Raw genomic sequence first — 72,089 nt, forward strand, 5'->3', positions numbered from 1 at the left:
AGAGAAGAAGGAGGAAGAAGAAAAAGAGAAGTCAAAGAAAGTTGATACTGGAATCATTGACACGACGCAGGAGTTGAATGCTGAAAATCTCGGAAAAATGGCTGACAAGGTGCTGGCTACTAAGGCGATTGAGGTAGATTCTAAATCCGTCTCTGAGTCTAAAAGCCAGGTCAGTTCAAACACGTCAACGACTGAATCAGGTAAGAAAGTCAATGGGGATGTTGATTGCAAAAATTGCATCAAAGAATGCAAATTTTGTAATACAGTCACGTATCTCAACGGAAAGAAGGTTGATGATCTGACAGCGAAGGTCAGAAACGTTGAGGATCAAATTCTTGATCGTGACAAGATGGTTAAAGCTTCAACTGAATGGTTAAAAGAGTTAACTAACAAAATTGAAAATGATAAAACTGATCATGAAAGGATTAGACAAGAAAATGAAAAGTAAGTTCTTGAAAACCGTCAAATCACTGAAAAATTTGAGAAGCTGAAAACCACAATGAAAGATAATGATGATCGAAACGGTAAAACTTATAAAGAAAATGTTCAACTAAAAACTGAGCTTAGGATAAAAGAAGAATCAATCAACCAACAACTGGATGAAATCGCTAAATTGAAACTTAAAGTTCAAGAAGCTGAAATCGAAAATGAGCGAATCCAGTTGAAGCTTAAGAGTTACAACTCCACAAGCTTTGTTTTGCAACACATTGTTCCCAAACCCATCGGGAAAAACAAAGCAGGCGAAGATGTGTACTCAGATGGAACTGGGGTGGGTTTTCATCAAGTTCCACCACCAATTCTTGAAAATTATACGAAAAAGCAATCTGGGTTGGTTGAAATTGAGGAAGAGAATGAAGTTAAACTTCCGGAGAACATTGATGTTACTTTTACATCTTCTGATGACGATAGTGTTCAAACTGATGTTGTAAAAAGTGTTGTTGAAAATGTTCTAAAAACGGACAGTGACACTACTGAGGAAGATGGATGTTTCTTGGATAAGTACATTCCGAAACAAAAGTCCAAGAAGATGTTGGGTTCTGATAAGTTGTATTCGGATTCAGAGTTTCCAATTGAGAATGTGAATGTGAAAAAGTTATCAAATGTTTTCAAGTTGGTCGAAGTTGAATTGTCAGAAGTGAACAGTTTGAATCAGACAAAAAGACAAATGAATTTTGAAAAAGATAAATCATACTACGAGAAACCTGTTATTTCACCGTGATTTTGTAATAACAACCAAAACAATTGGTCGGTTGGTTATCAGGGTGGTAAGAATTATCAGAGAAGAAATGTTCAAAACAAGAGGTTCGTTGAAAAGAAAAAGTTTGTGAACAGTTCGAGTTCACTTGCTGATGAAGAGAAAGAGATTTTTTCAAAATCGAATGAAGAGTTCTTTGAGAAGAGAGCTTCACAGTCCCAGTCTGAAGGCACAAGTCGAGTTGTTGACTCTCGAACATGCTTCAGATGCAATCAAGTTGGTCATATTGCACGAAAGTGTACCAACGTGAAGCCTAAGACTGAAGTTGTGAAGATTCAAAAGAAGAAAGTTGACATGAAGGGTAAAGCACAAGTGGCTGTTGAGAAAAAGAGTGTGAAAAATGACAACACCAAAGTAAAAAATGAACCCGTAAAGAAAGTGGTAACTAAAAATGACAAGTTTTTTTACAAACAGGTAGTATTATCTCAACAAGTTTGGAAACCGAAAACTGAGAAAAAGATTTCACCTTCTGAGGATTCAATTAAGATTGAATATGATGCAAATTTTCCACCTCTGAAGGCTGAAAACTTTAAAATTCAAATTGCGAGAGTTAAAAGTACCAAGGTTACACCCAAGACTGATGAGGCTTGGGTGGACACGATGTTTGACTAAGCAGTTTGAATTATCGGAGCTTCCTTGATCGCGAAGCATGAATCAGCATCTTTATTGAAGTGTTTGAATCATTTTTGTGATATGTGCAGGATCTTCCGAGATTAGTCTCACGCTGGATTATGGACAGTGGAGCGTCTCGACATATGACAGGGAAGACTGCATTATTGTATGATGTGAAGAATATCAATGGAGGTTACGTAGGTTTTGCGGGTAATCAAGGAGGAAGGATTATTGGTGAAGGAACGTTATCCAATGGGAGTGTGACGTTTGAGAGAGTTAACTACATTGCTGAGCTGGAGAATAATCTGCTGAGTATCTCGCAGATTTGTGACAGGATGTATACCACTCACTTCGCTGATAAAGAATGTTTGATCTTGAAGCCAGGATTTGTTATCCCTGAGGAATGGATTATCATGAGGGCACCAAGAGTCAATGATCTGTACTTGTTGGATATGAGCGTAGCTACTACAACCACGGGTCAGGCTTATTGTTTTGTGTCTAGAGAAACTGAGAAAGAATCGAGATTGTGGCACCGGAAAATGGGTCATATACACCTACGGAAGATGAATCACCTGGTTCATAGCGATTTAGTGTTGGGTGTTCATGTGAAAGGTTTTCATCTGGAAGGGGAGTGCATTAGCTGTGTTAATGGCAAGCAGAAGAAAAAGTCACACCCTATAAAGCAAGTCAATTCAGTCTCAAGACCCCTGGAGAGACTTCACGTGGATTTGTTTGGTCCGGTGAATGTCAAGAGTATTAGGGGAAACAAATATTGTCTTGTGGTTACTGATGATTATTCCAGATTTTCGTGGGTTTCTTTTTTGAAGTCGAAAGACGTAACGTTTGACAGTTTGATGGCGTTGTTCAAACGAATTGAGAATTTGTACCAAAGGCGTATCAAAAGAATTCGAAGTGATAATGGTACTGAATTCAAGAACAACAAGATGGAAGAATTTTGTGATGAAAGAGGTATATTGCATGAGTTTAGTGCTCCGTATACTACGCAGCAGAATGGAGTCGCAGAACGCAAAAACCGGACACTAATCGAGACGGCTAGAACAATGCTCGCAGATTCAAAGTTACCGATAAATTTTTGGGCTGAAGCTGTTTCCGCCGCATGCTATACTCTCAATAGAGTTCTCACTGTCAAGAAGTTCAACAAAACATGCTTTGAGTTGATCAATAATCGCAAACCTAATTTGAAGTATCTTGAACCGTTCGGGTCACCCTGTACTGTTCTAGAGCCTTATAGAAAGTTTGGTTCGAAGTGCATTGAGGGTATATTTGCTGGTTATGCAAGTCCTTTGCAACGTGTCTTCGTTCCAAGTGAGAAGCGGATTATTGAAGCTTCAAATGTTGAATGTCAAGGTTATACTATGCCGCCACAAAATCCAGGAGATTCATGGCGATATCATTATGACAAGTTGTGGGATTCATTTGATATGAGAGAAGAAGAAGAAGACGAAGATTTCTTTGATGAGTTGGATATTTTGCGCGAATACGAGTCACAGCAAAGGTTCCCAGCTGAGTATTCAAGGCGACCACGAGAAACTTCAAATGACGATGACGCAGGTCCGAGTAATGCTGGTGAACACGATGATGTCCAACAGAATGAAGTTGCTCAAGATAATCAGACGGTTCAGAATGATAATCAAGAATCTGAGAACATGCCGATATTTGATCGTGGAGATTCAGATTCTGAGGGGGGAGCAGATTCAGAATTTAAGTCAAACAAACCAAATGAGTGAACAAGGTGCAAATCAAAATGTTACTAATCTGGAAGGCGATGTGGATGTTCCTAGCGAAGCAATGCCGCGGACTCTTTCATACCATCCAGAGGAGTTGATCATAGGAGAGTTGCAATCGGGCGTTCGCACGAGACGTCAAATTGACCAGGGCTTTACATGTTTTTATTCTACAGTAGCACCTTTACAAAGAGGCGCTTACTGAAGACTCTTGAGTCATTGCGATGAAAGAAGAGTTAAGTCAGTTTGAAAAGTTGGGTGTGTGGAAGCTAGTGGATTTGCCGGATGGTCACAGAAAAATCAATACAAAATGGGTATTTAAGTGTAAGAGAGACGACAGAGGAGTTGTTGTTCGGAACAAAGCTCGACTCGTTGTTCAAGGCTTTAGTCAACAGGAGGGGATTGATTTTACTGAAGTCTATGCTCCTGTGGCACGACTAGAAGCAATCAGAATTTCCCTTGCATTTGCGTCTTGGAAGAACTTCAAAGTATATCAGCTAGATGTAAAATCGGCGTTTCTTTATGGGAAGGTTAAAGAGGAGGTTTATGTCGGTCAGCCACCGGGCTTTACCGATTCGATCCACAAGAACAAGGTCTACTTGCTGGACAAAGCGCTGTATGGTTTACACCAGGCCCCGAGAGCTTGGTACGAGACTTTGTCTCAACACCTACTAGCCAACAGCTTCATACGTGGAAAAGTGGATGCCACTCACTTCACTAAGGAGGTCGATGGACATTTTCTGATAGTACAGATTTATGTGGATGGTATAATTTTTGGGTCAACAAATGAGAATCTGTGCAAAGATTTCGAACAGGTGATGAAGCAAAAATTTGAAATGTCATCAGTGGGAGAGATGAAATTCTTTCTGGGACTACAAGTTGAACAACTACCTGAGGGAATTTTCATTCACCAGACAAAGTACATTCATGATATTCTAGAGAAATTTGAGCTGCTACCCCTCTTGCAACAAATCATGGGATTCACCCAGATCTTACCGGAGACAGGGCTGATGAGACGTTTTATCGATCCATGATAGGTTCATTGATGTACTTAATTGCTTCACGACCTGATATTATGTACCAACGTGCCTCGCAACAAGATATCAATCTAACCCGAGAGCTTTGCATATGATTATTGTGAAGAGGATATTACGCTACCTGAAGGGAACTCCTACATTGGGGTTGTGGTATCCTAGAAAAGGCAACTTTACGCTCGAAGGGTATTCCGACTCAGATTTCGGATGCTGCAAAGTCAATGCAAAATCAACAACTGTAGGATGCCAGTTCTTTGGACCTAGATTGGTTACCTGGCAGTGTAAAAAACAAACGTCTGTGGCACTATCAACATGTGAAGCGGAGTACGTATCTGCTAGCAGCTGCTGCTCTCAAATACTGTGGATACAGCAACAGATGCGCGACTACGGTTTGCAGTTTCTTAACACACCTCTTTTTGTTGATAATGAGGCCGCAATAAATATAACAAAGAATCCAGTACATCACGCTAAAACTAAACATATAGAGATTCGTCATCACTTTATTCGCGATTGTTTCGAGAAAAAGTTGATACGAAAAAAGAAAATCCACACTGACGAACAGAAAGCTGATTTACATACCAAAGCTTTTGACAAAACACGTTTTAAATATCTTTTAAAACTGAACGGTATGAAGCTTCTTTCGGTGTCGGATGGCATTATTGGCGTTGATGAGAGTACTGTTGCGGATGAAGATGAGAAACAATCTTCAATAGTTTGTCGATTTTTTACTTGTTTTGGTATTTAGGGGGAGTAGATATATTTTCAGAAAATACAAAAACAGTAAAAAATGCAAAAATACAAAAACATGATAAAATTTTTAAAAATCCAAAAACGATAGAAAACTGAAAAAGAGCTTGTGTAAAAAGGGAAAATGATAGTACATCGGCTAGAAAGTTACAGTATGCTAAAAAATTGTAAAGATTAAATGAGTTAAACAAGTCTTGCTGATGATGTGTCGATAGGTTTTCGCACATTTAGTAGATGTATTCGGGATATAAACCTAAAATTTCAAACTTGCGTAATTCGTGGGGAACACTACTTGGATATATAGGTAACCCCTGAAATCTCGTTTGAAAGGTCCCTTATTCTGAGATACTAGGTCTTTATACTCAGTGATATCTGGGGTATTATTCCCGGACGTCTGCTGAATGGAAGTTCTGACCTAGTCCACGAATAATACTTTTCGCATTGCTTGAAATATAGCACCACCCTCAGCATAAAAAATGATGAAACATTGAAAAATGCTAATCGTGTGCTGTTGTAATCAAAAGATCCTCTAAAGGGGACACACCGAAAAGTCAAAGCCGTCATCTCTTTGCGTATACGGAAGTATCGACCTGAGCTCTCACGGCCCTCGCATTTAACCCCTGACAGATATCATCTGTGGTATACTCACCTATAATGTGACACCCCAGGAAAACCAGTAAACGATGCAACTTACCTAGCTTCCTCAGTAACCGCATGCTAAATTTCGGGACGAAATTTCTTTCAAGTTGGGGATAATGTGACAACTCGAGTTTCCGAGATTCCACTTTCGCATTTATTGCACGATCACTGTTTGTTTAGTTGTTTACTTGCACAATTTGTTGCTTTGTAACTGTATACGTTTTGATTGATAAAGTTTTACGAATGATTTGACAAATACATGAATTTGGTGATGAAACTGTAATTGTATGTCTTGTGCATGTATTATGTAATAGATAATACTTAAGGGTGTTTAGTGTTAATAGTGAAAATAAAACAAAACCCTTAACCCTAATCATTCTCACTAATTTTCATTATACGGCATTTCAATTCATCCTTCTCTACAATTCTCTCTACAAGCATCTTCTTCATCATTGGCACAAGCTCTCAATCATCACTCTTGATCCCTCTCTTTATCTAGAATCAATCCAAGGTAATTGTTTAATGGTTATTTGTTGTTAATCATTGATTGTTTGATTCATGCAAAAAACCCTAGTTCTTCACATAATAGTTCTGTGTTTATTGATTGATTCTGATTATTGTGAAATGGTTATGATTAGTTGTGTAATCATTTGCCTGATGTTAAGATGCATGATATGTTAGAACTGTTGGTTGTTAATTGGATTATAGCACTAGCCAATGTATGAAATTAGGGTTTCTTGATCGAAGAACGTAACTGTTACATTGCATATGAATGTTCGCATGAATGATATGTATGAAGTTCGAACTTTGATAGGATAATGTTAAGTCCGAATTTTTGTTAAATGGTCCGAGTTTCTGCTTGCTCATATATGTCCGAGTTTTATGTAATGTTCACTTGTCCGACTTTTACATAAGATATAGGGTCCGAATTTTATATAAGGGACACAAGGGTCCGAATTTTATAAAGGACACAAGGGTCCGAACTTTATGTATGCTTGATAGGAAGTCCGAACTTTATTAACATATGTATATAGGGTCCGAGTTTTAAGAGTAGATCTCCTGTCCGACTTTTTGTGAAGCATATACACATGGTCCGAATTTTTAAGTGATGTTTGCCCTTGTCCGAATTTTAAGTGATGTGTGCCCTTGTCCGACTTTTGTGATGTTAAACACCTTGTCCGACTTTTGTGATGTTACCTTGTCCGACTTCTTGTGATGTTATGCAAGGTCCGAACTTAATTGATGAAGCTAGGTCCGACCTTATGAAATGGAAGCATGGTCCAAGTTTTACACTTAATTGAATGCATGTCTGAGGTTATAAGTGATGTATGAACCGAGTTTACTTGTAAACACCAGTGCTAGAGCCTACTGTATGTTTCTGTACATTACAACATGCTACTGTATGCTACTGTATATGACTGTATGATACTGTGTGTACAACAATCTATGTCACGTTATTCTGTACACGATTATCACACGGAATCACCGTTGTTTGGACATTAAGGAGTTGTAAACCCTAATTGAACGTAAACACTCACATCGAGTTTGTGTGCAATGTACCCTAGGTCGTGTATAACGGACCTAATCATTTATTACATTAGAAGCAATAACATACCGAGCAAACCAAGGTGAGTTCACACTCTTACCAAGGCATGGGATTCCCGGGGTTTGGGAATGGGATTGGGATTGAAGGAAAAGATCGATGAATTATTTGAATTACACTGTTACTAGACTATCTACCATCGCCCTCGGGTTAAGCAGGATACTTACGTAAAACCTACGTAAACAAGTACTTATCACTGTCCTCAGGTTTCGAGGGACACTTACGTAAAACCTACGTAAACTCACACATGCTACTGTCTTCCGAAGTCAGGAAGGACACTTACGTAAAACCTACGTAAACCCTCGCGTACCCCTGTCCTCGGTTGTGAAGGACACTTACGTAAAACCTACGTAAACTTTGTACGTACTATTGTTCTCGGGTTAAGAAGAACACTTATGGTTACAAATAGTCTAGTGTATATGCAAACATGGAAAGCCCCCACTAATAGAACATACTATCAGCCCAGTAGAGCCACACATTACGAAACGAACTTACTTTTACGAACTTACTTACTGTGAACTCGCTCAACTAGTTGTTGACTCTCTGTTACATGCCTTGCAGGTCGTTAGGTATGCTTGGAGCTTGCATTGGGAGGCGCGGTCGTTGTGGACAAGGATCGTGAATGCTTTGATTAAATATTTTGACACTACATACTTTATTTATGTTGGGCTTTTACTCACTTACTTCCGCTAAACGTTGAATTTATACTTATGTTTTGAACACCTTTCATATGGATTGTTTTGGTTTAATTACATTTACTTTTAGTATTTACAATGTTCTATATGATTGGTGGCTTGATCCTGGTCAGTCACGCACCCAAGCGGTAGTACTCCGCGTGTGGATTTGGGGGTGTGACAGATTGGTATCAGAGCCATTGGTTATAGAGAACTCGGTTTTAATATGGGGAAAACGTTTTTATTAAAACCAGACTATAACCAGTACAGTGCTCAACGATCCACAACGACGCCTCGCTCCACGTGCAAGACTCAACATCCTAGGTAATAAGGTTTATGTTTATTGCCTACATGCTAGAATTACATAGAACTTTGCTCGTGGTATGCTTAGATTACATTGCCTACTATTCGTTATTGCTTGAGAACACTTGTGTGCTTACTCTCTTCTGTCATCGCACTATTCGCGAACCTCTCTCACTTATGTATTATTTGCTATGAAGATCATGGCCGGACGTATTAACTTGACACAAGCCCAGTTGACGGCTCTCATCAACGAACAAGTTGCTGCGGCACTTGCAGCCGCACAAGCAGGAGGTATACCCTGCAGTCGTAACTCACACTAGGATCTTTAGATCCTACATTCCTAAACCAACTCTTGTGTTTAACCTTGTCCTGTTCTTATATACACAACAGGTCAACACGCTCAGCCACCTGTTTGCACTTTCAAGAATTTCATGGACTGTCGTCCAAGCACGTTCAGTGGCACGGAGGGAGCAGTGGGACTCCTCCATTGGTTTAAGAAGCTCGAGTCTGTGTTTGAAATGTGTGAATGCCCTGAGGCTCGCAGGGTGAAGTACGCCACTGGCACACTGGAAGGAATTGCGCTAACTTGGTGGAACGCGCAAGTTTAGATACTAGGGCTGGCAGCTGCTAACGCCACCCCTTGGAACGATTTCAAAGAGCTGATTAAGCGAGAATACTGCACACGTGATGACATCCACAAGTTGGAAGTGGAGTTCTTTCATTTGAAGATGACTGGGTCGGAAATTGAGGCTTATACTAAAAGGTCAAACGAGCTGGCCGTTCTGTGTCCAACTATGGTGGACCCTCCTATCAGACGCATTGAGTTGTATCTCAAGGGGTTGGCACCAGAAATTCAAAGCCACGTGACATCGGCCAACCTTGCTAACATCCAGGATATCCTGCGCCTTGCTCATCGCCTCACGGATCAGGCTGTGGAACAAGACAGGCTGCCTAAGCGCATCAGCGCTACTGCTACCGTTACCACTTCTGCTACTCCTGCTACCCCCAGTGACAACAAGAGAAAATGGGAGGGGGATTCCAGCAAAGGTTCAGCTTCAGTTCAGTCTCAGGTGCAGCAGCGAAAGACTGACAACTATCAGAGCCCTAGTCAGCAATCTTCGGGCAGTCGCAGGCAGGGTGGTTATCGAGGGAACCTCCCAAGGTGTAACAATTGTAACAGACACCACAGTGGCCAGTGCAACAAGGGTCGTTGCCAGAGGTGTCTCAAGATGGGTCATGAGGCCAAGGATTGTAGGAGCTCGCGGCCTGCGAATCAGAATCAGCAGCAACAGCAAGCACAGCAGAATCAGCAACAGGGCAACAAGGGATGGTTTCATTGTGGCGCTGAAGGTCACTTCAAAAGACACTGCCCTCAGTTAAACCGAAACCAGAACAACAACAACAACAACAATAACCAAGGCAACGGAAACAACAACGGTGGGAACAACAACGGCAACGAAGCTAGGGGACATGCATTTGTGCTGGGGCAGGGTGATGCCAGAAATGATCCCAATGTAGTTATGGGTAAGTTTCTTCTCGACGACTTTTATGTTACTGTATTGTTTGATTCAGGTGCGGATACTAGTTATGTGTCTTTGAAAGTTAGCCAAATGTTAAAACGTGCACCAACTCCCTTAAACACCAAACATGTCGTAGAGTTAGCTAACGGTAAAAGTCTAGAGGCCACGCACATAGTTCAGGGTTGTAATCTTATCCTCACTGGTCAGACTTTCTCCATCGACCTCATTCCTATACTTCTGGGTAGTTTCGACATCGTCGTTGGTATGGATTGGTTATCCAAGCAGCAAGCAGAGATCCTATGTAAGGAGAAGATCATTCGTATTCCCCGTTCTGGTAAAGAACCTCTCGAAGTTCAAGGTGACAAGAGTGGTGCTGTGGTTGGCATCATCTCCTTCCTGAAGGCTCAGAAATGTTTACGAAAGGGTCACACTGCCATTTTGGCACTAGTTACTGATGCATCAACGAAAGAGAAAAGAATAGAGGATATCCCAGTTGTACGCGATTTTCCTCAAGTGTTTCCTGAAGATTTACCTGGTCTACCGCCTCATCGCCAGGTCGAATTCCAGATTGAACTAGCTCCTGGAGCAGCACCAATAGCCCGCGCACCGTATCGATTATCTCCAACCGAACTGGAAGAACTGTCAAAGCAACTACAAGAGCTCTTGGATAAGGGCTTTATTCCTCCTAGCTCTTCGCCTTGGGGAGCTCCAGTGTTATTCGTGAAAAAGAAGGACGGTACTTTCAGGATGTGCATAGATTACCGCGAACTCAACAAGGTGACAGTGAAGAACCGCTACCCTCTACCACGTATTGACGACTTATTCGACCAGTTGCAAGGGTCGAGCTACTACTCCAAGATTGATCTGAGGTCAGGTTATCATCAGCTGAGAGTCCGGGATGAGGACGTCTCCAAGACAGCATTCAGAACTCGCTACGGCCACTACGAGTTTCTAGTCATGCCATTCGGGCTAACGAACGCGCCTGCAGTTTTCATGGATCTTATGAACAGGGTATGCAAGCCTTATTTAGACAAGTTCGTGATTGTTTTCATCGACGACATTCTGATCTACTCCAAGAGTCAGGAGGAACACGAGCAGCACCTGCGTCTTATCTTGGAACTTCTTCGAAAGGAACAACTGTACGCCAAGTTTTCAAAATGCGACTTCTGGCTTCGTGAAGTCCACTTCCTAGGCCATGTGGTAAACAAGGACGGGATTCATGTTGATCCATCCAAGGTAGATTCAATCAGGAACTGGCCTGCACCGCGTACACCAACGGAAATACGCCAATTCTTGGGTTTGGCGGGTTATTACAGACGATTCATTAAAGACTTATCAAAGATCGCATAGCCGCTTACATTACTGACACAGAAAGGTGTTATCTATCATTGGGGTAATACACAAGAAACGGCTTTTCAGTACCTAAAGGATAGGCTATGCAGTGCACCTATTCTCTCATTGCCAGAGGGCACAGATGACTTTGTGGTTTACTGCGACGCATCGATTCAGGGTCTTGGTTGTGTATTGATGCAAAGGGATAAAGTTATTGCTTACGCTTCGCGGCAACTTAAAGTTCATGAACGGAACTAGACGACGCACGATTTAGAGCTGGGAGCTGTTGTTTTCGCGCTTAAGATATGGCGACACTACCTGTACGGTACCAAGTGCACTATTTGCACCGATTATAGGAATCTCGAGTATATCTTCAAGCAGAAGGAATTGAACATGCGGCAACGTCGATGGGTCGAGCTACTTAACGATTACGAATGCGCTATCAAGTACCATCCAGGCAAAGCCAATGTTGTGGCCGATGCCCTCAGTCGAAAAGATACTACACCTAGGCGTGTAAGAGCCTTGCAGCTTACTATTCAGTCTAGTCTTCCTGCTTTGATACGAGATGCTCAGGTGGAAGCATTGAAGCCAGAAAATGTCAAGGCTGAAGCCTTACGCGGTTCAAGGCAGCGATTAGAACAAAGGGAAGACGACGCCTACTATGTAACAGGACGCATTTGGGTTCCACATTATGGCAATTTACGCGAGCTGGTAATGGATGAAGCTCACAAGTCTCGTTACTCGGTACATCCAGGTTCGGACAAAATGTACCACGATCTTAGAACTACGTACTGGTGGCCTAGCATGAAGGCCCACATAGCAACTTACGTCGGCAAGTGTTTGACCTGTGCGAGGGTCAGGACGGAGTACCAGAAACCCTCAGGCCTACTTTAGCAACCCAAGATACCACAGTGGAAATGGGAAGAAATTTCCATGGATTTTGTTACTGGCCTGCCTAGATCCCAGCGTGGGAACGATACTATTTGGGTGATCATAGATCGGCTTACAAAGTCTGCTCACTTCTTGGCTATCAAAGAAACTAACAAGTTCACTACATTAGCAGATGTATACTTGAAAGAAGTTGTTTCGAGGCACGGAGTGCCAACCTCTATTATTTCGGATCGGGATGCACGATTCACTTTAGAACTATGGCAAGCAATGCACAAAGCGTTCGGCTCACGGCTAGACATGAGCACAGCTTACCACCCTCAGACGGATGGGCAGTCTGAGCGCACGATTCAAACCCTAGAAGACATGCTTCGGGCATGCGTTATCGATTTCGGCAACAACTGGGAAAAGCATCTCCCTTTAGTGGAGTTTTCGTACAATAACAGTTACCACACCAGCATTCAGGCCGCTCCATTCGAGGCATTGTACGGACGTAAATATCGGTCACCTCTCTGTTGGGCAGAGGTGGGTGATAGTCAGATCACAGGTCCAGAAATGGTAGTTGATGCTACTGAACGAATTGCACAGATACGACAACGCATGGCGGCAGCTCGTGGCCGTCAGAAAAGTTATGCTGATAAGCGCAGGAAACCGCTCGAGTTCCAAGTTGGGGATCGAGTGCTACTCAAAGTCTCACCCTGGAAGGGTGTGGTTCGTTTTGGTAAACGAGGGAAGCTCAATCCGCGGTATGTTGGACCGTTCGAAATCACTGAAAGAATAGGCAAAGTAGCCTACAGACTAAACCTACCAGCTGAACTCGGTGTAGTTCACAATGTTTTCCACGTGTCGAATCTGAAGAAGTGTCTATCAGATGAGACCCTCATAGTTCCCCTGAAGGAACTCACTATCTACGAACAGTTGCACTTCGTCGAGGAACCTGTTGTAATCACGGACCGGGATGTTAAGGTCCTCAAGAACACTAGAATACCTCTTGTACGAATTCGTTGGAACTCCCGTCGTGGCCCAGAGTATACCTGGGAACGAGAAGACCAAATGGAACTAAAATATCCCCAGTTATTCGGAAAACATGCAACCACTGCTGAGGCTGAAGCTACTACAATATTTCGGGATGTAATTCCAAATCAACGGGGGGATGATGTGACACCCCAAGAAAACCAAGTAAACGATGCAACTTACCTAGCTTCCTCAGTAACCGCATGCTAAATTTCGGGACGAAATTTATTTCAAGTTGGGGATAATGTGACAACTCGAGTTTCCAAGATTCCACTTTCGCATTTATAGCACGTTCACTGTTTGTTTAGTTGTTTATTTGCACAATTTGTTGCTTTGTAACTGTATACGTTTTGATTGATAATGTTTTACGAATGATTTGACAAATACATGAATTTGGTGATGAAACTGTAAATTGTATGTCTTGTGCATGTATTATTTAATAGATAATACTTAAGGGTGTTTAGTGTTAATAGTGAAAATAAAACAAAACCCTTAACCCTAATCATTCTCACTAATTTTCATTATACGGCATTTCAATTCATCCTTCTCTACAATTCTCTCTACAAGCATCTTCTTCATCATTGGCACAAGCTCTCAATCATCACTCTTGATCCCTCTCTTTATCTAGAATCAATCCAAGGTAATTGTTTAATGGTTATTTGTTGTTAATCATTGATTGTTTGATTCATGCAAAAAACCCTAGTTCTTCACATAATAGTTCTGTGTTTATTGATTGATTCTGATTATTGTGAAATGGTTATGATTAGTTGTGTAATCATTTGCCTGATGTTAAGATGCATGATATGTTAGAACTGTTGGTTGTTAATTGGATTATAGCACTAGCCAATGTATGAAATTAGGGTTTCTTGATCGAAGAACGTAACTGTTACATTGCATATGAATGTTCGCATGAATGATATGTATGAAGTTCGAACTTTGATAGGATAATGTTAAGTCCGAATTTTTGTTAAATCGTCCGAGTTTCTGCTTGCTCATATATGTCCGAGTTTTATGTAATGTTCACTTGTCCGACTTTTACATAAGATATAGGGTCCGAATTTTATATAAGGGACACAAGGGTCCGAATTTTAGAAACGACACAAGGGTCCGAACTTTATGTATGCTTGATAGGAAGTCCGAACTTTATTAACATATGTATATAGGGTCCGAGTTTTAAGAGTAGATCTCTTGTCCGACTTTTTGTGAAGCATATACACATGGTCCGAATTTCTAAGTGATGTTTGCGTTTGTCCGAATTTTAAGTGATGTGTGCCCTTGTCCGACTTTTGTGATGCTAAACACCTTGTCCGACTTTGTGATGTTACTTGTCCGATTTTTGTGATGTTAAACACCTTGTCCTACTTTTGTGATGTTACCTTGTCCGACTTCTTGTGATGTTATGCAAGGTCCGAACTTAATTGATGAAGCTAGGTCCGACCTTATGAAATGGAAGTATGGTCCAAGTTTTACACTTAATTGAATGCATGTCAGAGTTTATAAGTGATGTATGAACCGAGTTTACTTGTAAACACCAGTGCTAGAGCCTACTGTATGTTTCTATACATTACAACATGCTACCGTATGCTACTGTATATGACTGTATGATACTGTGTGTACAACAATCTATGTCACGTTATTCTGTACACGATTATCACACGGAATCATCGTTGTTTGGACATTAAGGAGTTGTAAACCCTAATTGAACATAAAACAACCTCGAGCACGTTTCTGTTTATCACTCATTCTGCCTCGACAATTGTCATTGTCGTTGTCCCCTTCGTGATTCTCACTACCGTCTTCGCCCCCATTATCACGTTCAGTATCTTGCCAACAAGTTTCTTTAGGATGCCCCCTCTTTCCACAGTTAGCACATTTTCCATATCTACATCGCCCGACATGATAACGTAAACAATTGTCGCACTTAGGTAGGATACCCATGTAGTCTTTTCCCTTTTTGGCCTTCTTCTTGCTATTCCCCTGAGTAACCATCTTGAAATTTGCGAGCTTTCTCTTGTTATCCCCAGATGCCTCTATAGCAGTCTCCTTTTTCTCCTCCGCAGTGGAAAATTCTCCTCGTCTAACTGCTTCTTCCGTGAGTGCCATGCTTATGTTGATAGCCTCGGTGATCGTTGAAGGTTTAGATGTTGTTACCATGCTTAGAATCTGAGGTGCCAATCCCCTTATGAACTGTTCAATTCTCTTAAACTCTGGTCCCCCCAGGAGTAAAGCAACTTGTGATAATTCGTTAAATCTCTGCACATACTCCGCTATCTTTGGTCCTTCCATTTTCAAGTTCCATAGTTCTGTTTCCAACTTCTGGACTTCTGCCCTCGAGCAATATCTCTTACGCATCAGATCTTTCAGTTCGTCCCACGTCATAGCATACGCAGCGGTCTCGCCCATTGTCCGAACTTCATGGTTCCACCATGACAGAGCCTCATCCACCAATAGTCCAGCTATATACGTGACTTGATGTTCGTGGTCACATTTTCTCAATCGTAAAACAGAATCCGTCTTTTCAACCCAGCGCACGAAGGCTAAGGCACCCCCAGTGTCGTCGAACTCTCGAGGTTTGTGGTCCAAGAACTGCTTGTAGGTGTAGCCTGCGATGTAAGCAACATTATTCGCGTAAGGCCTTAGCAAGGCACTCGTGGAAATGTCCAAACTTTTTGTAATGTGTCTTAAAGGACTAGACATTACCGTTGGGGGGGGGGTATTTCCTGAGGTACCTCCGCTGCAATCGGAGCGACGGGCCTCGTACCGTGCGATGGCCTGTAAGAGGCGCTCTTGCATTTCCGCCTCTGTTGTAGGTAGAGGGTGGTTGATATCGGTGTTCCCTTGAGTCGACATCCTCCTAGAAGAAAGTCAGTTAGGTCAGGTCTTGTGACGGACGCGAGCACACAAGTCTCTATTCAACGAATAAGACCTCAGGAGTGTATTACTTATATGCATATACGCAGTTGTTATAACATTCAATCACATATTATCACATGTATTGCACAACTTGTAAATAGGAATGTAGCAAGTAAGCATGTAGCGTTATAGTTATAGCACAAATATGTAGATCAACAGCGTGCTTAGTGGGGACATAGCGACGGAATTTTTCGTTAGTCATTAGTCATAAGTATTGTCGCGTGTTTAAAGATGATCGGGCTTTAATTATCCTCCGGCCACGATCACTGTGTCTTACAAAATGCATCGCATCAGAAGGGACATAGGGTCACCCTACCCTTGTCCAACAAGTATATTAGTGCATCAAAATTACGTAGTCAGAAGTGGTCCTCAAAAGTCTCCGCAATCTCGGCTGGTCATTAGTGTCTTTACCCAAGCGTAATGCAATCCGCATAATCCAGAAACCAACTATACTGGTGACTGAGGTGTAGAAAGAAAGAAAAGTAAACTGTCGACATGCGTGAATCCCTCCTCCAGCTTGTATATACATCGAAGTAACTAGCTGATCTACTGCTTGACAGTAAAGAAACGAGCATCAGCCTCCTGGGGAACGATGTAATAGTAATGATCATGAGCGGAAAAGGAATCTCGAGGTATGGGGTGGATTCAGGTATGCTGGCAATAGACAGGGTGGAGGACATGGTGTTTTACATAAACTTTTCAGACAATATGTTGTCTTGTGATGTAGATACTTAACTCATGTTTTCGTTTATGTAATGTTTTGCATTTGAAGTTGCCAATTGTGGCGTCAGCTTAAGCTCCAACATTCTGCTTCTCGTATCCTCAACTGTAGTTGATGTTACAGGAGCAACTCATCTCGTATGTGGCTTCCATATCGTGAGGGATGGTAAGGGTCTAAAATTAGCATAGTGTATTATAGGAACCATCAAATCGGCTCGTCCAGTGATGTAAAAGCAAACGTAGTACACGGTGTGGCCCGTAAGGTCGTAGAAAATGCTGCAGTAGCAAGAGGGTCGTTACGCGGGTACTAACCTGGAGTACCTTTTCGGGGTGCAGGTATCTCTTGAAGGGAAGCGATAGGCACGAAGGCGCAATGGACGTATGTCTTCATAAGGGAAAGGAGCAACATCAGCGGTTATTGGTGCCAAAACGAATGTTTCAACCAATAAGGAAATTGTCAGGTGCTGGTACTGGGTTAGATAGTAGGGGTGCAATGTCAAGTAAACCAAAAGTAACAGGGTCACAATCAAGCAAGGGTGTAGGCCAGCAGTTGCAACATCAGGCTGACTCAAAACGTGTAGAAGCTAGCTCAGCAGCATGCCCTGGGTCGTGTAACGGTGTGGTGCCTCGAGCAGGTGATAGTGCAGCAGCCATGTCATCGTCGTCTTGTGTCAGTAGTAGAATGCTGTAATCCAGCTGTTTGTAAGGTTGCAGGTATCACAGACTCAAAGGAGTCTGAATGCATGCTAGAATCAGAGGATGGCTTGTTAACAGGGGTCTTAAGAAGTGAAGTTAGTAACAGTGTTCTCGTCTAATTTTCTATCGTCATGGGCGTCGGCAGGAGGACCATCGATAAGCATGCCAACGTAGTCATATATTGTTTGTCGAGTAGCCAACCTTCAGTAGAAATGTCCGCAAGAGGCGCATCATCGAGGATTGGAGCCATGGTGTGTCCATCATCGGGATGACCAGTGATGGAGTGGTCATGGATTGAAACAAGAGTGACAGAAAGATTCTTGTAAGAGAAACCATCAGCAAAGATGTAGTATCACCAAAATCTGGTAGCACGGACTTTTAGAAGTTGTCCTCGTCCTTAGTCAGCATATCAGGATCACTCTCAGTATCTGACATAATTGTCTCTGGCGCAGTTGTAGTCTCATTATTTGTGGCGGTGGTCGTAGGGTTATCAATGTCTGATAACTCGTTTTCTAATTAGAGTGACATGTGTGCCGGTGCGTAGCATGTATATTCATAGTAATTACTAACAATTAGTGTATGCGAACAACTACCACATATGCACGTACATCAACCTTAAATCAAATAAGCATGTAAGTCTCAATTAATGTAAGCAAGTAATCATCCTAGTCTTCCCCAGACTATCCTCCCAGCCTCTCAGACTGAACTCCCTAGTCTCTCAGACTATCCTCCCAGCCTCCCAGACTGATCCTCCTAGTCTCTCAGACTATCCTCCCAGCCTCCCAGACTGATCCTCCTAGTCTCTCAGACTATCCTCCCAGCCTCCCAGACTGATCCTCCTAGTCTCTCAGACTATCCTCCCAGCCTCCCAGACTGGTCCTCCTAGTCTCTCAGACTATCCTCCCAGCCTCCCAGACTGAACCTCCCCCAGTCGTAGCGACTGAATTATAAATTTGGAAAAAAGTGCTCAAACTTTTTGTTTGTAAGAATGTTTGTATCCTGGATCTGGACGTTTTGTGTATGCAATGAAAACGTGTTGTGAAAACATTTTTGTGAGAGCCCTAATGATCGTAGTCTAGACTCAAGAAAGAATCCTAGTTCGCTACGACCGAAGCTCTGATACCAAGCTGTCACACCCTGGCATTGCGGAAGCGTGGGTTTATTAGGTGTGACTTTTTAATATCATAGCAACAATCATAACAATGCTATATGATAAAACATGAGATATTCTCCCGTTAATAGAGTTTAGAAAAATACCATATTTTACTTGTCTTAAAACATCAATCACAAAATAAGTTACAAACCTTCACTTGATTTAATGAGTTCGTGGAAAATATGTGCATACCGAGCCAGATCCATTAGTTTCCTGAAATACATGTAGTTTGAAAAGTCAACATAAAGTTGAGCGAGTTCATGTAAAAGTGAGTATGTATAAACCCTTGTAAATGTTGTAAGTATGTATAAAAGTCCCTGGTATGTAGCAATTAAGGAAAAATAGATCACCATTGGGTTGCAAGGCCAATGATATGTGTGAAGTGATGCAGGAAGACTCAAACCTAGCGGATTTGTGCGTTTGGCACTTAGTCACCACCTGGTTCACTCAGCGGACTCAGGAGTGGCGCTCGCTACACCCAAATAGATCTATCACTAATGTCCCTCGGTCCTACGAAGAGGATTAATGGCCTCTAGTTTTCGCCTACCCACTCACATGATCTAAGTAGTAACCCTCCTTAAGCTAACCATACCATGTATAAAAGTATCCGTAATCATCGTAACATGTATTTCACCCCCGAAGTATAAAAACTGACAACAGTTAAGAGAAAAGGGGGACATGAACTCACTGTATTGCGTCTTCGTACTTGTAACCCAAATCTCCGCGGCAAACACGACTACCTACAATGGTCTAACATCTACTAGACGAACGGGTCGTGCCTTGTCTTAGTATGTATGTTTTTGAGTTACGATTCTGGTATTATTCCAAGTTATAATAATTGTATTTAGTTTTGGAATAATTGTTTACACAGTGCTTCTGTATTAATATTTTTCAAGTATTCGTATTTGTATATCTTGGCACGTAATGGCGCTGTATCTCGGTGTATGGTTCTTAAATAAAGATACGTTAATATATTCCCAATATATATATATATTTCCAAACCATATATTTCAAGTCTCACTTAAATATATAAATAAACCTTATTTTGTTTAATCATGTATCGTTCCAGAAAATATATATTTTTCTCAAAAATTATATATCTTCTAAATATACTAGGAAAATATATTTTTATCTCCCACTTGGAAAATATGTTCAACTCATTTATCCAAAATAACGTATTTCCAAAATATATGTATTTTTCCCAAAAATAACATATTTTTATTTCTACAGTTTCCAAAATAATATTTTACCAAAATATACGTATACGTTATAATTAAAAATATATTTTTAAGTCTCACTTGAAAAATATATTTTGATATCCAGTCTAAAATATTTTAATTCCAAAATATACATATTTTTCCCAAAAATATTATATTTCACCTCATACAATTTCCAAAATAATACTTATCAAAATACACGTGTGAGAGTATTTTCCGAAATATACATAAGTTACATTTTAAAGTTCACGTTGTAATAACAGTACCGGTGTAACTTAAATATTTATTTGTGATGGCGTTGATATTATTTTTAGAGATCGTAACTTCATGATATTTTCAAGTTATATTATTTTTACCCTAAAAATAATATATCTCTACTTCACAAAATAAGCACATAATCACATAAATGTCTTATTATAAAATATATATATTCTAAATATATATTTAACAAGTTTTATTTACGAAAATCCACCCTCGACACTTGGTTATGTTGTAATAAAATTCATGGCGAAGTTTGTTTGAAAAAACAAGTCAAAAATATATTTATAAACACTTGTCACAAAAATATGTCTAAGTGTTATATTTCTCGAAAAATTTCGCCAGAGTTTCCTCTGTAACTGGAGGTGGCCACGCTTACAAGCGTATCATTTTCTTTTCAAAAATTCAATCAAGCAATTTACCAATCATCAACATACAATATTTAAACATCAAACTTACCAAAATAAGTCTAAATCGCAAACTCATGAACTTTAAAGTTGTGTAAAAATATGTAGTAACTTTCCAACATATTTAATCGATCTTGTTATCTTTAAAAATAAAATTAGTTCCTTATAAACTTTATTTTTGAGGAACTTGAAGTTTTACAACTTCTAGTCAAGGTTAACAAAAATATTTCTTTATGAAATTCCATTTTTACACAAGTGTTTACACACTTGTTTATTCACTAAAATGCTTTTAGTTTATGTAAGATCCGGGTTTTTAACAAGACTAACATTTTCTGTTTGGTTCTTCCGAAAAAGCACTTGTAGATTTTTAGATCTACTAGTTTAGAACCTTATTTTACAAGAAAAATTATATTTACACAAGTTCATGTTTCATGAGTGGAAGGGTTCATCATCTTTTACAACTTTTACACTAACATACTACTAGTTCATGTTCTTGAACATGATCTAGTATGGTTAGATGATGATCCATCCCACTACTAGCATCAAACAACATCAAATATTCACAACTAGACAAGATTTACATGGTTTACACCACTAGTTACTCTTTATCCAACTTGTTTATCTCACTTTCAAGACTTTTAGTTATGATCTTGTGTGTTCTTGATTTTTAACCGTTAAATCACTTATTAACCACTTTAAACAAGAACAAGATGGTGTTTAGAGGCACTTACTACTAGCTCGAGGCTAGGGAAGAAACAAGGCGTAAACAAGGTGGATAAAAGAAATATAGAGAGGTTCTTGAGCTTCCGAGTGCACCGATCTTGCTTAAAAGATCTCTAGCACTCTTGTACGTAAGTAAAATGACTAGATCAAAACTTGATGATGGGTGGATGATGGTTGGTGGTCTCGGCCGAGGACATCAAAGGGGGAAGGAGAGAGAGCAATCTTGATTTGGTGATTTGTGAAATGAGGGTTATAACCTCTCATGTTTATTTATAATCCATTTCCCCATTATCCACCATACAATATGTCAACTAGATACTAGAGAAGTTTAATAAATTAATCAAGTAATCGTGGGTGTGGGTCACCACATGGTGACCGTCCCATGGAAGGGGGGGGGGGGTAATGGTTGGTTTGCAATGGTATAGTTAGGATCTAGTTAGTTTAGTTAGGATTTTAATTAGGTTGTTAGTGTGTAGTGTAATATAAAGGGTGTTAGGGTGTTCGAGGTCCCTAACTAGCTCAGAAAAGTATAAACAATGTCATTGAGAATATTTTTATGTTCCGGGTAAAGTCCGGTTGTCCGGTTGGATATTGATCCGTTAAAGTGCTAAGTAAGCATTTAAAGTGTCTTTTATAGTGCTTTTATTGGCACAATAAATTCCCAACACTTTGGAAAGTGTACAGGATCATTTTGTCAAGCTTTTGCATATTACTAGCATATTTAAATGCTGAATTTTATTTAAAAGTGCAGAATTTGCAGTCTAAAGTATATTTTAGGCACTTCCCGGCACTATAACTATCACCTAGTGACGCAGTCTTATGACCCTCACTTCCCTACACTCCCTACTAGTGTAGTAATCTACTCCCGGCTCATACTGGCCTCAGAACGATGTCTGTTTTGGTGCTGGTAATGTCAGCATGTTTTTGTGGGTTATACGCTTAGTGTGCTAACTGTGCTTTGTGCATCAAGTTTGTCACTAAAGTTTGTATATAATAAATGGAGTGACAGTTTGAAGGTGATGCATGTGTATGTATGTAACAGAAATCAGTAAGCATTTAAATCAACAGTTGTAATCAGCACAATCATTAAATATAAATTAATTGTACGGATACCTAAAATTTTTAGGGTTGTCACAAGACTTCTGTTGTTCAATTTGATTTTCCGGTGAATTCCCAGAATTCTGATCATTCTGTACATTTTCTGATGGAGGTTCCAGATCATCTGCAGGGTTAATACATGACATGGTTTTGTTTGAAATGTTTTGCACGTGGTCATATTCTAAAAGTTCTTCAGTTAATTTATTAAGAAGATCTTTAGAATTTTCTGGTTGTTTTGACAAGCTTATACCTTGTAAAATTTCATCTGAAATATTTGTTTCTGATGAATCATCAAAAAAACATATAAGCTTTCTCTTATTGTCCTTGTGTTTAAAAGAAAGATTTTATAAGCTTTAGAAGACAATGAGTAACCTAGAAAAAAAAATTCAGCTTTCCTGTCAAAATTTTCCAGACTATCAAAATCATTGAAGACAAAACAATTACAGCCAAAGGTGTGTAAAAATTTGATGTTTGGGATCCTTTGGTTGACAATGTTATAAGGTGTTTGCTGATGTCTCTTGTTGATGATAGATCTGTTTTGTGTAAAATATGCATTTGAAATAGCTCCAGCCCAAAAGTAAGTGGCAATCTGGCATAGGCAAGCATTGTTCCTGCTGCTTCTACCAGGATCCTATTTCTTCTTTCAACAACTCCGTTTTGTGGTGGAGTTTTAGGGGCAAAAAAGTCATGAGAAATTCATTTGCTTACAAGGAAAGTCTCAAGTTTTGTATTCTTAAATTTTGTTCCATTGTCAGATCTAATCCTTCCTACAGGTAATTTCAACAGATTTTCAATTTTTATGATGAAATTAGTGATCAGATCTGGGGTTTACTCTTTTTCCTAAGAAATTCAACCCAATTGTACCTGGAGTAGTCATCTACAATAACTAATATGTAGTTCTTTCCAGAAAAACTTGTTGTTTGTACAAGTCCACAAAGGTCCATGTGTAAAAGTTCTAAATTTTCAGAAATTGAAGATTCAGAACATGTTTTAGGTGAGCCGCTTTTTAATTTTCCAAGCTCACATACTTCACATATTTTATCCTTTTTGGATGAAATGAAAGGTAAACCTTTTACCAGATTTTTGCTTGCCAGTTGGTTTAGAGTTTTAAAATTTAAGTGTGCCAATCTTTTGTGCCATAACTAGCTATTTCCTTTATTTTCTGTTGAAAATAATCATAGTTGAGGATGCTCAATTTCTTCTCTGAAATCAAAGTAATAGATGGAATTTCTTATTCTTTTGCCACTTAAATAAACCTTGTTGTTATCTAAAGCAACTAGTAAACATTTTTCAGGTAAGAAAGTTACTTAGAAGCCTCTGTCATAAAATTGCCCACAACTTAGTAGGTTATATTTCAAACTATCAACATAGGCAACCTTTTCAATGGTTAATAATCCATATTGTATGGTACCATAACCCATGGTTCTTCCCTTAACTCCATTTCGAAAATTTACAAATTTACCTAGTTTTTCTTGATAATTACTGAGTAAGCTCCTTTCCCCTGTTATGTGCTTGGAGCTCCCAGAGTCGTAGTACCAGATTTGCTGCACATGACAGTTCTGATATAATAAGGTTAGAGAGTTTTTGGTACCTAAACTTATTTGGGTACTTTTTCTGATGAAACACATTACAGATTTCTTCATCAGAGAAACAGTTCTCATTAGAACTTCTGCTTAATGTTGAGCCACTAGCAGAATGGTTTTCTTTGGAGAGATGGTGTTGAATCAGCTTCAGTATTTCAACACACATACATCTTGTTTTGTCTGTTTGTTAAGACAAATGTGATTGTGATGGAAGATTTTTGCCTTTTTGAAATTTGGGATGTATTTTTGGTTTTCAGACAATTTCAGAATTTCATTCCTTTTTAAGCAAACTTTGGATGATAGAAATAGTTTATCAGAACTGATTGATTTGCAAGAGTCAGCATTAGAATCTGATATTATTTTATTAGAACAGTTTTCTGATGCCTTTACAAAGTTGGTAGAGTTTCTGATATTTGTCTTTACATATCCTAACCCTTCACCTTTGTTCTTTGCGGTTGCTTCAATAAAGTGTATGAACTCTTTGGCTTATTGAAAACCTTTTACATTGTTCTCATTTTCTTGATTTTTTTTTTGTAAATATCTTTTCTTTCTTATTCATAAAATTCAATTTTGGCACCTTTTGTTAAGTTTTGATCAAATAATAACTGGTTTTCAATTTTGACTTTGTTGAGCAACTTTTGCAAATCATCAGATTTTGTACTTTCTGATGACTGTTTGTTTTGTAGAATCACAAAATCTATCATTAGTTTGTTTAGTTGTTCTAAATCATTATTGTCTGAACTTACTTTGGGTTCTGATGAATTGGAGCACTCATCAGAAGTTGCAGCCATTAAACAAACATTAGCCATTTCATCCTCTTCTTCATCAGAAGAGTCATCTGTTAGCATGGTATCTATACCTACTGTTAATCTAACTTTCTGTTGTTGTCTCTTAGCTTCTTCAAGCTTCTTCTCATAGTAGGCTACATCCTTTAACTTCTTGTTTTTGCATTCAGATGCATAATGCCCCTTTTGTTTGCATCTATAGCAAACAATTTCTGTCTTTCCTTTTTCCTTTGATTTACCTTCCATCCTCCCCCTATATCTTTTCTGGTACTTGTCACTTCCACCTCTCAAGCTTTGCTTAAATGTTTTTGTGAGCAAAGCTATTGCCTCTGCAAAGGCTGAAAAATCTGATGAAGCATCAGAATTTTCTGTGTTTTGGCTGTGAGAGGGTTGTGGATCTGAGATTGCTACTCTTTGTGTATTTGAAACAAGAACAATAGGTCCACCTTTGTGGTTTGAGTTTTCATAAATTTCTTCCTCTCTTGGGACAAGTATGCTATAAAGATCATGCAAGTTCATGTTCCCTAATTCAAGGGTAGATGCCAAGGTCTTAGTGAGACTTCTCCACTCTCTTGGCAGTGCATCAAGAAACTTTACATTCTTTTCATCATTAGATTTCTCAATACCAAACTTTTTAAGTTCATTCAAAAGTTTAGTAAACCTATTATATGTTTCTAAAAGTGTCTCATTTTGGAGACTTTTAAATCTTTCATATGAAGAAACACAATTGTTCTCTGGTTTCTTTTCATTCTCTCTCCTCCTTCACAAAGATTTTCCAATTGATCCCATATCTCCATAGCAGATGCACATGCATCTACTTATGAGAATATGTCACTCAGAAGTGCCATAATTAAGAGTGATTTCGCCCTTTCATCAGCTGCAACCTGATCCTTATCTTCTTGGTTCCAGTGTACTTCATTTTTAGGAGCCAAAGAGATAGGGATAGCTTATGTGTGCTCAGTTGCTGGAACTGCTGGTATTTTAACAGTGGGTTTATGTGGGCCTCCCACAATGGATTGAAACAGTGCTCGATCATGTCCATTAAGGAAATTGCTCATGCTGATTTTCCATTGGGGGTACTACTCTCTGACCAAAGTCGGAGGCTTTGATATAGATCTAATGTTAAAAGCATTGTTCTAGGTTTGAAAGTTTGCCATATTTAGTATAAGAGATGGTTATCAAAAAAAATATGAGCAGTTGATCTTTGTGAAAATGATTTATTCAATCTGCTCTGATACTAATTGTTGATCCCAGATTTGATGCTCAAAGAATTAATATGGCAAGTAGATTTCAACAAATAGGAAAATATTGTGCGGAACTAGAAATCAAACTTTCAAGAAACAACTTACAGAATTTTCAAGTATATTAATGACTTTGTAAAACAAAGTTATTGACTGTTACAAATGAATGCTTAAAGAATTTTGTGTGAAGGGTAATGGAGTTTGTGGTGTATGTATTAAATGCTTAGCTCAACTCATTTAACCTTCTAGGTTGACATCTCTATTTATAGAGAGTCTGGATCATGAATAAACATTTGTTTATTCATGCACTTGCTCTGCACAAAGTAGCTTTTTGGCATATTCATTGAATCCGTTATTTTGTCAACTTGCTGCTTTTCAATTGTGTCAGGGCTTATCTTCAAGAGAAGTTGGTCCATCAGAAATTCTGATGACCAGCTTACCAGAATTCTGATGAAATTTATCATCAGAAATTCTGATGATCAGACTTACCAGATTCTGATAATAATTACCAGATTTATCATCAGACTTTATCAGAATGGTCTTTTCCAATCGTCTTCTTTGTCCTGATTAATTCCTGATACTTAGTTGAAGATGTGTCTTTCATTTCTTCTTGTCCTGTTATCATGTAGGCACCTTTTTATTGATCTTTCTTAACTATATCTTCAACATATGATCAGGTTGATCATCTTTTTCTTCAATACTTACATATAAGTTTCCTAACAGGAACTCTGCTGTCTTTTGGGCGTCGAATATAGTAACGGGGCACCACTTCATTTTGGTGAAGGGCTTGTTAGTCGGGGACTCGCAGTAACTAATCGTTGTAAACGTTTATGTGCCAACCAACAGCGCCCATATAAGGAATCTATAGGAGGAAAAAATCCTTGCAGTTAAGGAAGGAGTCCAACGTAAATGGATTCTGCTCGGCGACTTCAACGAAGTTAGATCTGAGGAGGATAGATTTAACTTGGAATTCCATCCAAATTATGCGCTTGCGTTTAACAATTTTGTTGCAGCTACGGGGGTTGAGGAGTACAGTATGGGTGGGAGAAAGTATACTTTCTTGTCAGGCGACGTGGAACAACTAAGCAAGATCGACCGGATGTTTATGTGCGACCACTTCATGGATACTTGGCCTAACGCGAGACTTATGGCTATTGACATGAATGTTTCTGACCACTCGCCACTCATTTTATCGATTTGCGGTGAGGGGTTTGGTCCTATTCCTTTTCATTTCTTTAATAGTTGGCTTGGTTATGTGGAGTTGGATGATATCGTTAGAGGGGGTTGTGTTTGGATGTGGGTTCGGGCCCAACAAACGTCGTGTTTGGTAAAAGACTGAAGGCCATTAAAGAATCGATCAAGGTCTGGAGGCAATATATAAAAGCATTGGAAGAGAAAGATTACGTCGAGGCTTCTGTGAGGATTAAAATGCTAGAGAATTTAGCTGAAACAAAGGGTCTTGCAGATGATGAAAGAAATGAATGGAAGGAGCTAAAATGGAAGGTGTGGGATTTGGACTGGAAAAAAGATAAATAACGTACACCAAAAGGCGAAAGTGGAGTGGGTTTTAAAAGGGGATGAGAACTCTAAATTCTTCCACGGGATTGTTAATAGTAAAGTTTTACGAAATAAGATTGACGGCCTTGTTATATAAAGAATGCATAGGAGACGAGGCCGGAAGTGATAAAGGCTGAGGTAGTGAAATTCATTTCCGAAAAGTTCGGCGAACCGGATGAGTATAGACCAAAGATGATGAGGGATGGCTTTAACAAAGAGATTAGAACGCCATGGGGGAGTGTGGAAATGACAAGTCGTTAGGGCTAGATGGGTTCTGGTTTGCCTTCATCAAACAGTATTGGGATTTCCTTGAGAATCACATTAGGGGAATTATGGACGAGTTCTTTATACATGGAACCTTAAGCAAGTCTGTGAACATATCCTTTGTGGCTTTAATTCCAAAAGTGGTGGATCCGTTGACTCTCTCCGACTTTAGACCGATCTCCCTTATCAGTACGATTAGCAAGATTGTATCAAAAATTCTTGCGAATAGACTAATTAAAAATAGTTTTGGGCTCACTAATTTCCCAGAGCAATCCGCTTTTGTCCAAGGTTGAAACATTTTAGATGGGCCTTTGATCATTAATGAAAGTGTAACTTGGGTGAAAATAGTCAAGAAAAAAAGCCTTAGTCTTTAAGGTAGATTTTGAAAAGGCATATGATTGTGTCTCTTAGAAGTTTTTGGTTAAAATCATGCATCTTATGGGCTTCCGGCTAAATGCAAGTATTGGATTATGGGAATTCTATTCACGGGGTGCGTGTCGGTTCTAATTAACGGGTCTCCAACGGCGGAATTCGAGCTTACAAGGGGGCTTGGCCAAGGGGATCCTTTATCTCCGTTTTTGTTTACCATGGTTATGGAAGCGCTTCATGTCATGGTTGTGAAGACGGAAGAGGCAAGGACCTTCATTGGGGTGAAGACGCCAAATGGGGGACCATGTCTTTCTCATTTATTTTATGCCGATGATATTTTGTTTATGGGGGAATGGTCGGAGTAAAAACAATAGCATCCTTAGATGTTTTCAGTTTGTTAATATTCTTGGGTACCAAAGGGGGACCTTCCCCTTTGTCTATCTTGGTCTACCCGTTATGAACCGTGTGTCGAATTGGAAAGTTATCGTGGATCACTTTAACGCTATGCTCTCGTTATGGAAGGCGAGGACACTCTCATTTGCCAGGAGGGTAACTCTCATTAAATCGGTATTAGGATCCTTGGAAAATTATTACTCGTCTTTGTTCAAGGTTCAGGGTGGTGTATTAAAGACCCTCGAGGGGATTCGCCGTAGGTTCCTTGGGGGGGTCTAGCTCGGGCCACAAGATCTGATAGGTTGCTTGGGAGAAAATTTTGAGAGGGAAAAAGTTCAGGGGGTTGGGGGTAGACGGTATCAAGGAGGTGAACCTGGCTTTAATAACAAAATGGTGGTGGCGGTATAGATGTAGTAATGACCAGCTGTGGCGCAAAGTGGTTGAGGCTTTACATGATAATGGAAGAAGTTTTGATCCGATCCCTCACAAGAGCTCTTTGATAGGAACGTGGATGGGTATTGTTTTTATTAATAAGGAGTTCATGAAGCAGAACAAAGATCTGAATGAAAAGTTCTTTAGGGTGCTGGGTGATGGGAAGAAGGCTCAGTTCTGGTTAGACAGGTGAACAGCAGGGGGCGACTTAAAGATCAGTTCCCGTTGCTCTATGGTAGAGCCTTAAACAAACGAGTGTTAGTAGAAAGCTGCTATAAGTTTGAAGGACGGAATGTGTGCTGGGATTTTAATGGAAAAGGAGACCTAATACACAGCAAGAAAGAGACGACGAGGATAGACTTTTAGCGGCGCTGGATAACTTCTCTATCAGTAACAAACCTGACTGCTGGGTGTTGTTATCGGACAATAAAAAAGAGGACTTTACAGTAAGGAAGGTTAGAAAGGATCTTGAAAAAAGTATGCAGGTCTCGGTTCAGTAGGATGAGTTCAAATGGAGTTCAATTGCCATTCCAAAAGTAAATCACTTTGTGTGGAGAGTGAAAGATGGGCGAATTCCGACTGCTTCAGCCTTGGTGGGCAGAAATGTGTCTGTCGGTGATGGTAAATGCCCGTTGTGCGGCATTTATGATGAAGACGCGGATCATTTGGTTGTCGCATGCTCGTTTGCCAAGTCGGTGTGGTGGAACATTTGTGTGTGGGTGAAGATGGCAATTCCCACCTCGTTTGACTCGGTAAAACAAATCCTTTGTCAGGTTTAGAATTCTGGATATACCGGAATGAGAAAATTTTCAAAGGGCGTCAAGCATAAGTAAGAACAATTATTGATGGCATAAAAGAGACTAGCCTATGGTGGATGAAGAAAAGGTCTAAAGTGGCTGGAATAAACGATGAGAGCTGGAAGAACTTTGAGGGGCTGGATTTGGTTGGTTGTTTGTCTTTGTTCCAGTTTGTTCTGTTAGTCTGTTGTTTTTCCTTAGCTGCTTGCAAAGGGTTGTTTCCTGTACACTTTTGCTGGGTGATATATAGGCTCTCTTTGGTTGGTCAAAAAAAATCTACCTATACGAAAGTAATCAAATCATAGGTTTATCAGCAATTTCTCCTCGCAAACACCCGTCAGTTATTGTTCATCATACCTAAGATTCCTAAGCCCGAACTCGCAGACTTGCGGAAGATTTCCAAACCAAAATGCCGCACTTATGGAACTGCCCCATTTGCAATCCCTAGAACTGCCGAATTTATCTCATTTGCCAATTGGGCAAACTTTATTGTCGCATCTAAGTTACAATAAGTTATGAAGCCTCAGGTAAAAAAGTTCCACTGCTAGTGCGTGCAGTCAAAAGTATGTGCTGTAAAACAATTTCTATGATTGATACCTGAAATGAATTTTTTTATATGAAGTGATTTTGTGAGTCTGATGACCTTATGACCAGTTGTTACAGGAAATTAACGGCAATACACGAACTTGATTACTTTTTCTTGTAAGACCATGCGTAGTGGTAAGGGTGAATAATGCTCCCACCCTTGTGCGTTTTACGCCGTATGGCAGTACAGTCAGCAAGGGGCATTATTGGTCGTTATTCTAAAATTGGTGTAGTGGGGATGTGGGCATTATGATAAAAGGGTGTAAAAAATTAAATAAAAATAAAAAAACCAAAAAAAGCTATTGGAAGATTAAATAAATAAAAAAGGAAGACAAAATTTGAGTGGCCAAAAGAACTTGTTCGATGCGTGATTTAAACGCCGGCGGGGTTGTTTTGCTGGATCACGCTGGCGGGGGTGGGGCGGCGGCGTTTTTGGGCATGTTTGGGGGGATCACGCCGGAGAAGATGCCCACTACGGATGGTCTAACACAGAACTTTAATCAATTTAAAATGTGACTTACAGACTTGAGTTACATAACATTAAATTACAAAAAATAAGAAACAATATTCAAACCCCAAAATACACTGGACTAAAGATTCAGACTATAAAAAACAAAAAAAAAGAACTTCGCAAGAAAACAAACAAACAAACAAATAAATAAATAAATAAATAAAAATATTAAAAACACAGAAAACATGTCACCACAATGGTACCAAATCGGATGCTCGATATCAAACAAAAATCAAATTACACACAACTAATCAAATTAGAAATCTGATTCTAAGAAAATGAGGCTCAGATCTGTTTTACGATTGGAACAAGAGGATTAAACCGCCATGGCTGCAACAGAGGTTGCAAGCGCACTTGCCCTCCTCCAATTCTGCCCCACCAAGCTGCGGAAAATCTCGAATCTTGACCCGATTATGACTTGGATCACGTGAAATCATCATAGCCACGCATTTAGGGTTTTGGTTTCAGAGATTAGAATTATAGGCAAAAGATCAAATACAAATAATCTTAACATACTAAACATATAAATTGAAGGAAAACTCAAAAAGACAAGGTGACATTTTTGTAATTACCACCAACTATCAAAGTTACTATACAAATGTGAACTGAACCAAAAATACCTAAAAAACACAAACTTTTTTTGCTGCTACTAAAAGTAGCGATTTTTAATAAAAATGTTAAAAAAATAAAATAAAATAATTTATGTGTTTTTTTTTAGGTTTTTTGAGGGTTTAGTTTTTAGCATTTTAGCTTGGGTGGGTGGGTGGGTGGGGGGTGTTAGGTTTTTGGGGGGTGGGGGGGGGGTTAGTTTTTTTTTATGTTTTTGGGGGGTGGGGTGGGGGAGTTTAGGTTTTTTTTTTCTTGGAGGGGGGGGGGGGTTAGGTTTTTTTAGGTATATTTGTAGAGTAACTTTGATAGTTATTGATAGTTACAAAAATGTCACCTTGTCTTTTTGAGTTTTCCTTTCATTTGTATGTTTAGTATGTTAAGATTATTTGTACAAGAACTTTCCCCTAGAATTATAAGCAGCAATGGATCCAGGAACAAGTGTTGTTTCCATATATATGAATCGAATCACGTCACATATTTTCTTAGAAAATCTAGAAAAAAAGAACACACTCATACATACAGATGTAGATGTATACAGATACATACATAACGGATGGTTGTTGAAGATGATTGAAATCATAGGCAGAGAGAGGCGGCAACCACCCCCTCAGAAACCCTTGTTCCCTCTTTCTGCCTCATTCTCCGAGTCATAGTAAAAGAGAAAGATCCCCAATTTTAGAGCATGTTTGTCTAAGCTTTTTCAACCAACTTATTGACTTATCGACTTAATCAAAAAGACAATAAGGAGTTATAGTGTTTGACAAATGCAAAAGTCCTTTTCAAAATGACTTTTTGAGAAGGAGAAAAAGTCATCAAAAAGTCATTTTTGAAAAGTTAGAATGTTGTGACTTTTTGAACTAACTTATTGACTTATTAGTTTTTAGTCATTTTTCATCAATAAGCTAAGCCAAACACTTTTTAAAAAACAACTTATTGACTTATTGGCTTTTCCCACCCATAAGCTAATCCAAACACTTTTTTTAAAAAACTCCTTTTCTAAAAGTCATAAGATAATAAGTCATTTTCCCAAAAGTCTTTTTTAACTTAAATAAGTTTAGCCAAACATGCCCTTACTTTGCTTCCTTCCTGTATTTATTTTTTCAATTTAACCTCCTACTTTTACTTTTAACTAAACCAATTTTAACCTCCTACTTTTACTTTTAACTAAACCGGAGTGGTGCATGTGTGATGCGGCACGAAACACAACATGTTGGTGTTTTTAAGGGTGTACACAGGCGGCTTGATTTGGTTTTAAGCCATTTCCAGAACCAAAATTTTTGGTTAATTTTGGTTCTGGATAGTTTTGAACCGACCTATGAACCAAAAAATAATTAAAAATAAACTATCCAAAGTTGTTAAGGAACTTGTTGAGTTAGTCTTCTCTATTTATAAGGTTTTCTTTATCAATGTTTATTGAGACAAACGATGTGAGACAAAGTGTGTTTGAGAGTTACAACTTTATAGACATTATTATATAGGTTAAGTAGAAGGACGAAGGGTAATTTCACCTATTTAAAACGCTAAACTCCCTTGAGTGTTTTAAATTGTGGTAAGTTACATTTTGTCCAAAAAGTTGAATTTTAAGATAGTATAGATTTAGGGTTGTACCATGATGATTAATTTTTTTTATTATTATTTCTTAAAGTTAGAAAAACACTGAGGTTAAATAAACTCGAGGGCAAACTAGAGCTCGATTTAATATATGATATTGAGTATAAACTTATCATATTAGTAGGCTAGTGAGACTAAACGGGTATATTATTTAAATAGATAATTTAATTATTAAGTGTATATAATATACACATATAACCTAGTGGTCTAATGAAATACTATGTGTCTATGAAAAAAATTGATGTGTGTATATTAGTATGTTTAAATACTTTCAACTACAATACTTGGTGGTAAATATCCGAGAGCTTTTGTTTACCCATTCTGTACATTAACAAGTAGGCAATTAATACTAATAAAAACCATCAAGAAAACAGATAATCACAAAAACATGTACAGCCAAAATTGTCGACTTTGCGACTATTCGATTTCTATATATTTTTAATACTATGCGTCCGTACACACTGCTTATCTTACAAGGTTTTATTTTAAACTATTTTACAAGAGTTACTATTATACATTACACTACCCTCTGCATTTTCCGTTGACTGGCTTTTTCAGTAACGACGTTCCCTCTCATCGTATTTCCAGGAGATCTGCTCTCCTACCTCCCGAATCCTATTTCCTGCATCCACCAACTCCTCGCCGTAGTGGCGGAGTTCAGCTAGGTTTTCGTTACTCATTGGTGGGTTGGGTATAGGTTCTGGGTTGAACTGAGGGATAAAAGTGTTAGGGCTGTTCATGATGTTCTGAAATTGCCAATCGGCAGACCACCATTGTTCTAGGGTTCCTGGAAAAGGTCTAGGGTGCATAATTGGGTCCGGAATAGCGGGTTCTAGGTTAACAGGCAATAGGGCTTCTGCTGGGTAACTAAAGAGGGTTTCATTGGCTAGTCCAATGATATCTCCTAGTGACAATTTATGATCTAGCTCTTCCTCCCAATATAGGGGTTCCTAATTTTGTTTAGAACTCTCTCCAGTTTCTATGCCTTTTCCTTTGTCTTTTGGGTCGTCCCTTTTCATGGTTTTCTGAGTAGCTGGCTTCTTTCTACGCACACGCCTCCAACCTGCCCACCTATGTCTCTTTTTCACTACCTTAGGTTTTTCCTGAGGCTGGGCTTTAAATACCCTGGGCTCCTCTACGTCCGCCTGGTATCCGGTAGTAATACTGGCAATATCCATATCTGTACTGTGGATGGATATATTTTGTAGGGCTTCTGATATTTCATTCATGCTGCTAGCACACACGAAGACGCACACAATCCTAAGTTAGAAAAATTTGTAAACTAAAGTTTCACAAAATCACAGAATGGCAATTAGATAAATTAAGTATTTCTAAAATACTTAATTGGCTTAAATCAGTGGCTCTGATACCACCTTTTTCTGTCACGGCCCCCGTGCCCGGTTTGACCCGGTCCAGGAGCCGCGGGGCAGAAATTCCCGTGGTATTCATTTTCACAGCGGAAGTCTTAAACAGGATCGTTTTAAACTTGAAAATGCCCGAGTTTTATTTATTTATAATTTGGGATAAACCCCGTAATTTGCAGTAGAGAAATTTCATAATTTCTTTATTTTACAAACATGTTTATTTCTTTATTCGAGCCACTACTTTAAGCTTCAGAGTGCTCCTGAGCACCGGTACTTGATTCAAAGTAGGTCACCTGAAACATGTTGTAAAAAATATTTTGTCAGCGGGGAAATACTGAGTGAATCATTCATTTTAACTAAAAAGACACGTTGTTATAATTTACAGTATTAAGGGAGATTACAATGTTTCTATCAACCAATTATCTCAAATAGGTATTTGTCACTCGACCGTATCTGTGACTGTGCATACCACTATTGGATCCCGTCGCCCCAATAGTGATGAGTATCACGAATTTTAGGCTCGTCCACCTAAAGTGATAAAAATAGTAATGTGCACAATACCCCACATACCGGCTGTAATTTGGTGATTACATAAACTTAATCCCTGTAATTATAACTTTGGAAAATAATTGGGAGTACTGTAAAACAGTTGATAAAAAGAGAATGACTCACATTGCAAGTTTAGACGGGCAGTACTTAGCCTACTGATAAGCCGAATAACCTAGTTTAACAATAATGCACACAACCAGGTTAGTAACTAATACAGCAGTTACGATAATTCACGAGATACGACCCTCACAACGAATGACAAAGTGCGATACTTAATATCCAGCGGATTCACAACGAATAACAGAGCATAGCTCAAATATCCTGTTGGAATCACGACGAATAATAAAGTATAAACCCAAATTGAGCAGCACTTAAACACTCGTTGGATAGTTTCAATCGATCGGATATCGAATCGTAATAGCGATCGACTTATTACCCGGTATTGTGGCAGCACCTCGCTACTATATGAAAATATACTCTCTAATGCTATTATTACGTTTGAGAAGTGAAAAAATTCGACAACAGAATGCCGTTCCATGCCCTGGCTATTTATAGCCTGAAAACGAGCTTCACGCGGCCCGCGTAAGGTCATAAGCAACCCTTACGCGGCCCGCCTCACCGCCCAATCTAGACATAGGGTTGCTGGGTCATGGGCCTAGGCTGTACAGGTGTTTAATACGTGGCCCAAAACTGTTTCCGGATAAAATTCAATTTGGCGCGGCCCGCGGTAAGATACCTTCCGCCTTCACGCGCCCCGCCTGAACTCTTAATACTTGTCCGGTTTATTTATTAAGTTGAAGCGGCCCGCGTAAGATTGAGTTATCTCTTACGCGGCTCGCCTAAAACCCAACAAATCAGATTTTTCTTGATTTTTCATGTAGGTTAGGGTTTTAGGGTCCGGGTTTTCATATACGGGTATACTAAAGATATTTTTGAAGGTCCTTACATCCTCCCCACCTTAATAGAAATGTCGTCCTCGAGATTTACTGAAATATGTGTGGATACTTGCGTTTCATTTCCGATTCCAGCTCCCAAGTGTATTCAGGTCCTCTCTTTGAATTCCACTTGACCTTGACTAGCACTAGTCGTTTATGTTTGAGAAACTTAATCTTTCTATCTTCTATTTGAAGTGGTTTCTCAACAAACTTTAACTTTTCATTTACTTGTATATCTTGGAGAGGTACTACCAGAGATTCGTCAGATAGACATTTCTTGAGGTTGTATACATGAAATACATCATGTACTCCAGATAATTCTTCTGGTAGTCGTAAACGGTAAGCAACTGGTCCTATTCGTTGGACTACTTGGAATGGTTCTACGTATCTTGGACTTAGCTTTCCTTTCTTTCCAAATCGCACTATTCCTTTCCAAGGAGAAACCTTTAAAAGTACTTTATCTCTAACTTGGAATTCTAACGGCTTACGACGGTTATCTGCATAACTTTTCTGGCGATCCCGAGCGGTCTTTAGTCTTTCTTTGATTTGAGTGATCTTGTCGGTAGTTTCTTGTACAATTTCAGGTCCTGATAATTGACTTTCTCCTATTTCTTCCCAACAAACTGGAGTTCTACACTTGCGTCCATACAATGCTTCGAACGGGGCAGCTTCAATGCTTGCATGATAACTATTGTTATAGGAGAATTCAATTAAGGGCAAATGATCATCCCAGTTTCCACCGAAATCTATTACACATGCCCTAAGCATGTCTTCCAAAGTTTGGATGGTTCTTTCACTTTGTCCGTCTGTTTGGGGATGATAAGCCGTACTTAAATTTAATCGAGTACCCATAGCTTCTTGGAAACTTGTCCAGAAGTGTGAAGTAAAACGATTATCCCTGTCCGATACAATAGAGAGTGGAACTCCATGTAGCGATACTACTTTATCTACGTATAATTTTGCTAATTTTGCCATGCTAAAAGTTTCTTTCATGGGTAGAAAATGAGCTGACTTGGTTAATCGGTCCACAATTACCCAAATCGCATCATTACCCTTTCTGGTTTTGGGTAACTTAGTAACGAAATCCATGGTTATAAGCTCCCATTTCCATACAGGCATTTCTAATTGTTGAAGTAACCCTGAAGGTTTCTGGTGTTCAGCTTTAACTTGCGAACAAGTAAGACATTTAGATACGTAACTAGCGATGTCCTTTTTCATTCCTATCCACCAGAAATTTATTTCTTAAATCTTGGTACATTTTATTATTTCCAGGGTGCATGGTATACCTAGATTTATGGGCTTCTTCTAAAATTTTATTCCTTAACTCTCCGTGTTTAGGTACCTAAATTCTTTTCTTATGGAATTTCCAAATTCCATCATTTCCTTGTTCCAATTCTTTCGTTCGTCCTTTCATTCCTTCAGCATCATCCTTGATTGCTGTGGTTTGAACATTCTTTAATTGTTCCATTAAATCTATCTGTAGATTTAATCTAAGAGCACGAATTCGCTTTAGCTTTTCATGATATTTACGACTTAAGGCATCTGCGACTACGTTTGCCTTTCCTTCGTGATATTGAATATCACAGTCGTAATCACTTAAGATTTCCATCCATCTTCTTTGTCTCATGTTTAATTCTTTTTGCCCAAATATGTACCTTAAACTTTTATGATCTTTGTAGACAGTAAATTTACTTCCGTAAAGATAGTGTCTCCAAATCTTAAGGGCAAAAATTACTGCTCCTAATTCTAAATCATGAGTCGTGTAGTTTTCTTCAGGCTTCTTCAATTGTCTCGAGGCGTACGCAATTACCTTTTTGCGTTGCATTAACACACATCCTAACCCTAACATAGATGCATCACAGTAAACTTCAAAATCTTCTGTTCCATCGGGTAATGCTAGGATTGGGGCATTTGTTAATCTTTGCTTTAAAATTCTAAAAGCCTCTTCCTGTTTTGGTCCCCACTCAAATTTTACAGCTTTACATGTTAGCTTGGTTAATGGTACGGCTACCTTAGAAAAATCCTTAATTAAGCGTCTATAATAACCAGCTAAACCTAGAAAACTTCTAACTTCCGTTGCTGATTACGGGGCTTTCCATTTGGTGATGGCTTCAATCTTGGAGGGATCTACGTGAATACCTTCGTGATTCACCATGTGTCCTAAGAATTGCACTTCCTGGAGCCAAAATTCACACTTTGAGAATTTGGCGTAAAGCTTCTCTTTTCTTAACAAAGTTAAGAGTGCGTGCAGGTGCTCACAATGTTCCTCCTGGCTTTTGGAGTAAATAAGTATATCGTCAATGAAACGATTACAAATTTATCCAAATACGGTTTACAGATTCTATTCATCATGTCCATAAATGCTGCTGGAGCATTTGTTAACCCGAAGGGCATGACTGTAAACTCGTAATGTCCATACCTAGTTCTGAAAGCAGTTTTAGGTATGTCTTCTTCTTGTACCTTTAATTGATGATATCCGGAGCGCAAATCTATCTTAGAAAAATATCTAGCTCCTTGCAATTGATCAAAAAGATCATCAATCCTAGGTAATGGGTATCGATTAATTGTAACCTTATTTAATTCCCTATAATCGATACACATTCTCATCGATCCATCTTTGTTCTTTACAAACAACACCGGAGCTCCCCATGGAGAGACACTCGGTCGTATAAATCCTTTACTTAGCAATTCATCTAACTGTTTCTTTAATTCTAGCATTTCAGTAGGTGCTAACCGATAAGGTGCCTTGGCTATCGGTATAGTTCCTGGTATTAGATGAATTCTAAATTCTACCTCCCTATCAGGTGGTAATCCCGGTAAGTCTTCTGGAAAGACATCGGGATATTCGGATACTATCGGAATATCTTCCAGTTTCTTACTTTTAGGGGGGGTAGTTGCACGGACCTCCCATCCGCCGGAGTATTGCAACTCCGCAAGCTAGCTTAGCCCCATAGCTGCCTGGCGGTGATTACCCACGGTGAAGAGCCCCAACACCCCATAAGGGCATTGCCGGGAATCGAACCGGTGACCTCAAGAAGAGGCGGGGTGAGGCTGGCCAACTGGGCTACCCCAGAAGGTTCAGTTTCTTACTTTTAGCATTAACAATTACTGAAACCGTATATGCTATTTCTTGTTTTCTTGAATAACTGGCCAACTTCATTGCTGAAATAAATTTCAGTGGCTTTTGTGGTTTGTCTCCGGTAATTGTTACTAATTCTCCTGTAGGTGTATGAATTTCTATAGAATTTCTATCACAGAGAATTCGAGCATGGTTGGCGACTAACCAATCCATTCCTAATACGACATCGAATTCGGCTAAGTTCATTGGTAACAGGTTTGCAGAGAATTTATGGCCTAATAGTTCTATCTTTTCCTCTTGCAAAACTTTATCTATTTTAACAGAATTTCCATCTGTCGTTTCGACTGTAAAAATCTTCCTAAGGTTGGTTAATGGTAAATTAAGAGCTTGGTAGAACGAAGTATTTATAAAACTTTGGTTTGCACCAGAGTCAAATAATACTTTTGCAAAAACGTTGTGAACTAAAAACTTACCAGCTATGACATCAGGAATTAGCTCCGCTTCCTGAGTAGTCAATTGGAAGGCTCTAGCGTTCCTCTTGGTAGTTCCTTCGGCCGGTTTAGCCTTGTTGTCTGCTGGTTTGACTAATTTAGGGCAATCTGGCTTATAATGCCCAGTTTCTCCGCAGTTGTAGCAGACTGTAGTTTTCTTTCTACAACTCTCTTCCCGATGGCCTACCATTTTGCAATAGTTACAGGTTTCCCTACATTTTCCGAAATGTTTCTTTTTACAGTTTTTGCAATATGGCAAAACAGAGGATTGTTCTCTTCCCCTTCTCTTGAAATTACTTCCACTACCCACACGAAATCCTTGGGTAATTTTCTGAGCCAAATCCTTCTTTCTATTCTCTTCTCGAGTGCGTACCGGTCCGTCAGTTATGGTGTTGGCTAATTCTACCGCATTATCAATTGTGCGTGGTCTCGCAGCTTTGACAATATCACGAATCTCGCTAATTAAACCCCAAATATAGCGAGAAATAAGTACCGCTTCTGGCGAAGCCAGAGTAGGTACAATTCTGGCATACTCAAAGAATTTTGAGGTATACCCTCGACAATCTACATCCACCATTCGGTGGCTCAGAATTTATTTGCCATCTGCTCTTTCTCGTATTTAGGGCAGAACTTTTTTTCTATCAGATGTTTAAATTCCTCCTAACTCATGGCATAGGCCATGTCACCTCCTTTGGCTTGTAATACGGTGTTCCACCATTCTAACGCTTCCTCCTTGAAAAGGTGCGAAGCGTACATGACCTTATCTTCATCGGCACATTTGCTTATTTTAATTACCGCTTCAGTTTTCTTCAACCAACGTAGTGCCGCAGTTGCCCCTTCGTTGCCTGCAAATTCTACAGGTTTACATGCAAGGAATTCTTTGTAAGTGCAACCAGGTGTTGCAGCTTTCATCCTTTTATGTATCGTGGCTGGAATTCTATTATCATTATTATTACCACCTCCGTTGATACTATTACTTGCAGTATCGTCGTGCGTACGTTACTAGGGTGAGCTTGCGAAGGCTCAACAGGACTTTTTACTGCAGCGGCGATAGCCGGGATAGCATTAGTTATTCCTTGAGCAACGATATTTTCTATGTCTTGCCGATTTAGAAAGTGGTCTTCGTTATTATGTTCTGACTGGTTAACTTCATTAACTGGTTCATTTACGGCATGTTCCATCTGAATGTTTATGAACTATTATTTAGCACAAATACTTGAGTCCATTATGCAATCAAACTTTATTTAAGAAAACAACACACAATCTTATAGATCTATTACAACTGATGTTTCAAAAACATACTACTATTTTAACAACTACACCATGCATTTAATTTATTTCCTCGTACTTATTTATTTACCAGGGTTGGTCTTTGTTTTGCTACTTATCTTGATTACGGATCAAGGTTCGCAGCAGTAGTAGCTAACATGTAAAGGTCTGACCATTTTTCATCTAACTCGTCTTCCCACGGTGGGTTTTTACCGGTTTCCTTATTAATCACTATTTCTTTGGAATTGGATGTTCCTACTTTTTCTTGGCTTTTTCTAATAATCCGATCTCTCTTTTTGGGAGTAAGTGGGTTTTCGTAGGATGCTTTACGGATAAATATTCCTTCACTAGTGTTTACTGAATATCTCGAGGAATTCGGTTGGGATGAGGTTTTCTTAGTCTTTTGGGCACTGTCTAGTTGTTGGTAAATATCCGAGAGCTTTTGTTTACCCATTCTGTACATTAACAAGTAGGCAATTAATACTAATAAAAACCATCAAGAAAACAGATAATCACAAAAACATGTATAGCCAAAATTGTCGACTTTGCGACTATTCGATTTCTATATATTTTTAATACTATGCGTCCGTACACACTGCTTATCTTACAAGGTTTTATTTTAAACTATTTTACAAGAGTTACTATTATACATTACACTACCTTCTGCATTTTCCGTTGACTGGCTTTTTCAGTAACGACGTTCCCTCTCATCGTATTTCCAGGAGATCTGCTCTCCTACCTCCCGAATCCTATTTCCTGCATCCACCAACTCCTCGCCGTAGTGGCGGAGTTCAGCTAGGTTTTCGTTACTCATTGGTGGGTTGGGTGTAGGTTCTGGGTTGAACTGAGGGAGAAAAGTGTTAGGGCTGTTCATGATGTTCTGAAATTGCCATTCGGCAGACCACCATTGTTCTAGGGTTCCTGGAAAAGGTCTAGGGTGCATAATTGGGTCCGGAATAGCGGGTTCTAGGTTAACAGGCAATAGGGCTTCTGCTGGGTAACTAAAGAGGGTTTCATTGGCTGGTCCAATTGTCACACCCCCAAAATCCACACGCGGAGTATCACCGCTTGGGAGCGTGACATGACCAGGATCAAGCCACCAATCATATTGAACATGTAAATATATATAGCAAAAGTTATCCATCAATACGAAAGGTGTTTATCAAAACCAACATAGTTAAGTATAGCGGAAGCATTAATGTAAAAACCCAATCTTAAGTATCAATGTACGCAGTGACATAGGAAATCACGATCCATTTGCCCACAACGACCTGCTCCTCCCTGTGCAAGCTCCATATTGTACCTAAGGTCCTGCAAGGCATGCAGCAGAGAGTCAACAACTAGTTGAGCGAGTTCACAGAAAGTAAGTTCAGTAATAGAAATGGTATAGCAAGCATTGCGTTCGTTCATCTAATCATGTATCGTATTAGTTCGTTCGTTGTTCATATATAGTATTGGTTTCCATCGCGGGCCCTTTCGGCATGTATGCGAAGATTTGGGTTAGTACTCCCAAATATCCTAGACTATGTATATTTGTATCGCTGGCCACCCTGGCATGTGTGCGAAGTTCTAGTATGTATAGTTCGCAGCCTTCCCGAGGCGTGTATGCGAAGATCAGTCATAATTATCGCAGCCAACCCTTGGCGTGTGTGCGAAGATCAGTTCAAGTAGGTATACTAGTCTAGCCGCATCTTATCATTTGCCATCCTCACCCTGAGGACCTTATCATTAGGTTCCAATAACTAAGTACGCACGAAATAATCATCCAATCCCATTCCCACCCTGGGAACCCCATGCCTTGGCTGTGTGAACTCACCTTGGGTTGCTCGGCAGATACACAGAAAGAGTTCTTGAACTAAGGTTGGTCAACCACGTCCTAACAGGGTTACCATACGAGTCAGGTTTTATTTTCAAGTATTGCACGCATGTACCACATAAGCTAACACATTGCAAGCACGTATAGATCATGGCAACATGTATTCAGTCAAACACACTTTAATAGTAATACCGTATGCAAGACTTGGACTCGCACAAACCCAACATCCTTGTGCGGTCCATCCGATGAAATTCAATGGTTCCCAGCCCAAATAATAGCATAATTGATCCAATAGCATAAACGGCCCAAATATATAACACATAACAGCCCAATAACAAAACAGTCCATAAGCCCAATTGTGTGTACGTGCATATGGTCTCGAGTCGCAATAGGAGGTTTCGAGTCGCAACGGGACTCGCAACTGTGGTTTCGGCTTGTCATGGTCCGGTTTCGAGTCGCAATGGGACTCGCAACCGTGGTCTCGGCTCGTGCTGCTGTGTCGGTGTGAGGTCCCGAGTCGCAACTGGACTCGCAACCACGGTCTCGACTCGCAACCGTGTCAAGACTATCAAATTTGTAACAATTTTTCCTGATTTCATGCACACGATTTCCGTGATATCAGCTAACAAGTTTGGCAGTTTCGGAAACAGATCAATCACAGAAATTTATTCAGAATCAATCATATTCATAACACCTTCAAATCATCATCATTAAGCATGTACATAACAGCATCAAAACAAACAATCGGATCATGAAACAACCTAAACCGAATCATAATCATAACATCAGACTAGCATGCAACCTAGCCGGTTTTACTCGAAAATCAATCATATATGCATCAGAAACAATAACAGGAACAATGAGTTCATAATTCAATTATCATGTTTTCATACATCATACGAATCAAGTAACAATATCATCATCTAAACATCATGTAGAACATATAGGTCATAACATCATCGTCATACAGTCGATAGACACAAGAATACACAAGAACTAACCGATTAGAGAATGAACAAGGTTTGATCCGAATGAAAAGCAAAACCTTCGATCACCAAGAGTTGTTGCCGTCGGGTTCTAAGAGAAGCGAGGGAGAGAGAGAGAGCCTCTAGGGTTTTGTGTGTGTTGTGATATTTTGCAACAAGTGAGAAACAACCTCCTAAGGTTGTGTGTATACACGAATAGTGGAGTGGGCCGAACCCAACTCGGCAGCCTATGGGTCCGCGTACAAGCCACACGGCCCAAAGAGGCTTGTGAGATCAAGCGGTGTGGTGTGTTGTGCGGTTCGGGTTGTGTGCTTAACATACACGTAACACATAATAACATAGCATTCATTAAACCGAAGCATCACATAAGCACGTAGCGTTACACAAGTAAGTCTAAAGTTCGAGTTGTCACATTATCCCCAACTAAAAAGAAATTTCGTCCCGAAATTTGGTATGCACTCACTGAGGAAGCTAGGTAAGTTGTATTGTTCACTGGTTTTCCTGGGGTGTCACATCCTCCCCCCGTTGATCTGGAATTTCGTCCTGAAATTCCGAAGTAGTAGCTTCAGCCTCAGTAGTGGTTGCATTGGTTTCGAATAACTAGGGGTACTTTTCTGTCATCCTGTCTACGCGTTCCCAGGTGTACTCTGGGCCACGTTTGGAGTTCCAACGTACTCGAACAAGAGGGATTCTCTTGTTTTTGAGGACCTTCACATCCCGGTCCGTGATTTCGACAGGTTCCTCGACGAACTGCAACCGCTCGTCGATAGTGAGTTCTTTGAAAGGAGGTAGGTTCAACTTGTAGGCTACTTTGCCGATTTTCTCAATGATTTCGAACGGTCCGACGTACCGCGGATTTAGTTTGCCCCGTTTGCCAAAACGAACCACACCCTTCCAGGGTGAGACTTTTAGTAAAACCCGGTCCCCGACCTGAAATTCCAATGGCTTTCTACGCTTGTCCGCGTAGGCTTTCTGATGGTCGCGTGTTGCCGCCATGCGTTGTCGTATCCGTGCTCTCTTTTCTGTGGCGTCCACTACAATTTCTGGACCCGTGATCTGACTGTCCCCCACCTCTGCCCAACAGAGAGGTGACCGGCATTTACGTCCGTACAATGCCTCGAATGGAGCTGCTTGTATGCTGGTGTGATAACTATTATTATACGAGAACTTCACCAAAGGGAGGTGCTTTTCCCAGCCGTTGCCGAAATCAATAACGCATGCCCTAAGCATGTCTTCAAGAGTTTGGATCGTTCGCTCAGACTGCCCATCCGTCTGAGGGTGATAAGCTGTGCTCATGTCTAACCGTGAGCCGAAAGATTTATGCATCGCTTGCCATAGTTCTGACGTGAATCGTGCATCCCGATCCGAAATGATGGAGGTGGGCACCCCGTGCCTCGAAACAACTTCTTTAAGATAGACGTCTGCGAGAGTGGAGAACTTATCCGTTTCCTTTGTAGCTAGGAAGTGTGCGGACTTGGTGAGTCGATCCACGATCGCCCATATGGTATCATTTCCCCGCTGGGATCTAGGTAAGCCTGTAACGAAATCCATGGAAATTTCTTCCCATTTCCATTGCGGTATCTTGGGTTGCTGAAGTAGGCCCGCTGGTTTCTGGTATTCAACCTTGACTCTCGCACAGGTCAAGCACTTGCCGACATAAGTAGCGATGTGGGCCTGCATGCTAGGCCACCAATAAGTAGTTCTGATGTCGTGGTACATTTTATCCGACCCTGGATGTACCGAGTAGCGAGACTTGTGTGCTTCGTCCATCACAAGTTCGCGTAGACCGCCATAAAGTGGGACCCAAATACGCCCCGTTACATAGTAGGCGCCATCTGCCTTATGTTCCATTCGTTGTCGTGAGCCGCGTAAGGCTTCAGCTTTGACGTTTTCGGGCTTCAATGCTTCTACCTGAGCATCTCGTATCTGTGCAGGAAGGCTAGACTGAATCGTAAGCTGTAGCGCTCGCACGCGCCGAGGTAAAGTGTCTTTCCGACTGAGTGCGTCAGCCACAACATTGGCTTTGCCTGGATGGTATTTGATGGCGCATTCGTAATCGTTGAGTAGTTCTACCCATCGCCGTTGACGCATGTTCAAATCCTTCCGCTTAAGAATATGCTCGAGACTCCTGTGATCGGTGTAAATCGTGCACCTGGTACCGTACAGGTAGTGTCGCCATATCTTAAGCGCGAAAACAACAGCTCCCAGCTCTAAATCGTGCGTCGTGTAGTTCCGTTCGTGAATCTTGAGTTGACGTGAAGCGTAAGCAATAACCTTGTCGCGCTGCATTAACACATGGATGCATCACAATAAACTACGAAGTCATCTGTGCCCTCTGGCAAAGAGAGGATAGGTGCACTGCAAAGTCTATCCTTTAGGTGCTGAAAAGCAATTTCCTGGGGGTCTCCCCAATGGTAGGTGACACCCTTCTGCGTCAGTAGGGTAAGCGGCTGAGCAATCTTTGAGAAATCCTTGATAAACCGTCTGTAATAACCCGCCAAACCCAAGAATTGGCGTATTTCCGTTGGCGTACGTGGTGCAGGCCAGTTCCTGATCGAGTCCACCTTGGACGGATCGACCTGGATCCCATCCTTGTTCACTACATGGCCTAGAAAGTGGACTTCACGAAGCCAGAAGTCGCATTTCGAAAACTTAGCGTACAGCTGTCCCTTCCGTAGGAGTTCCAAAATAAGGCGTAAGTGCTGCTCGTGTCACTCCTGACTCTTGGAGTAGATCAGAATGTCGTCGATGAAGACAATGACGAACTTGTCAAGATAGGGTTTGCACACCCTGTTTATAAGGTCCATAAATACGGCAGGTGCGTTTAATAATATCAAACCATCCATCATATCAAACATAAAGTATAGTAGTTAAAATAATTCATAAAACCCAATACGATTGATGTTCAAACCAAACTTTGTTTGAGTAGCGGGAACATAATAATGAAAACCCAAAATAAGTTATAAGTTCAAATATCGTTCATTGCGTCTCCTCGTCCTAACACGAAAGCTCGACCTCTTGCCTCGTTGCCATTGTTGTTATTGTTTCCCCCGTTGTTGTTGTTGTTCCCGTTGCCCTGGTTATTGTTGTGGTTCTGGTTCTGGTTCAACTGAGGGCAATCGCGTTTGTAATGACCTTCTGCCCCACACTGGAAACATCCCCGGTTTCCACGCTGTGGTTGCTGCTGCTGTGGGTTTTGAGGAGCTGGTGGTGGAAGTTGCTGATTCTGGTTTGCAGGTCGTGAGCTCCTGCAATCTTTGGCTTCGTGCCCTATCTTGAGACATCTCTGACAACGTTCTTTACGACACCTTCCACTGTGGTGCCTGTTACACTTGTTACATAGTGGGTGAACTCCCCGGTATCCATCCTGCCCCTGACTGCCAGATGACTGCTGACTCGAATTCTGATAGTCATTCGTCCTGCGCTGCTGTGCTTGAGACTGAACGGAAACTGATCCCCTGCTGGAATCCCCATCCCATTTCTGTTTGTTGTCGCTGGGTGTAGCAGAAGTAGCAGCTGAAGTGGTAGCACTGATGCGTTTGGGCAACTTGTTCTGTTCCACCGCCTGATCCGTGAGTCGATGGGCTAGGCGCTGGATGTCCTGAATGTTGTCGAGGTTAGCCGATGTAACATGGCTCTGAATCTCTGGCGCAAGTCCCTTGAGATACAACTCAATGCGCTTCAATGGGGGGTCCACCATAGTTGGACACAGAATGGCCAGTTCGTTTGACCGCTTTGTATAGGCTTCAATTTCTGACCCCGTCATTTTCAAGTGATAAAGCTCGTTCTCCAACTTGTGGATGTCATCGCGCGTGCAGTATTCCCTCTTAATGAGTTCCTTGAAGTCGTTCCAGGGTGTGGCGTTAGCAGCGGCCAACCCTAAGATCTGAACTTGGGCGTTCCACCAAGTTAGTGCTATTCCTTCTAGCGTGCCAGTGGCGTATTTCACTCTGCGAGCCTCAGGGCATTCACACATCTCGAATACAGACTCGAGCTTTTCAAACCAGTGGAGGAGTCCCACTGCCCCCTCTGTGCCGCTGAAAGTACTTGGACGACAGTCCATGAAGTTCTTGAAAGTGCAGACAGGTTGCTGCGTGTGTTGACCTATTGTGTACGAATAGGTCAAAGTTTAAATACAAGGCTAGTTTAGGAGTGTAGGATCTAAAGATCCTAGTGTAAATCTATACTGCAGGGTATACTACCTGCTTGAGCAGCTGCAAGTGCCGCAGCAACTTGAGCTTGAACGAGAGCCTCTAGCTGGGCTTGAGTCATGTTAATTCGTCCAGACATGATCTTCATAGTAAAAGTAACGTAAGTGAGAGTGGTTCGCGAGTAGGGCGATGACAGAAAAGCGTAAGCACGTAGGTATTCTCATGTAATAAAGTCATGTGTATCTAAGCGTAATGCGAGCAAAGTTCTAAGCAGTTCTAGCAAACAGGCAATAAACATAAACCTTATTACCTAGGATGTCGAGTCTTGCACGTGGAGCGAAGCGTCGTTGTGGATCGTTGAGAGCACTGTTCTGGTTATAGTCTGGTTTTAATAAAAACGTTTCCCATATTAAAACCAAGTTCTCTATAACCAATGGCTCTGATACCAATCTGTCACACCCCCAAAATCCACACGCGGAGTATCACCGCTTGGGAGCGTGACATGACCAGGATCAAGCCACCAATCATATTGAACATGTAAATATATATAGCAAAAGTTATCCATCAATACGAAAGGTGTTTATCAAAACCAACATAGTTAAGTATAGTGGAAGCATTAATGTAAAAACCCAATCTTAAGTATCAATGTACGCAGTGACATAGGAAATCACGATCCATTTGCCCACAACGACCTGCTCCTCCCTGTGCAAGCTCCATATTGTACCTAAGGTCCTGCAAGGCATGCAGCAGAGAGTCAACAACTAGTTGAGCGAGTTCACAGAAAGTAAGTTCAGTAATAGAAATGGTATAGCAAGCATTGCGTTCGTTCATCTAATCATGTATCGTATTAGTTCGTTCGTTGTTCATATATAGTATTGGTTTCCATCGCGGGCCCTTTCGGCATGTATGCAAAGATTTGGGTTAGTACTCCCAAATATCCTAGACTATGTATATTTGTATCGCTAGCCACCCTGGCATGTGTGCGAAGTTCTAGTATGTATAGTTTGCAGCCTTCCCGAGGCGTATATGCGAAGATCAGTCATAATTATCGCAGCCAACCCTTGGCGTGTGTGCGAAGATCAGTTCAAGTAGGTATACTAGTCTAGCCGCATCTTATCATTTGCCATCCTCACCCTGAGGACCTTATCATTAGGTTCCAATAACTAAGTACGCACGAAATAATCATCCAATCCCATTCCCACCCTGGGAACCCCATGCCTTGGCTGTGTGAACTCACCTTGGGTTGCTCGGCAGATACACAGAAAGAGTTCTTGAACTAAGGTTGGTCAACCACGTCCTAACAGGGTTACCATACGAGTCAGGTTTTATTTTCAAGTATTGCACGCATGTACCACATAAGCTAACACATTGCAAGCACGTATAGATCATGGCAACATGTATTCAGTCAAACACACTTTAATAGTAATACCGTATGCAAGACTTGGACTCGCACAAACCCAACATCCTTGTGCGGTCCATCCGATGAAATTCAATGGTTCCCGGCCCAAATAATAGCATAATTGATCCAATAGCATAAACGGCCCAAATATATAACACATAACAGCCCAATAACAAAACAGTCCATAAGCCCAATTGTGTGTGCACGTGCATATGGTCTCGAGTCGCAATAGGAGGTTTCGAGTCGCAACGGGACTCGCAACTGTGGTTTCGGCTTGTCATGGTCCGGTTTCGAGTCGCAATGGGACTCGCAACCGTGGTCTCGGCTCGTGCTGCTGTGTCGGTGTGAGGTCCCGAGTCGCAACTGGACTCGCAACCACGATCTCGACTCGCAACCGTGTCAAGACTATCAAATTTGTAACAATTTTTCCTGATTTCATGCACATGATTTCCGTGATATCAGCTAACAAGTTTGGCAGTTTCGGAAACAGATCAATCACAGAAATTTATTCAGAATCAATCATATTCATAACACCTTCAAATCATCATCATTAAGCATGTACATAACAGCATCAAAACAAACAATCGGATCATGAAACAACCTAAACCGAATCATAATCATAACATCAGACTAGCATGCAACCTAGCCGGTTTTACTCGAAAATCAATCATATATGCATCAGAAACAATAACAGGAACAATGAGTTCATAATTCAATTATCATGTTTTCATACATCATACGAATCAAGTAACAATATCATCATCTAAACATCATGTAGAACATATAGGTCATAACATCATCGTCATACAGTCGATAGACACAAGAATACACAAGAACTAACCGATTAGAGAATGAACAAGGTTTGATCCGAATGAAAAGCAAAACCTTCGATCACCAAGAGTTGTTGCCGTCGGGTTCTAAGAGAAGCGAGTGAGAGAGAGAGAGAGCCTCTAGGGTTTTGTGTGTGTTGTGATGTTTTGCAACAAGTGAGAAACAACCTCCTAAGGTTGTGTGTATACACGAATAGTGGAGTGGGCCGAACCCAACTCGGCAGCCTATGGGTCCGCGTACAAGCCACACGGCCCAAAGAGGCTTGTGAGATCAAGCGGTGTGGTGTGTTGTGCGGTTCGGGTTGTGTGCTTAACATACACGTAACACATAATAACATAGCATTCATTAAATCGAAGCATCACATAAGCACGTAGCGTTACACAAGTAAGTCTAAAGTTCGAGTTGTCACACCAATCATATCTCCTAGTGATAATTTATGATCTAGCTCTTCCTCCCAAGATAGGGGTTCCTAATTTTGTTTAGAACTCTCTCCAGTTTCTTTGCCTTTTCCTTTGTCTTTTGGGTCGTCCCTTTTCATGGTTTTCTGAGTAGCTGGCTTCTTTCTACGCACACGCCTCCAACCTGCCCACCTATGTCTCTTTTTCACTACCTTAGGTTTTTCCTGAGGCTGGGCTTTAAATACCCTGGGCTCCTCTACGTCCGCCTGGTATCCGGTAGTAATACTGGCAATATCCATATCTGTACTGTGGATGGATACATTTTGTAGGGCTTCTGATATTTCATTCATGCTGCTAGCACACACGAAGACGCACACAATCCTAAGTTAGAAAAATTTGTAAACTAAAGTTTCACAAAATCACATAATGGCAATTAGATAAATTAAGTATTTCTAAAATACTTAATTGGCTTAAATCAGTGGCTCTGATACCACCTTTTTCTGTCACGGCCCCCGTGCCCGGTTTGACCCGGTCCAGGAGCCGCGGGGCAGAAATTCCCGTGGTATTCATTTTCACAGCGGAAGTCTTAAACAGGATCGTTTTAAACTTGAAAATGCCCGAGTTTTATTTATTTATAATTTGGGATAAACCCCGTAATTTACAGTAGAGAAATTTCATAATTTCTTTATTTTACAAACATGTTTATTTCTTTATTCGAGCCACTACTTTAAGCTTCAGAGTGCTCCTGAGCACCGGTACTTGATTCAAAGTAGGTCACCTGAAACATGTTGTAAAAAATATTTTGTCAGCGGGGAAATACTGAGTGAATCATTCATTTTAACTAAAAAGACACGTTGTTATAATTTACAGTATTAAGGGAGATTACAATGTTTCTATCAACCAATTATCTCAAATAGGTATTTGTCACTCGACCGTATCTGTGACTGTGCATACCACTATTGGATCCCGTCGCCCCAATAGTGACGAGTATCACGAATTTTAGGCTCGTCCACCTAAAGTGATAAAAATAGTAATGTGCACAATACCCCACATACCGGCTGTAATTTGGTGATTACATAAACTTAATCCCTGTAATTATAACTTTGGAAAATAATTGGGAGTACTGTAAAACAGTTGATAAAAAGAGAATGACTCACATTGCAAGTTTAGACGGGCAGTACTTAGCCTACTGATAAGCCGAATAACCTAGTTTAACAATAATGCACACAACCAGGTTAGTAACTAATACAGCAGTTACGATAATTCACGAGATACAACCCTCACAACGAATGACAAAGTGCGATACTTAATATCCAGCGGATTCACAACGAATAACAGAGCATAGCTCAAATATCCTGTTGGAATCACGAGGAATAATAAAGTATAAACCCAAATTGAGCAGCACTTAAACACTCGTTGGATAGTTTCAATCGATCGGATATCGAATCGTAATAGCGATCGAGTTATTACCCGGTATTGTGGCAGCACCTCGCTACTATATGAAAATATACTCTCTAATGCTATTATTACGTTTGAGAAGTGAAAAATTTCGACAACAGAATGCCGTTCCATGCCCTGGCTATTTATAGCCTGAAAACGAGCTTCACGAGGCCCGCGTAAGGTCATAAGCAACCCTTACGCGGCCCGCCTCACCGCCCAATCTAGACATAGGGTTGCTGGGTCATCGGCCTAGGCTGTACAGGTGTTTAATACGTGGCCCAAAACTGTTTCCGGATAAAATTCAAGTTGGCGCGACCCGCGTTAAGATACCTTCCGCCTTCACGCGCCCCGCCTGAACTCTTAGTACTTATCCGGTTTATTTATTAAGTTGAAGCGGCCCGTGTAAGATTGAGTTATCTCTTACGCGGCCCGCTTAAAACCCAACAAATCAGATTTTTCTTGATTTTTCATGTAGGTTAGGGTTTTAGGGTCCGGGTTTTCATATACGGGTATACTAAAGATATTTTTGAAGGTCCTTACAGCCCGCTCCTTCGCCCTCTCCTTTTGGGCCGTGACCTCGGTGTATGTTTTAAATTGCGTCATAAACTTCTCCATCTTTGGATTGACTTTGTGCTTTTCTTTCTTTAACGCCGCCTCCTTCTTTGATTTGTCCCGGCCCGGGGGACGTTCCGCTTCCTTTACGGTGTACTCTTCTTCATTGAACTCGGCATCATCGTTTAAGTTTATGTGACATCTCGCATCTGATCCGTCGGCGCTATAACTACCGGATTCCGATGTCCTTTGCCGCTTTGCCATCTCCACCTCGTTCGAAACCGGCGCCCATTTTTGGGTCGTTCGCATAATTTCCCACGCCTGAACGTGTGCGAACGTGGTACCGTGGTTCGACTTGTAAACATCCAACGCCTTTTGAACACATCCTTGTCGCTCATCCCGCTACGACGCCCACTTGAATATATTTTATTATATTTTTCGGAAAACTTGTTGACGAACCCGCTCATTTTTCGCCATTTAGAAGACACCGACTCGATATCTCGATACGACCCTTGGTCCATTAGCTCAAGAAACTTCGCCAAAACCGCCTTCCAAAACCCGTCAACCGTTTGATTGTTACCTATATTGGAGAAAAATATATGTTACAAAAAACTTAAAAAAATACAAGTTATTTTTATGTACCTTTAATCGGGTGTGTGGACGTGCCTATGTAAGCCTTCGCTAAGGCTTCTTCCTCGAGTTGCGTCCATGGTTTCGGCTATGGTTTGGACGGTTGGCTTTGCTCACCCGCAACTTGCTTGCCTTTTCTTCGTTTGCCTTTTTGCGGTTGGGTCTCGGGAACAACTTCGACAACATCCTCGTTGGGTTCGGATCGAATGGGTTGCGTCGGGTTCGGTTCGGGTTGAACGTGTTGCACGGGTTGGATATTAAAAGCATTCCGCATCATCAATTGTTGTATGGCTTGACTTTGTTGCTTGTGCGCAAAAAGATTCAGTGAGTTTTGGAAAGCGGCAAAAGCGTTTGAGGAAAATTGACCGAATTGGCTCAGTTCCATCGTCGGATAGTATCCCGGCACTGAAAAGACATTCGGGTTGTTCGCTGGGTTCGGGTTGTTAGGGTTGTTGGGGACTTCGGGTTGTTCGGGTTGAAGGGATCCATGGTAGAATAGTATTTTATAAAAAGGGAAGAATGTTTATAAAAAATAAGAGAGAGAGTTGAGTTGTAGTGGATGAAAAGTGTGAAAAATGTTGTAAAAATGGGGAATATATATAATTTTGGTTTGGATTTTGATAAAAATGGGGGAAATAGCCATTTGAAAGGTTTTTGAAATTGGAAATAATTTTTTTAATATTATAATGGTCACCAAGCATCAAAACCCCACAACTTTTATCCTTTTGCGTTGCGTCTCAAACGTCTAGGGGCGATGGGGGAGGACAAGGACGGGGGGCGGGGGCGTGGTGTTTGGGTCGGCGACGATCCTGGACGGAGGGGGACGACCCCCCATACCGTCTAGCCTAAGTTAAATACTATTTTTACAAACAAATGTGTATTCTCAAAACGTGCATGATTTTCATGACTAGTGACGGGATCGTCCTAGTTATAACAACGGGACATGGTTGGTCTGCTTTTGAAGAATGGGACACCCAGTGATTTCAAGTCCCCTTTTCTCTCTTAAATGTTTTCGGATTTATAACTCTCGGGGAAATACAAGTTCTCAATGGTATGGTTTAGCTAGGGAATGAAGTGTTAGATCATGTGGACGAATAGTATCTCTCTTAAGTGCCATTAATCTTGTTTAAGACTGAGGGGCAGAAGTGGTAGATCTATCGGGTGTAGCGAGCCCCACTCTTGGGTCCTTGTGTGGCCCATGTAGTGCTTTTGTTGTTCCAGCCGGATGGACCAGAGGAAATTCTCTAGGTCTGAGTGCTTCCTAGGTCGCCACATACATTAATGATCTGTTCATAGACGCTACATACTAGTTTTTGATACTCGAATTTTCAAATGTTTTTAAGATTTATTTGATAATAACTTACAAATACATGGATTTACGAACTTTGGTAACGTTTTTCTACTTATGTATAATGTCACACCCTGATATTTCCACGTATTACTGGTGGGCCCGGTGGGGAGTATCGTGACGTAGTTGATATCATCATGGTCAATAATCACAGTTTAAATGTGTAAGGTCCGCTTTTCCATAATGATAATTTACTTACAAAAATAATTTTTCGGACATCAAAAGACCAACTTTGACACATAATAAAAATTTTTACAAAAATTGGGCATGACCCGTTCGTAAAACGAACATGCCCCCTGTTTTTAACATAATAGACAACATCCATCTACGACCCTATTAGCATTAAACTACCCCAAACAAAGACAACAAGTTTTCAAGTGTAAGACTTCTAACAAGATTAAACAAAATAACAAGACATGGACCCAAAAAGTATGCATATAAACTAGCGGAAGCGCTTGGTATAATAAGGCTTGAACACGTGCTCGCTCCATATCTCCAAATCGCCTATAGTGGAGTTTTACCTACATTAACAATCAAAATTTTAAAAGGTTAGTTATCATTCTAGTTAAATCATAATCCTTTCGTTTTAGCTCCATCCATACAAAAACATTCATCCTTTTACGCATTCGACTACCCAAATAGTTGGGTAAGGCATAAACACTCTCATTGAGAGTTAAGCATACACATTCGACTAGTTTAATTGGGTTTGGCATAAACACTCTCATTGAGAGTTAAGCATACACATTCGACCCGTTTAATTGGGTTATTTGCTTTCAACATTACTCTTCGTTCTATCCGCATAACGGATTAAACTTTCACATTCATTATGGCATTCGAAGCTACCCGTTCAAACGGATGGCGTTCATCTCCACTTGACACGATTTAATTTCAATCGGTCAAAATGTATAGCTTAACACAACTTTCATTAGCATACCCAAATCCACAAAGGATTTGTCATTTACTTGCTATTTGTCATGATTGTTATACAAGGATAGTTCTACATCAAATTAAATAAAAGAGAATATAACAAAGATTTGTATGCAACAAAACATACCTTGATCTTGTACACCTCCCGCTTTACTAGTGTTCGAGCTTTCTTCCTTCACGCCTACATTACAACATTCGTTTACTTAGTTAAATCAAGTCATTCCATTATTTTCTTCTCATACTCCATATATAACCATCTCTTAAGCATTTTATCAAACACTTGGTGGGCATTGTATTTACATGCATAATGTACAAGTATTCATAGCATGGATTTTACTTGATTAACTTTCTAGTTTAACAAGAGTCGATTAAATTCACATCTTTTCTTTCATTTTTATGCTAACTCATCTAATTCATCTATCACATATATGATCATGCATCAAATCACAATTGTAAGCATATTATAGAAATCATCATGTTCATGAAGGTCTTACAACAAATGGGTATAAACTCTAACCCTTTCAATAATCAAAATCAAGCATAATTCTCAATCTATTATGAGTTCCTAACTTACATTTGCACAAGAATTGCATCTAATTTCACGTTTGGGTTAAAAACCCACTTCTCATCACTTACCTAAACAGGATTTTCGACTTACCTATTGTTGTTCAAGCTTAGATGGTTGAAAATTCGGGTTCTAGCATTGATTTGGGCTCTCAAATCCTTCCTAATCTTGAGAATCCTTGGAAACTAGGGTTTCCCCCTTGGTCTTTGCTTCTGATCGATCTCCAACACCACCAGTGTGTTGATTTTTTGTAAATTTTCTAATAGTAATAAAACTTTTGTCACAATTACAAATTCAGCCCCTATGGTTATAAGTGTGGATAATTACCACACTAACTTACTTTCTTATTAACTAATATCACATTCTTTTAACTTGGTTAATTCCTACAAGTTATACACTTTAAGTAGTATAAGTAAATGAATAGCATATTTTGGGGTGTTACAAGTCTACCCCCTTTAAAAGAGGTTTCGTCCCCGAAACCTGAGCACATAACCAATTTAAAAACTGACATACCGAAGAGAAAAGGATAGTGTTTCCTCATTTCGTCTTCTGCTTCCCACGTAAGATCCGAACCTTTCCGGTGCTGCCACTGCACCAACACCTGTCTAACAGCTTTATGGCGGAGATTCTTCACCTTGAAGTCTTTAATGGCTATGGGTCTTTCGACATAGTTTAACCCCTCGTCCAACTCGATGTCATCGAGAGGTACTAATGTTGTGTCATCCGCAAGACATTTCCTCAATTGCGAAACGTGGAAGGTATTGTGAATCCCATCTAGAGCAGGCGGTAGTTCTAATCGATTAGCAACCCTTCCAACCCGAGCCAAGATTTTAAACGGTCCGATGTAACGAGGACCTAACTTACCCCGTTTACGAAAACGGATTATACCCTTCCATGGAGACACCTTCAGCAGAACAAAATCCCCGACTTGGAACTCAATAGGTCGCCTTCTCTTGTCCGCGTAAGCTTTTGCCGATCTTGTGCTGCTTTCAATCTAGATCTAACCGATCCAATCTTTTCATTTGTTACTGCTATTAAATCACTTGGCGCAAGCTCTCTTTGCCCTACTTCACTCCAACATACGGGGGTTCTACATTTTCTCCCGTACAGTAGTTCGTAAGGTGCCATTTGAATACCACTATGGTAACTATTATTATAAGAAAATTCAACTAGTGGCAAATGGTCCTCCCAACTTCCCCCAAAATCTAAGGCACACGCCCTCAGCATATCAACAAGTGTTTGAATGGTTCTTTCTGACTGGCCGTCAGTTTGAGGGTGGTAGGCGGTACTTATGTGCAATTTCGTACCCACACTCTCATGAAACTTTTGCCAGTAACGAGAAGTAAATCTAGTGTCCCGATCCGAGACAATTGATACGGGCACTCCGTGACGAGATATGATCTCGTTCATATAAATTTCTGCCATCCTCTCGGAAGAGTAAGCTTCTTTGATGGGCAGAAAGTGAGCGCTCTTTGTAAGACGGTCTACGATTACCCATATTGTATCATGCCCTTTCTTTGTTTCAGGAAGCTTGGTTACCAAATCCATCGTTAGTTCCTCCCATTTCCATACCGGTATCTCCAAGGGTTGTAATTTCCCGTATGGCTTTTGATGTTCTGCTTTCACTTGGGAGCATGTTAAGCATTTCGCGACGTATTTAACTATATCACGCTTCATGCTCGGCCAGCAATAATCGGTTTTTAAGTCCCGATACATCTTTGTAGCCCCGGGGTGGACCGAATATCGTGATTTATGTGCCTCGTCGAGTAGAGCGGCCTTGACTTCGCAGAATCGTGGTATCCAAATTCGGCCGAATCGCGTCTTAAGTCCGGTCGAATTTTCTTCTAATTTATCGATTACACCTTTTAATCGTTCTCTCTTCAGGTCTTCCGCTCCGAGCGACTTTATTTGAGATTCACGTATCGTCTCGAGTAATCGTGGCATAACTATCATTTTCATGGATTTTACCCGAAGGGGAGACAGATACTCTTTTCGGCTTAACGCATCGGCTACCACATTTGCTTTTCCCTGGTGATAAAGGATATCACAATCATAATCTTTAATAAGTTCCAACCATCTCCGCTGCCTCATATTTAGGTCTTTCTATTCAAAGAAGTATTTGAGACTTTTGTGATCCGAATAAATTGTGCATCTCGTGCCATACAAATAATGCCTCCAAATATTTAAGGCAAATACTACCGCTGCTAATTCTAGATCGTGGGTTGGGTAGTTCACTTCATGCGGCTTCAATTGTCGTGAAGCATAAGCGATAACTCTTCCCCTTTGCATCAGAACGCAGCCTAATCCCTGGTGTGAAGCGTCTGAATATACCACCAGGTCTTCAGTTCCATCCGGTAATGTCAAGACCGGGGGACGTGATAGTTTCTCCTTTAACATTTGAAAAGCCTCCTCCTGTTCTTTACCCCACACAAACTTCTCTTTCTTTCTTGTCAGTTTTGTTAAGGGTAAGGCTATCTTTGAAAAATCCTGTTTGAACCTTCTATAGTATCCCGCAAGACCCAGAAAACTTCTTATCTCTGTCGGGTTCTTCGGAGAAACCCACTTCATTACAGCATCAATCTTTGAAGGATCAAGTAAAACACCCTCCGAATTGATCACATGCCCCAGAAACTGCATTTCCTTGAGCCAAAAGGCACATTTTGAGAATTTTGCATAGAGTTTCTCCTTATGGAGAACTTCAAGTACTTCACGCAAGTGCATTGCATGTTCGTTTTTGCTTCGTGAATAAACCAGAATGTCATCTATGAATACGATCACAGATTTATCCAACATGGGTCGGCATACCCGGTTCATAAGGTCCATAAATGCCACTGGCGCATCAGTTAACCCGAAGGACATAACTAATAACTCATAATGCCCATAACGGGTTCTAAATGCGGTCTTTGGAATGTCTTCTTCTCGTACTCTAACTTGATGGTACCCCGAACGCAGATCTATCTTGGAGAACCAACTCGCCCCTTGTAATTGATCAAAAAGGTCATCAATTCTAGGTAAAGGGTAGCGGTTCTTTATGGTCAGCTTATTCAACTCCCTATAGTCGATGCACATGCGCATCGACCCGTCTTTCTTTTTAACAAATAAGACAGGTGCTCCCCAAGGCGACACACTTGGGCGTATGAAGCCCTTGTCTAGGAGGTCTTGTAATTGTGTCATTAATTCCCGCATCTCCGTGGGAGCTAACCTATAGGGAGCCTTCGCAACCGGTTTCGCACCCAGATTCAATTCGATTTTAAATTCTACTTCTCGCTCGGGAGGGAGTCCCGGCAATTCCTCCGGAAATACAGCCGGAAATTCGTTCACAATTTCGACATCTTCAAACTTCGGGGAGCCTTGTTGAGTATTTACCACGTAAGCTAAATATGCCCTACTACCATTAAGCACATAATTAATAGCTTGAACGAGAGTACATAACTTCGCTTCCATCTTTCTTTCGCCTTGTATATTTAATCGCCTTCCACTTGGAGTTTGGAGAAGTATAGTTTTGGTTTCACAATTTATCTCCGCGTGGTTTTGAGACATCCAATCCATACCCACTATTACTTTAAATTCCCCCAAGATCATAGGTATGAAGTCAATAGCAAACTCCTCATCCTCAATGGTTAACTTACAATTCTTACATATTTCGTGCAACAAGTAATTTTTACTATCTGCTATTTCTACTTCTAAGGGCATCGACATTCGTTCAATCTTAAAGGAAGGATGTTGTACGACTTCACTAGAGATAAACGACATAGTGGCTCCGGTATCAAACAAAACATAAACCGGTATGGAGTTTATTAAAAAGATACCTGAGACCACATTCGGCTGGGATTTGGCTTCTTCACATGTGATTTGAAACATTCTCCCTTTCGCCCTAGAACCCTCTTGCTTCTTATCTTCTTTCTTTGACTCTTGCTGAAGCTTCGGGCATTCCGATTTGATATGCCCCCTTTCGAAACAATTGAAACAAGTCTTTGGGTTGTTCCGGCATTGATAAGACGAATGCCCCTCCTTACCGCATTTGAAGCACCCCTTTTTGCCTAACAAACTCTCTCCGGTATGGAGCTTCCCACAAGTCTTGCATGGAGTAATTCCACCTTTCGACTTACCCTTCCTTCCTTGATCCTGAAACTTCCCCTTTTTAGATGGACTAGAACTTGCACCCTTTTCGCTTGGTCTCTTTTCACCTCGCTCTTCTTGCCTTTTAATTTCAATCTCTCTATCCCGTGCTAAATTGATGAGCTCATCGAGGGTTTCACATTTTGAGGGAGTGATGAACTCTCTAATTTCTGCCTTTAACACGCCATAGAAACGATTTATCTTCATTCTTTCGGTTGTTACCAAATCCCCACAGAACTTCATCTTATCCATGAAAGCGTTTGATATTTCATTTACTGACTCATTTTTCTGCCGGAGGCATAAGAAATCCTCCTGAATCTTGTCGATAGCCGACTGAGGACAATGATATCTCATGAAGGGCCCCTTGAACTCTTGCGAAGTCATAATTTGCAGTCTGTCTTCGCCTACTTCCTTACTGTGCGCATCCCGCCAATCTTTCGCCTGATGGGTTAGTAGACCGGTAGCGAACATCACTTGATCTTCCTTATCGCACCGACTTCGTATAAACACCGCCTCTATATTCGAGATCCATCTTTGACATTCGATTGGATCGATTTTACCGTCATACGTCGTCGGATGACACGCCATAAAATCTTTATACGTGCACCGTCGTTCTTTGCTTTTGCCCTTAGATCCCTCTATCAGTTCTTTCAGTTCTTCAATCTTGCTAGTCATCATGGCATCCACAACTCCCAACACCCGTGACTTTATTGTGAAATGCTTTTTGACGAGCCGTATCATCATCATCATTAACGTTGCTTGCATCAGCCATCTACACAATGTTATATTTTCGTTTAATACAAATCAGAGACTTTCAGTATATCATTATTCATTAATCAACATTTACGTAACCCATCTCGTGTCGTTCGGTTCATCAGTTTTGATTATTACGAACTCATTCTGGTTGTAATCACTAATAGTGATTACATACACTTATTGAGCCTTTTATGGACGCTACGTAGTCACGAAATAAGTTTTTAGATAGCCCGGCAACACAAAACGTGAAATAAAAAAAATAATCAGCGGATGGAATTCCGCTAGCCGTCGCCGACGGCTTCATGCCCCGTCGGTGACGGGCTTCAGATAAGTGCGTCGCCTACATTAGTCCGTAGGCAGGAACTTAAGCCGTCTACCAACATAGGGGCGTCGGCGACGGGGTGTCTGGCCATCGGCGACGGCCAGCCATTCATTAATCCGTTGCAGCTTTGTTTTTTTAGCATTCTAACTCTTTTTCGGGTCCGTTTCCAACTGTATGGTCCCCGGAATTTATTGTTTCGCTACCCATAATTATTACTTCACATATTTAACTCAACTTTACATCTCAAACTCATTACATATACTAGCATTCATCGAAAACTTACATTATTACCTCATTGGCGATCTTGGAGCGAGCACACTTTCGAACGAGCCATCGGTTTGAGTTTGAGTTCGAGCATCGCGTTAAAAACTCGAATCCCTCAAACCTTGGCTCTGATACCAACTTGTAAGGTCCGCTTTTCCATAATGATAATTTACTTACAAAAATAATTTTTCGGACATCAAAAGACCAACTTTGACACATAATAAAAATTTTTACAAAAATTGGGCATGACCCGTTCGTAAAACGAACATGCCCCCTGTTTTTAACATAATAGACAACATCCATCTACGACCCTATTAGCATTAAACTACCCAAACAAAGACAACAAGTTTTCAAGTGTAAGACTTCTAACAAGATTAAACAAAATAACAAGACATGGACCCAAAAAGTATGCATATAAACTAGCGGAAGCGCTTGGTATAATAAGGCTTGAACACGTGCTCGCTCCATATCTCCAAATCGCCTATAGTGGAGTTTTACCTACATTAACAATCAAAATTTCTAAAAGGTTAGTTATCACTCTAGTTAAATCATAATCCTTTCGTTTTAGCTCCATCCATACAAAAACATTCATCCTTTTACGCATTCGACTACCCAAATAGTTGGGTTAGGCATAAACACTCTCATTGAGATTTAAGCATACACATTCGACCCGTTTAATTGGGTTTGGCATAAACACTCTCATTGAGAGTTAAGCATACACATTCGACCCGTTTAATTGGGTTATTTGCTTTCAACATTACTCTTCGTTCTATCCGCATAACGGATTAAACTTTCACATTCATTATGGCATTCGAAGCTACCCGTTCAAACGGATGGCGTTCATCTCTACTTGACACGATTTAATTTCAATCGGTCAAAATGTATAGCTTAACACAACTTTCGTTAGCATACCCAAATCCACAAAGGATTTGTCATTTACTTGCTATTTGTCACGATTGTTATACAAGGATAGTTCTACATCGAATTAAATAAAAGAGAATATAACAAAGATTTGTATGCAACGAAACATACCTCGATCTTGTACACCTCCCGCTTTACTAGTGTTCGAGCTTTCTTCCTTCACGCCTACATTACAACATTCGTTTACTTAGTTAAATCAAGTCATTCCATCATTTTCTTCTCATACTCCATATATAACCATCTCTTAAGCATTTTATCAAACACTTGGTGGGCATTGTATTTACATGCATAATGTACAAGTATTCATAGCATGGATTTTACTTGATTAACTTTCTAGTTTAACAAGAGTCGATTAAATTCACATCTTTTCTTTCATTTTATGCTAACTCATCTAATTCATCTATCACATATATGATCATGCAGCAAATCACAATTGTAAGCATATTATAGAACTCATCATGTTCATGAAGGTCTTACAACAAATGGGTATAAACCCTAACCCTTTCAATAATCGAAATCAAGCATAATTCTCAATCTATTATGAGTTCCTAACTTACATTTGCACAAGAATTGCATCTAATTTCACGTTTGGGTTAAAAACCCACTTCTCATCACTTACCTAAACTGGATTTTCGACTTACCTATTGTTGTTCAAGCTTAGATGGTTGAAAATTCGGGTTCTAGCATTGATTTGGGCTCTCAAATCCTTCCTAATCTTGAGAATCCTTGGAAACTAGGGTTTCCCCCTTGGTCTTTGCTTCTGATCGATCTCCAACACCACCAGTGTGTTGATTTTTTGTAAATTTTCTAATAGTAATAAAACTTTTGTCACAATTACAAATTCAGCCCCTATGGTTATAAGTGTGGATAATTACCACACTAACTTACTTTCTTGTTAACTAATATCACATTCTTTTAACTTGGTTAATTCCTACAAGTTATACACTTTAAGTAGTATAAGTAAATGAATAGCATATTTTGGGGTGTTACAAAATGCACAGCAGAAGTCTAAAATAATATTACAAACCGAATTTGAAAGTATAATAAAAATATTACACAACGGGTTGTAAATGGATCCACAGGCGGATCAAAACAAAAGAAATATTGTTCAATAGACTTAAAGTGATAAAAGCTTGCAAGACTCTTTATTTAATCACTCAGGAGTTTCCAGCCCATTTCGCATAGTACCTACCCTTAACCTTTTTGGAAAATACGTCAGTTTACACTGGTAAATACAATTAACTGACTCTTTTGAAAAGTGTTTATAAAATTGATTTAATTGCACAAGGCACAAATATTCTTTTATAACTTGGGACAATTATTAAAAATAATCTTGTATACAGATTTACATGTTTGTCGTCCATTCGGGACCCGCTTAGAAGAGCCGGATTAGATTAATAGACACATCACAAGTCTAGGCCCACAAGAGAGTGAGATACCGTTTATACATACGCAACTTTCAGGTGTATGCCTACACCCCGTGCTTAAGCCGTGACCATTTCTAATAAATGAGCCGAGGATATCCAGGACATGGTCATTAACCCTCCAAAGGCATTGCATCAAACAAGACAGATTAAAACGGGTTATTTCAATAGCTTAACCATTAATCGATTAAACATTCAATACCCGACCAAGCGGTATTATTATAATACCGTATCCCAAGCCCGTATAACGAAAAATAAGTTAAAAGTATTTACTTGAGCTAAAATATAAATTTAATCTCAGCCGTGTATCAAATCAGCAAGTACAGTAGCTTTTACCGGGCTCCTAATCTGGAACGAAGGTTTTAATAACCTATTAGATTCCTAACGGGTCTTATTTAAGTTGTAACTTAGACCGGTTAGTTTTAAAGAAATGTATACGGTTCAAAACACAAGATTAAGCGAAGACCAAATTAGAATGTGATTTAGACCCAACAAGTATGAGGACTTGTTTAAAATGGATAAACTAAATACATTCTGGATTTTGAAGTAAAAATGATAAGTTTTGACCCGTTTCGGTTAATATATACAAACTAGTTACGTAAACCGTACCGAGAACGAAAATGCATAACGGGTAACCAAATGAGTCATGAACAAGTAAAACAAGTTAATATGGCTTAAATATGTCATGATATCAGTAGGATATCTTCCATTATGCCCAAAACAAATTAAAAATCAATTTAAGCCCCGTAGGGGTATTTTGGTCATTTTTAAAGTTTATAAAAGAGGTTAAATAGTAATTTGAGGTTCTGGTCTAAAACAATTAGTAAAAATATTTATTTTAACAAGTTATATCAGTAAGATATCATACATATGTGAATTTATCATTTATGGCCAAACTATGCACCGTAGGGGCATTTTGGTCATTTCACATATGCTTCAAGGGTTAAATTTGGAATTCAAACTTCAAGACTTATACTTACTGTTAAAGTATAAAAATTTACTTATAACATCAGTAGATAACAAGTCTTAGGTGCTAAATACGGTTTTAAACCATACTATGCGCCTCAATCGCATAAAAGTTGGTATTTGATGATATTCGAGTTGTTTAAGGGAATCTGAGATTTTGATCAGCCTCTACTGTTAAAAATAATTTATTTAATGTTTAAAATCACTAGAAAAAGGTTTGACGTGTAAAGAATGTGTAAAACTCATTTTATTAGTGAAAAAGGCATTATCGTCAATTACCTAGTCTATGCAAGAACTCTATGTTATGAACAGTTTAAAATTTAACAAAAATTTCCAAAAATCCCTAAATATTATATCTTAACAGTAGATGACAAGTTTGGTGCCAAAATTTGAGTTTAAATATGATTTATGCGAAAATACCATTTAATTAACAAAAGGCTTTCATTTTACGATATTGCGCATAACTCTCATTTTAGAACAGATATGGATGTCAAATTTTTAGGACATACTTATAATTCAGTAATAAAGGTTTTTGTCCTCTCACATTTTCAAAAATCTCGTTTTTTATATCAAAAGGGCATAATGGTCAACTTTTAAGCATTTAACAGAAACATGCAAATGATTCAGATTTCAAAGGAACCATATAGTATAATCTCAGAGGGTTATACTAACATGTAATGTGGTCCCAAGTGAACCCTAAGGCACAACTAAACTAAGCTAAATCAGGTCAGAACTGAAAGTCAAAGCAAAATTCTACTTTTGCGACTTTCGGTTGCGAACCGAACCTAATCTCAGAATTGTCGGGTTGAACATGCCTAAACATGTTCTTATATTATTTACCAAGTTATTTAAGTGTTGAAACATGTTCCATAACTTCTGCATTATCAGTTATTAATTATTTTGTAAAAACTGACCCGTTTGACTTTTTATTCATAACTTTGACCCGACAATAGACTGAGATAACGTGATAATTAGGAGGTGCCCTTTTAAGGGTTTATTACCTACATAATTAACAACACATAGCCACTTTCAATTCAAATAATGGTTGGACCGTTATTGATTAATCACAAAGTCAAAGCTTAATTACGATAACTTTGACTTTCGGTCATTAAGCTAATAAAACCTTAACTATGGAAGCAAAGAACACTTACTAGAGTCCTTAGCACGAATTTGAACTTAAGAAAGCTTCCTTGAGCAGCAGGAGGCTTCAGAGAGTGAGCTTTGAGTGAAAATATTTCAAGTGTGCATGAACAATGAAAAACCAAGCTCTTATATAGGAAGTTTGATGCTGTAAGATCTTTACATTTGTCCCTATGTTGTTACCAGATGATCCCAGGTGTCCCTAGGGTAGTAAAAGCCAGTGGCACAGTCCCTGGTATAAAATACAAGCATGCAATGGCGGTGGAATAGGCTGCAACATGCAGCTGTCCTATCTTCTATCGCTGGCACTTTTACGCGGCCCGCGTAAGAGTTGAAGAAAACCTACGCGGCCCACGACAATGGGCTGCTCTGGTTAAAAGTTTGCAAACTTTGCAATTTCAGTCCCTGGTCCATTTTAAGGTTGTTTAACTTTCTTTTATTGCACTTATGACCCCCATAGTTAACTTTCAAGTGTCTTGGATCATTATTTAACTCCGTTAAGCTCCCGGTTAGTTGCAAGATTACCCGAAACGTCTTGTCTTCATCGCCACTCTATGAGATTATTTTTCGATTTTTGTGAGAGCAAGGATTAAAATATCACAATGCTTTTGGGATCGTTAAAAGGTCACTCAGAGGTAACAATTAACATGTTGACACTTTTAACCCCTATACTTCGTTAAATTCTCAATCGAACAAACGACTTTCTATGTTCGACAATTTATTCATTAAGGGATACGAACATCACGTAAGGTCATTCAGAGGCACAAGTTAGGCATGTTAACACTTTTGATCTTTTCACACACATCTCTACACTGTTTGAAAATTTTAAATCCCTCGAAATTAATTCGTTAAACGTTTAAAGTCCATGACACGTGTCTTTATTATATTGGACATGACTTTTGCGAGGTCTTACATCCTCACCCCCTTAAAAGAAATCTCGACCTCGAGATTTACTGAAATAAATGAGGATATTTCTATTTCATTGTGGATTCAACCTCCCATGTGTATTCGGGGCCTATACGAGCATCCCACTTTACCTTTACGATCAGCACATGCTTCCTTCAAAGCTTCTTACCCTGTCGATCCTCGATCGACAAAGGTTTTTCAACAAACTTTAGGCCTCATCTATCTGCACGTCCTTATGTGACATGGCTAGCGATTCATCGGCTAGACATTTCTTCAAATTGCAGATGTGGAATACATTATGTATCCCACTAAGTTCTTCAGGCAGATTTAGCTTGTAGGCCACAGTTCCGACACATTCGATGATCTCGAATGGTCCTATGTATCTTGGGCTTAGCTTGCCCTTATTGCCAAAACGTATCACCCCTTTCCAGGGTGATACTTTAAGTAGCACTTTATCTCCTACTTCGAATTTTAGAGGTTTACGCCTTTTATCCGCGTAGCTTTTCTGCCTATCCCTAGCAGCTTTGACACGGTCACGGATCTGTACAATCTTATCTATCCTCTCTAGGACTATATCAGGTCCTGACAGTTGGACATCTCCAACTTCCGCCCAACAAACTGGCGTTCTGCACTTTCTCCCGTACAAGGCCTCAAAAGGCGCGGCTTGGATGCTCGAATGATAGCTATTATTATACGAAAATTCAATCAACGGAAGATGGTCATCCCAACTTCCAGCTAAATCAATAACACAAGCCCTGAGCATATCCTCGAGTGTTTGTATACGTTCGCTTTGGCCATCCGTCTGAGGATGATAAGCAGTGCCGAAGTTTAAATGAGTGCCTAGAGATTGCTGAAAGCTTTTCAAAAAATGAGACGTGTATCTAATATCCCTATCGGAGATAATAGATACTGGCACTCCGTGGAGAGATACTATCTCATCCACGTACAGCTGAGCTAGCTTGTCGGAGCTATGTGTTTCTTTAATAGGTAAGAAGTGAGCTGACTTTGTCAGTCTATCGACTATAACTAAAATAGTATCATTCCCATGCTTTATTCTTGGTAACTTTGTGATAAAATCCATAGTTACCATTTCCCATTTCCAAGTGGGAAGTTCAGGCTGTTGCAGCAAACCTGACGGCTTTTGATGTTCGGCTTTAACCTGCGCACACGTCAAACATTTAGCCACATAAGTGGCTATAGATTTCTTCAAACCTATCCACCAATAATTTGCCTTTAAATCTTGGTACATTTTATCACTGCTAGGATGGACTGAATATTTTGAATAGTGAGCTTCCTGAAGGATCACGTCTCTAAGTCCTCCATGGATAGGAACCCAGATTTTACCATTTAATCTAAGGATCCCATCCTTGCCATATGACAATTAATCAGCAGTGACACCTAACTTCTCATTCGGTAAGTTAGTTTCTAAAATAGCTTCCCTCTGAGCGGCTAACAGTCTTTCATTCAAGTTGTTCTTTTAATTCGATGCTTTTGGCATTGATTCTTGTAGGCTTAACCCTTTCCTTTCTGCTTAGAGCGTCAGCTACAACATTAGCTTTTCCTGGATGGTAGCGAATTTCGCAATCATAATCATTCAATATCTCCATCCATCGACGTTGCCTCATATTAAGATCCTTCTGGTTGAACAAGTGTTGAAGGCTTTTATGATCTGAATAGATCACACACTTGGTTCCATATAAATAATGCCTCCAAAGTTTTAGTGCAAACACAACGGCACCCAATTCCAAATCATGGGTGGTGTAGTTCTTTTCGTGCACCTTTAATTGATGTGAGGCATAGGCAATGACCTTGCCTCTTTGCATGAGCACACAACCCATACCAATGTGCGATGCGTCGTAGTACACAACAAACTCTCCAATCCCTTCTGGCAATGTCAACACTGGAGCATTGCTCAACCTTTGTTTAAGAATCTCAAAGGATTCTTGTTGCTTGGGACCCCAATCAAACTTTATATTCTTGCGAGTCAATGAAGTTAGGGGTGTAGCAATCCTTGAAAAATTTTCAGTGAAACGCCTGTAGTATCCTGTTAGACCCAAGAAGCTGCGAATCTCTGTAGGTGTCTTCGGTGCTTGCCAGTTCATAATTGCTTCAATCTTAGCGGGATCCACCTGGATACCATGCTCACTCACTACATGCCCAAGGAACTAAACCTCTCGAAGCCAAAACTCACATTTAGAGAACTTAGCATAAAGCTTTTCTTGTTGTAGGAGTTCAAGAATACATCGGAGATGTTTTTCATGATCAGCTTGATTCTTCGAGTAAATAAGTATGTCATCAATAAAAACAATGACAAACTTGTCCAAATATGGCTTGCAAATGCGATTCATGAGATCCATGAATGCCGCAAGTGCATTAGTGAGCCCGAAAGGCATCACTAAGAACTCGTAGTGGCCATATCGAGTCCTAAATGCAGTTTTATGCACATCTGTGTTTCTGACCTTTAGCTGATGGTAACCTGACCTGAGATCGATCTTTGAAAAGTAGCTTGCTCCTTGAAGTTGATCGAACAGATCATCGATCCTGGGTAATGGATATCTATTCTTGATAGTAACTTTGTTCAGCTCACGATAATCAATGCATAAACGCATTGAGCCATCTTTCTTTTTCACAAATAGGATCGGTGCTCCCCAAGGGGACGAGCTAGGTCGAATAAATCCCTTCTCTAACAAATCATCCAACTGAGTCCTTAACTCTTTCATCTCAGTCGGTGCCAACCGGTAAGGTGCTCTTGTAACTGATGCTGCTCTAGGAATGATATCGATCCTGAATTCCACTAGCCTATCTGGAGGTAATCCAAGTAGTTCTTCAGGGAATACATTTGGATATTCAGAAATAATAGGGATGTCTTCGATCTTGGGCTTTGGTTCATCAATAGTCACTTGTGCCATGTAAATGACACAACCTTTCTTCAAATACTTCGATGCCTTAAGCATAGACACTTATTTAGGTAACCCATACTGAGTATCTCCTTGTATTGTAAGTGGTTCACCATAAGGAGTCTTAATAACCACTTGCTTTTTATCACAAACAATTTGGGCTTGGTTAGAAGATAACCAATCCATGCCTATTACTATATCGAATCCCGCCAATTTCAATGGAAGCAAAGATAGTGGAAAAGAGTGGTTCCTAATGGATATAAAACATCCATCTAATACAGTTGAAGTAGTCTCTATGGTACCATCGGCCAATTCTACCTCATATCTTATGCTTAGAGTTTTAACAGGCAGATTTAACAGTTTACAAAATTTATTATCTACAAAAGACTTGTCTACACCAGAATCAAACAACACTCTAGCATAAACATCATTGATAAGGAATGTACCTGTTATCACATTGTCATTCTGAACTTCCTCTTGTGCATTCATTTGGAAGACCCGAGCATTGGTTTTCTTAGCCTCTTCAGGCTTCTTTTGATTCTTAGGGCAATTGGTCTTGATGTGCCCCTTTTCGTTGCAACCATAACAAGTTGCATCTTTCAATTTCTTGCAATCCAAAGTCTTATGTTCTTTGGACTTGCAGATCCCACATCCAAAAGGCTTTGATTGTGACTGCGATTTCGAGTCAAACCTGCACTTCCCAAGGTGATGCTTTTGGCAGGTTTTACATTTGGGTTTCTCACCCATCTGCTGACTATCCTTTTTAGACCAAGAACTCTTCCTATGATCTGAGTTCCCTATTCTGTTCTTGTTGGAGCGATGAGAACTCCCATCCTCCCGCTTTCGCTTTCCTTCATCAGAAACTTTGACAGACTTGTTTCTGATAGCATCAAGTGTGAGAGATAGAGACAGATCTGCCACTAATCTGAATGTGGTAGGTCTGGATGCTTTCACATTTTCCTTAATTTCTGGAGCTAAACCTCCAATAAAACTGTAGGATCGTGTGTTGACCCGAATGAGTCGTTCTGAGGAGTTTTGATCTGTTTCAGATGCGGAAACTAAGAAACAGACTTCGATACAACTTGCAATTCACTTTAAACTTGTTTCAAATTGATATAACATGAATTACATGCAGAAAACACACCGGCATCACCTCGGTATGAAAATCCAGAACTATTACAACTGTTCTGCTTGAACCTGCTATATATAAGCATGAGGTTCCGCTTGAAAGTGATAATGGGAATTTCAAGCGGAATCTAAACCTGATGATTTCGCTTGAAAGAGTCTTATGTCATTTCGAGCGGAATCATGTCTTTCAAGCGGAATCAACCTAATAAACACATAAAACTGCTATTTTCTCGTACAACGTGCCCTGATCTAACATATCTAGTTACAAGACTCGATACAAGACGAAGAAGACAGATGTATGCACCAACAGACTCCCCCTCAGATGTTGACGAGTCTTAAGTGTCGAGTCTTCGCATCTTCAGTCTTTATCAGTCTTTGGGCTTTACTCTTCTCTCAGCACCAACAGGTTCTCTTAATCAGATCTCTTGATCCCTTAAGTTCATCAGCATCATCAGCTTCAGAATCGTAATCTGACTCTCATATCTTCCCACATAAACCTCAGGTATCGGAACCTGGCTTTCAAACACTTGATGTTGACGAGATCGTGACCTGTATCTTATCCACAGAGTCTTCAGCAATCAGAAACCAGGCTCTCTTCAAACACAAGTTTCTCAGAATCGATTAACCCAGCTCTTACTCTAATCTGCACAGTCTCTACTACAAACATAAGTTTTTCACTTTAAAAGATTTACACTCTGCTAACCACTTGTAGAATAAATCTTAAAAATCTATCATGTATAGTCTCTGATGAACCACTTGCAGAAATATTGTTTTTACTTGAAAATTATCATTTAATCACAGACTCCCCCTCACCACATGCTCATCATGTCTAGCACTTGGAATTTTGAAAATCAGCTTTCCAACATCAGTTGTCGAAAATCTTTTTGAATTTTTCAAAAAAAATTATGCTAAAACACACTGAAAATCTTTTTGGATTTTTGATTGAATTAAATGCAGTAAAGAAATATTTACAGACAATATTTTTGTGAGTTTGTGTAAGAGGATCATATCAGTTTATGAGACATATCACCAACACCGTTAAGCTTCATTTCATTTTAAGTTCTAAACAATTCACCTAGATTGTCAGTATATTGGTCCACTTAAATTTTCACACAAAGTTCAACTGATCCGAGATACAATATTAATGTCTTAAAGACTTAAAACTTATTCGCGTGTCCCACTACTTGAATATACTCCCGTATTCAGATCCCAATATTCAGTCTTACAG

This window comes from Helianthus annuus, chromosome 9, assembly GCF_002127325.2.
Source record: "Helianthus annuus cultivar XRQ/B chromosome 9, HanXRQr2.0-SUNRISE, whole genome shotgun sequence".
In the NCBI taxonomy this organism is placed as follows: domain Eukaryota; kingdom Viridiplantae; phylum Streptophyta; class Magnoliopsida; order Asterales; family Asteraceae; genus Helianthus; species Helianthus annuus.